The following is a 72,089-nucleotide window of genomic DNA, read 5'->3' as shown; positions in this document are numbered from 1 at the left end:
TTATACGTTCCTTTCCCATATTCTGAAAGCAGCACCAGTTACAGGAACACTTAAAATTTTGAACTTCAGACCCAGATTCATTGTTGTAAGTAGCTATAATGTTTGTTATCACCTTGTAAGCTATGTTCTTTTAGACATATGTTCAAACTGATTTTAGTCCATCAATAAACAAACTGTGTGCCTGCTCTGAAACTGGTCCTAGGAAAATGGTCACAAAGAACTCTGACAAATTATCTTTGCCCTTAAGGAAATGAGAAAGAAAATTGGCATATCTTGAGCTAATTTCACACCATTTTCTAATTTAATACTCAATATAAATTATGAAGAAACATTATTGCTTTTTTTTTTTTGAGCTGGAGTCTCGCTCTGTCGCCCAGGCTGGAGTGCAGTAGCGCGATCTCAGCTCACTGCAACTTCCGCCTCCTGGATTCAAGATTCTCCTGCCTCAGCCTCCCAAGTAGCTAGGATTACAGGCACCACCCCACCCAGCTAATTTTTTGTATTTTTAGTAGAGACAGGGTTTCACCATGTTAGCCAGGATGGTCTCGATCTCCTGACCTTGTGATCCGCCTGCCTCGGCCTCCCAAAGTGCTGGAATTACAGGCATGAGCCATTGCGCCCAGCCTATTGCATCTTTTGCAACAGATAAGGACACTGAGGAGCTAAGAGGAACATTAATCACCCAACGTGCACACTTATTAAATGCCATGGCTGGACTCTAACCCTTGTCTGCCTGACTGCAATGTTCATAACCTTCTTATTGTTCAGAGTGGTTGGGGAGATAGATAACTGAGCGAGGAAATGCTTGAAAGACAGCATGAAAGACAGAAGTATGTCCATATAAGGCATGTGTTTAGGAAGTGTAAAAATTGTCAAGGGCTATGGAATTCCAGACCTGTATCATGCTGATACAGTCTGGTTTATTCTGAAGAGAGATCTTAAAATAAGTTGTTTGGTCTACTGTCCCTTTCTGAGAACAGTGGTTCATTCTCTCTAAAATTATAATATAGGTGTTGTGCAAAAATTAAAGCCCAACAGTGTAGCTGATTGGGCTAAGGGTCAGAGAAGACCTTGTGTAGCTCTGACGTGGAGACCAAACCCCTCTGAAGGGGCCGAAGGCAAAACTCTCACAGTAGAAACGCTTCATTTTGGATGCTGGTGAGAGGAATTTAGCAGATCCTCTCTTGGGAAATAACAGTATTAAGGTTACACAGAAAGTGAGTTCGAGTCCAGGTTGGTGCCTTAATTATCTCACTCTCCCTCTCTGTGCACCCTTCCTGGCATCCCCGGGACTCGGAATAATCAGGCTTCTGTTGTTGCATACTCCCGTGCTATTTCCTTCCCCACATAGCCTTGTAGTAAACACACAGATTACTAGAGTTTTCTGTGAGTCTTTCTTTATCACCTGAAAGACCTTCCCTGACGGAACCTTAAAGACAGAGAAACAAAGAGGAGTAAAGTAGGCACCAGGATGCGGAAATGGCATGCGCCTAGGTGCATTACTTGGTCAGCAGGGCCGGCTCAGGGTTTTGCTGAGCTGAATGTACTTTTCCATCTATCCATTCATTCAACCAGTCTAAATCCAGTGTGTACACTGGGCCAGCTGTTGTGCTGAGAATATATGGATGAATACGACAGAGTCTCTTTCTGTTGGGATTTCCATTTCACAGGAAAGTCCAGTGATGATGGCTGTGCCTACTCCGGAAGGAAAGGAGGGGAGCAGGGGGACGATTGCAGCTGCTGAGGACAGAACTGTCTCCCACTTCCGCTTTCCCACATCACACTTACTAACTGCTCAGCCTTCTGCTTTTCAGTGGTGTCAGGGCAGTAAATCCCAAGTCCATAAGTAAGAAATGGTCTCAACTGATACCAGGATAAAACAGCTACCAAACCCGTAACTATCTGATCTGTGTACCTTTCTCACATCCCATCATTCACCACTTTGTTTTTGAATACTGTATGCTATAGCTACAGGAAGTCCTTTACACTGCCCTGGTCTATTTGTGCCTTTTCCATACGTTCATGCTCTTCTCATGTCATTTCTTCCATGGGACTATTTCTCTCTAAATCACTGTTTTAGTTCATTTTTACTTGACTCTCTGGAATAAACACTTAGTTCAATCATTCCTGCTTCTAAGAACCTTCTTGATACACCGAGGAAAAAACAGGTGCCTATTACAAGTGGAATTGTGTTTCCCCCAAAGAGATACTTTGAAATTCTAATGAGAACCTCAGAATGTAACCTTATTAGGAAACTGGGCAATAGCAGGTGTAATTATTTAAATGATGGTGAGGTTATACTGGAGTGGGGTGGACCCTAATCCAATATGACTGTTGTCCTTATAAGAAGCGGACTATGGGCCGGGCGCAGAGGCTCACGCCTGTAATCCCAGCACTTTGGGAGGGTGAGATGGGCAGATCACAAGGTTGGGAGTTCGAGACCAGCTTGATCAACATGGTGAAACCTCATCTCTACTAAAAATGCAAAAATTAGCGGGGCGTGGTAGCACGTGCCTGTAATTACCAGCTACTCAGGAGGCTGAGTCAGAGGTTGCAGTGAGCTGAGATGGCGCCATTGCACTTCAGTCTGAGCGACAGAGTGAGACTCCGACTTAAAAAAAAAAGGAGGCGACTATGTGAAGACAAAAACACGCACAAAGAACGCCATGTGAAGACAGAGATTTGCATCTACAGGCGTAGGAATGCCAAAGATTTCCGGCACACCATCCCAGAGATTTTCCGCACACCATCAGAATCTAGGAGAAGACAAGGGAGAATTCCCCTATAAATTTCAAGGAATGCAGCCAGCTGATACCTTGATTTCAAGCTGCTAGCCTACGATAAACACCACTCAATTTCCAGTACTTTGTTAATGGCTGTGATTGGAAACAAACACAATGCCTCCCCTCTGAGCTCTCATTGCATCTTCTTTCTAATTACCTATGTATCTGTCTCTCTTTCTCTAGACTGAGTTCCTGTAGGGGAAAGACTCTCCTTTTCTTCTACCCTGGATCATCTCTGGAGCAGTGTTTGGTATGGTGCTGAAAACCTGGTGCTGAATGAACAAATTAATAAATAACGAGGCAGAGAAGGTTGCGGAGTATGTGGAAGAACATCAGAGATCCAGTCAGATGTTTTCTTTTGTTTTTAGAAATTCCACTACCAGAATTTTTTCCTTCAATGCTTTGAAAATATCAGATTCTTCTTTAAATGCACTTCCAAAGGAAGTAGTCACACAAAAATGGGACAATTATTTGTGGGAGGAATTATTGTAGGCAAATTTGAGAGGAAAGTTGGTGGCAAAAGAAAAAGTCTGGGGTTGCCCAGACCTTTAAGAGGCAGGTCGGCTCTCCCTCAGTTAGAAGGACATGAATTTGGGGTTCAGAAAATTCCAGAAGTAAAACATCCCTCAGCTGCTCAAGGCCGTCTCTGGCTACTCCTTTCATCTTATCCTTTATGTGTGCACGTCATGAAATTGCTATGACTTTCTTGCCCCTATATCTTTTCTCTCTCTACCCAGAATTCCTATCCTCGTTTTATTGGTCTTCTGAACAACTTTTCAAAACCTCACCAAGAATCACCTCTTCAGTGATGCCTTTTCTGATTCTTATTGCAAGCCTCTTATGCCTCCACTGCACCTTGCACAGATTTCTTGATCTCTGCACATCTACACACATTTAGACCCATCGTGAGGCCCTGATCTTTCTGAAGGCGAGAATTCTGCCTTTACATGTTTCAATACCCATCTCAGCATGTGGCATATGGCAAGTGCACAATAAATGTTTGTGGAATCAAGAAATGAAGTAAACTTTGAATCTAGGGAAATTGTTTTATATCAAACTAAGACCTGGCCTTGGAAAGCCTCCATACTTTCATACTTAAGTCCTTATCCATAACCTAACTTAGTAGGTAGGCAGGCTGGAAATCTAACTGAGGAGTATGCTTCTGTAACAAAAGCTGAGTCTCAGCCAATCTCAGCAGCCATACTCCAGCCATTCACAGACAGCTGTTGAAACCAGGTTCAAGCAAGGCAAAACGCCAAGCTGTAACCAGCCTAGCTATTTCGGTACCTCACTTCCGTTTTCTGTAAATCACTTTCCTTTTTCAGTCCATAAACTCGCTCTGACCGCCAGGCATCCCTGGAGCCTCTCTGAATCTGCTGTGATTCTGGGGGCTGCCCAATTCATGAATCTTTTTTTTTTCTTGTTCCGTTAAACTCTGTTGGCCAGCACAATGCCACACACCTATAATCCCAGCATTTTGGGAGGTCAGAGGAGAAGCATTGCTTGAGCCCAGGATTTTGAGACCAGCCTGGACAAGATAGCAAGACCTTGTCTCTGAAAAAAAATTTTTTTTTAATTTAAAAAAAACTATTAAACTCTGTCAAATTTAACTTGTCTAAAATATTTTTTTTTCACAATTGAAACTTTTATGTTGTTCCAGCCATAAATAAGGAAAGGTAAAAGTTGAAGGATCGGCCTTGGAACAGTGTTCTGCAAGGGAAGCAACACTCTTTTTCACATGACACAGAAGTAAAAATAATTCAGCAACAATCATTTCAGGACAGGTTACAGTGAGTATCTGGAGGAAAGATTTCAGTGCTGGGACTGAGGGAGGGACTCACAAAGGTAGCAGAAGAGTCTCGTTCCTGAGAAAGGATTCCATGCCATTTTCTCTTCCTTGGCCTGACGATGGTGGTCAGGCCCAGCTGAGCTGACCTGCAGGAAAATGGATAGGACTTAGAAGGGCCATTTGAGTAAAACTCTCTTCTCTCATTCTGGTGTAATCTAATTCAAGGGCCCAGATTGGTTGGGGAGGACAAAACCACCCAGGCAAGAAGAGTCAAATATCCTCTGCAAATATTGGCAGTGCTCATTTACTTTTTATTGGCCCCGTACCCCAAAGGTGGGGGAAGACAATTCCATCCCAGAAAATATAATTAGTCGGCCTGCTGGTTTGGACTCTAATTTAATCTGGGCAGCTGTGCCAGGAGCTTATATTAGCATGACACTGGGAGGCGGAGAATATAATTACCAAGCAATAGAGAAGGGGAGGAGAAGTGGGATGGTGACCAGTGCGCGTCTGTGATACAGGATGGAGTCAGGCGGGGAGGGTGATGTCAATGAAGGGCGAGGATTCCTTTGGGAGTAAGGAAGGGGAAAGGGGCTTCTGGCAGTAGATGGACGGTGACTTTAATTTGGCTTTTGAGAAATTATGTGTGCAGTGTATGTGTGTGTGTGAGTGTGTGCGTGTGTGTTGGGGTGTGTGGGTGTTGGGGGAGGGGGATTTGTAGCTCCAGGCTGGTCCACTCTGCATGACAAAGGTGAGTTTGAGAATTGATGGATGGGCCTTGTGAGTTACCCTGGAGGGAATAGATGAGGGATGTTGGAGCAGGTTATGGCTGAATTTGGGACAAATATTCTTAGATACATTTTCGGTGGATCAATCTAAATGGGGGAAGCAGAATGAGGACATGAAATTTGCATATCTATTATCTCCTTTTTGTTTCAGGCAGAAGCAATGTGATTAAAAGAGTACTCCTTAGGTGATTTCATTTGTTCATACAGGAAAGCTACCAGCTACAAATTTGCTGCCAGGGTACTTACTTTCAGCTGGGTTCTAGGTTAAGCTGCTTACACTTACTGTCTTAAGTAGTTTTTGTCAAGCTCAACAAAAGTGTTAGGTGTTATAAGCCTCATGTAACAATTGAGGAAACTGAGGCTCAGAGATATTAAGTAAAATGCCCACAGTCACATAGCTAGTAAGTTTTAAAGGTATGATTCAAATCCAGGCTTGTCTGACTTGAAACATTATGCTAATAATCCACAACTCCAAATCGCTATCATCCTCTCCATTTACATATGGGGAAACTGAGGCTGAGAGCGGTAAAGTAATTTGCATTCGCTCAAAATGTGAGTTACTCTCAGAAGTTAAAATAGAATTTGGAGCTCACGCAATACTGCCTCTTTACCAGAGGACATATGGGGGAAAAGAAGAAGATATTGTTTGCCAAGGAAAGAACTGGATATACAAAAACAAATAGAAACCGGGTTTCCTCACCCTCAACCCAATGCCCTTTCTCTGGAAGTGACAAGTGTGACAACAGCTAAAGTCTCTGCTCTCTTCTTATGTACTAGATGATATACTAAGCTTTACATACTCCCTCATTTCACTTGCACATCACTTTGAGGTCGCCACCATGATTGTCTCATGTTACATGAGAAGGCGAAGGCTTCAAGGCTGTGTAACTTGCCCAAATTCAAATAGCAGGTTAATGACAGAGCAGGGAGTCAAACCCAGACAGCCCATTCTCTAGTCACTGCCTCCCTATGGAACACACGGCCCCTCCAGGCATCATCACATCCCTCCCGTTGTCAGAAAACCTTGGAACTCTTTCTTTATGACAAACCTAAGCCAGTCCCACTCAGATGTGTCTGTTATTGCAGACAGTAGGTAGGCATGTAGGGACACACTGGGGATCTTCTTCTTTACCCTCAGAGTTAACTTTCCCCGTGGCTTTTAACCTTTCCTCTCCCCTCCAAGGACTCACAAAATCATTCTTGGCCCTACCCTAACTGCCTCTTGTCTTATAAGAAAAAGCAGAGGAGAAGCCAGTTTCTCCTTTTCCTTCATACCTTGAGGTTCTGCTGCTCTTTCAGCTCTGTTTTTCCCAGGCAAATACCTCCCACTGGGGCCTTGAGAACCACTGGGAGTCAGAGGGAAGAGAAGCCAGCCTTCCTCCTCCCAAAGGAGGAAGATATGGAGGCTGTGCTCTCAGGCCTCTGGAAACCCAAGTTAGCTAGAGGAGAACCCCCCATGCCGGCCTGCAGAGTTCTGCTTGCTCAGCTGCGCAGCATCTGCCCTGCACCCAGAAGTGGGTCTTCCCTAGGGTCCCTGCCAATCTCCTGGGCTCTGGCAAGAGGAACCGGGGGCACGGATGTGTCCTGCATCCTGAAGCCTGCGGGCATCGCTGGGCAGCTCCACAGCTCACGACCAGGAAGCCATCTTGATTGTACAGATTTCCTCCTGCTGATGTCCTCCACCCCTATCGATTTCTCTCCTTATCTCTTCTCCCTCACTCCCCTAAATCCTCATGTGCCCAAAAAGGGCACATGATAAAATTACAAAGATCTCTCGACTAAAAGTCAAAAGGCTTGATTTTCCCACTAGCTGTGTGGACATTGATTTTCATCTATCAAATGAGACAAATGTCATCTGCTCTCTATTTCCCACAACTTGTCATGAGAATGTGAGGAAAATGTGTATTTAAAAAGCTGGTATGTCAGTGACAATCAATGACAGGGTTTGCTCTTAGAATTGTCATTGCAATCAATGGATTATAAAGTAGCATATATAATGCATATGGGTTTCAGAATCACAGACATCAAGCTTTAAATTGTGGCCTTTTACAGAGACTCCTGAATCTCAGTTTCTTCATCTGTATAATTAGAATGCTAGTGCCTGCCTTGAAGGGTTGTTGTGAGATTTACATGAGAGGACATACAGTGAAACAACCAAAAGAGAGATGGGTGAGTTGGAAGAGCTTAATGTATGTTTGTTTTCTCCCAGATTCGAATGTTCCCCAAATCTAATCCAGAGCTGTTAGGTCTCTGCACTTATGATTGCGCTGGTTGTGCCTTGCACAAGGGAATCTGCCCAAAGGAATAAATCCATCCAAAATGTATGATCTGAGCCTGGCTGCACTGGCCTGATGGGAGGGCATCCCCAATCTACCAAGATTCTTATGTGCTAGACTCAAGGTTAAAAGATTACCTGGAGCAGGTCAGAACTTGAGTACCAGAGTCCCAGACAAAAGGAAGGCCTAGGCCAGGCACGGTGGCTCACGCCTGTAATCCCAGCACTTTGGGAAGTCGAGGTGGACAGATCACTTGAGGTCAGGAGTTCGAGGCCAGCCTGACCAACCTGGTGAAACCCTGTCTCTACTAAAAATACAAAAATTAGCTGGGTGTAGCGGCAGGCGCCCGTAATCCCAGCTACTTGGGAGGCTGAGGCAGGAGATTTGCTTGAACCCAGAAGGCACAGGTTGCAGTGAGCTGAGATCACGCCACTGTACTCTAGCCTAAGAGACAGAGCAAGATTCCATCTCAAAAAATAAAACAAACCAAAAAAAAAAAAAAGAAAAGAAAAGGAAAGGAAGGCCTACAATGCATCGGAGTTGAAGATAGTAAAATCACACACACACACAGCTTCTAGGGTGACACTTCTAAACATGGTTCTGATTTTATCCTATCCAACTCAATGTATTTTTGATGACTCCCAACTCTTAAGAAGATAAAATACCAAAACTAGTGGGTGAGAGTTGAAAGTTTAATAAGGACTAGGATATTGACATAGTTTAAAAATATTTAAAAGTACTTTTTAATTTAAAAAGGAAAATTATAAATTTACAGTGAAAAAAAAGAATACTAACTTATATTACCAATAATAGGAAAACTGATACCACATGATTCCTGATGTGATATACTGGGGAGGCATCATCATATGTAGTAATCCTGACAAAACTGCCTAACCCAGACTGAATAACATGAACTGCAGACAAGTCAAATTGAGAGACGCTCTACAGAATAGAAGGACTATACTCTTTAAAACTATCAACATTGAGTACACCATGGACACAAAGCAGGAAGCAACAGACACCGGGGTCTACCTGAGGGTGATGAGTGGGAGGAGGGTGAGGATCAGAAAACTACCCATCAGCTACTGTGCTCATTACCTGGGTGACGAAAGAATGTGTACACCAAACCCCCCAACACCCAATTCACCCATGTAACATGTACCCCCTGAACCTAAAACAAAACTTGGGAAGGAAAAAAAGTCAACTTCCATGAAAGATAAAGAAAAGTAGAGAAAGAATTTCAGACTAAAGGAGACAAAAGAGACATGAAAACTATATGCAGTGTGTGATCCTACAAATTATTTGGAAAATAATCAAGTTTGAATAAAGTCTGTAAACTAGATGACTGTATCAATGTTAATTTTTAAAATTTTGATAATTATGCTACAGTTATGAAAATCATTGTCTTTTTTTTTTTTTTTTTTTTTTTTGAGACAGAGTCTCGCTTAGTCGCCCAGGCTGTAGTGCAATGGCGCGATCTGGGCTCACTGCAAGCTCCGCCTCCCGGGTTCACGCCATTCTCCTGCCTCAGCCTCCCGAGTAGCTGGGACTACAGGCGCCCGCCACCGCGCCCGGCTAATTTTTTGCATTTTTAGTAGAGACGGGGTTTCACCGTGTTAGCCAGGATGGTCTCGATCTCCTGACCTCGTGATCCGCCCGCCTCGGCCTCCCAAAGTGCTGGGATTACAGGTGTGAGCCACCGCGCCCGGCCGAAAATCATTGTCTTTAATTTTAAGAGGTAAAGGGGCGTAATATCTACAACTGATTCTCAAAATGTTGGGAAAAAAGACATTATAATAAAGCAAAATATTAACAATGTTAAGTCAGAGTGACAGGTGTACAGTAGTTCTCCATTTCAAAGGAAAACTGTTAAAGTTCCTAACCCAAAATACGGTATTCAAGATTTCTTAGATCTAAACTTAATTTAGGTTATCTCAGGTTCCACTCATTCTTTCTCATAACACAACTCACAGTATAGCCATGCTGAGCTACTTGATTTTTCCCAGACATACTCTATACTTTTCCATCTTGGTATTTATGCTCACTCAGATCTCTCTGCAAGGACAGACTTCTTTTTACTCCTTAACCTTTTGAAATTCTGTTCAACCCTGAACATTCTTTAATTTAAAATGAGCAATCTGGCCGGGCATGGTGGTAGCTCATACCTGTAATCCCAGCACTTTGGGAGGCTGAGGTGGGAGGATTGCTTGAGCCCAGGAGTTGGAGACCAGCCTGGGCAACTAAGATCCTGTCTCTACAAAAAATTAGCCAGGCATGGTGGTGGTGCCTAGTTCCAGCTACTTGAGAGGCTGAGGTCGGAAGATCTTTGGAGCCCGGGAGGTCGAGGCAACAGTGAGCCGTCACCATGCCACTGCACTCCAGCTTGGGCAATAGGGACACCCTGTCTCCAAAGATGAAAAATAAATCCAAAACATCAAAGGAAGAAATCTTCAATTGCTTATTCAGCTCCTAAATTCGTTCAGTCTCTTGTGATACAAATCAGACAAACAGGGCTTGCCCAGATACTCCATAACTGGGTTAATTCATCAGTCTGGATTAGACAGCCTCCTGGGCAGTGGGCTAATCTCAGATTTCCACCTATGTAACTGTGAGATTAAAGAATGGGTATAGGATGCCCCCTGGTGGTTATTAGGAGTACAGTCGGGAGCTGCATAGTAATATTCTGGTCAAGGACGGACCGTCCGGTAAGATTATAATGGAGCTGAAAAATTCCTATCACCTAGTGACGTCGTAGCAATGGTAATGTGGTAGCACAACGCATTACTCACGTTTACTCACACGTTTGTGTTGATTGCTCGTGTAAACAAATACCGCGTACCAGTCATATGAAAGTATAGCACATACAACTATGTATAACACATACTTAATAATGATAATAAACCACTGTTACTGGAGTAACAGTTTATGTATGTAGTTTGTGTATTTACTGCACTATACTTTTATGTATACTGCTCTGCTCCTATACATGTACTGAACTGCACCAAACTTTTATGTATAGTTTATGTATAATTATGTATAGTTTTTGTAGTTTATGTATTTACTGCACTATAGTTTTTATTGTTGTCTTACAGTGCACTACTTCTACTTATTTAAAAAGTGAGCTGTAAAACAGCCTCTGGCAGATCCTTCAGGACCTCTTCCAGAAGGCATCATCATCATAGGGACATGACAGCTCCATGCCCCTGAAGACCTTCCAGCGGGATAAGACGTGGAGGTGCAAGACAGCGATACTGATTATCTTGACCCTGTGTGGGCCAAAGCTAATGTGTGTATTTGTGTCTTAATTTTTTTTAAAAGTTTAAAAAGTAAAATAAAATAATTTAAACATTTAAAAAGCTTATCAAATAAGGATATAAATAAAATATTTTTGTACAGCTGTACAATGTGTGTTTTCAGCTGTTACTAACAAAAAAGTCAAAAATTTTAAATTGTATAAAATAAAAAATTTACAGTAAACTAAGATTAATTTATTAATGAAGAGAGAAAAATATTTTTAAGTAAGTTTCGTGTAGCTTAGGTGTCCAGTGTTTATAGAGTCTACAGTGATGTACAGTAATGTCCTAGGCCTTCATGGTCACCAGCACTCACTCACGGACTCACCCGGAGCGACTTCCAGTTCTACAAGCCACATTCATGGTAAGTGTCCTTTACCATTTTTTATCTTTTATACTATATTTTTACTGTACTTTTTCTACGTTAAGATGTGTTAAGATCTACAAACACTTCCCACTGTGTTCCAGTTGCCTACAGCATTCAGCACAGTAACATGCTGTCCAGATTTGCAGCCGAGGAGCAATAGGCTGTACTGTGGAGCCAAGGTGTGCAGTAGGCTGTGCCATCTAGGTTTGTGTAAGTGCACTCTGTGATGTTCGCACAAGGACGCATTTCTCAGAGGATGTCCCCGTCACTAAGCGATGCATGACTGTTTACCAGGTTGGGGGTTCATCTGTGAAGACAGAGGTTTGCAGGGTGGGAAAAGTCAGAAAGAGACACAATCTCACGTAATTCATCTGTGGATCACAATATCCACTTTTGAGATTGTTTTGAGGATTCAAGTTAAGATATATTAGTCATTTTTCACAGAGTATTCACTCATTAAATGATAGTATTATTAGAAATGTAAAACATTACAGTGGGAAGAACCTTAAAGACAATTTATTTTTACTTCCTTATTTTACATTTAAGGAATCTGCAATCAAGAAAAGAAGCAGAGTAAGGCCTAAAGGACAGGATTTTTTACTTCTCACTCCTTAACACGTAGGTCAAAAGAGACAGGTTCAATATAAGTATAGCGAAAATTACAATATGTAGCTGTGGAGCATTTCAAGTCATTGACATCTCCTTCACTCCCACTTTCTCTTGCTCCCACCTTCTAAGGGAGGCAGGGCAGGCGATGGGAGGAGGATGATTGCTGCCAGGCCAGGTGCCTGAAAAAGATGAGATGTTTCCTCTAGTGGGTGGACAAGAAAAGTTGCCTTTTGCAATTTGGGTGGGTGGTTACACTTCAGTTTCACTTTCTCTTGCATGTAAATCATTTCCCTCAGATTCTCTCTCTGCTTCTCTCTGATTCAGTCTCTCTTCTCTCTTTTCCTCCTCCACCTCTTCCTCCTACTCTTTCTCAAACCTAACAAAGAGAACTCTCCTTGGACCTGACACTCCTGCGTGCACGGACCGCACTCTGGGGTGCCACATGCACCATCCCGCCACCTGCAGATATCCCTCTGATGAGAAGGCCGCAGTTGTCCCACTTCCTCTGATTAACTGACACTACACTGAGGAAACACTTAACATCTTTCCAGAAACCTTGGTCTGCTGTTTTGCAGTTCATTGCTGGGTTCTGCCCCGCACCCTCTTCTGCTTTGACCAGCGTCCATTCTGCGCACCAGGGAGTCCAGACTCCTGTGGACGGGGAATGCAGTCTGACTTGGGTAGAGTGGCCTCAGACTTCCAGGCTCCTGCTTTGTGGAGATGAGAGATGAACCTAGGCTTAAAAAAAAAAAAAAAAATCTGCCCCTTCCTCCAATCTGTGACCTCCTGCCCCTTTCTCACAATAACTCAAGTTTTCATGTTCTACCTCTAAGTTCTAACCCCATATTCACTCACCCTACCTATTTTTCCCTTATACCAAATCTACAACAACCCCCGAATTTTACCTGCTACTTTGTCTTTTGATGCTTATCCTTTTCAAGGCTTTGGAGTGTTGGGCCTGAAGAACCCAGTTTTAAATGTTCCCCAAATCCATGAAGTCACTGACCCCTGACGCTCCCTTCATGGTTTCTCCGAGGTTGCTATAGTCTGAATGTTCATACCAGCCCCTCAAATTCTTATGTTGAAACTGTAACCCCCAAGGTGATGGTATTATGAGGTGGCATTTTTGGGAAGTGATTAGGTCAGGAGGGCAGAGCCCTCATGATCAGGATTAGTGCCTTATAAGAGAGACCCCGGAGAGCTAGCTCTCCCTTCCCATCACATGAGGACACAGTGAGAAGACAGGTGTCTATGACCTAGGAAGTAGGCGCTCACCAGATACCAAATCCGCCAGCACCTAGATTTTGGACATCACCCCAGAACTGCCAGAAATAAATTACTGTTGTTTGTAAATCACCCATTTTATGGGTTTTTCTCTGTTATAGCAGCTTGAACATACTAAAGTAATAGTTCAAACCACCTTAAATCCTCTTTCATCTAAAAATTTTGACTGCTTTTCACTCCTCCTCTTCTTTCTTTCCCCGTCAATAATTATACCATTGCTGTGAGTATTTACTTTGTACCAGGTCCCTGGTGTAGGGAGGAACCCTGCTAGAAGCCCTCTTTTCTTCTAGGTAGAGAGATCAAGTTTTAAAACTATTCCACATTTCTTGTTTGTCAAGTCCATGCGATTTTTCTTGATAGATCTCTCTCTAGCCCCAAAAGGCTCCTGCCTCCCATCCTATGAAACCCCCAGATCTCTCCTCCTCCACTGCACTTACACCCACATCCAGGCTCTGTCCTCCTCCATGGGCTTACAAAACAGAGTACTCGCCACGCAAATCACACTGAAGAACTCAATTAAGACCTGTGATTCTGAGTTAAATGGGCTTGATCAAAAGAAAGATGAAACATAGCCTCACTGAAAAGTCAATCCTGTGTTCATAGCCATCTGAATATAATCAAAGATGTTAATGTCACGATTTAATCCAGAGAAGTGGCTGTAGTGCAAGAAAACTTTTCCAAAATAATTTCCTTGGGATGTTCCAAGGAAGGAAGGGTGGGGAAGGAGAGGGGAGGGGAGGGAAAGGGAAGGGAGGGGAGGGGAAGGGAGGGGAATCCATAGGCCAATACATTTGGGAAATACAAAACCTTCCCTTCTAAGAGAGTCATAATTCATGTTAATCTATTAAAAACCTCAAGAAGTTATGCCTTAAAGCAGGGGGCCCCAGACCAGCACAGTTTGGTTGCCTGTTGGGAACCTGGCCGCACAGCAGGAAGGTGAGTGGCAGGCATGATGATCTGAAGTGGAGCAGTTTCATCGCCAAACCATCCCCCTCAGCCTGCTCCTATGGAAACATTGTCTTCCATGAAACCAGTCCCTGAGGCCAAAAAGATTGAGGACCACTGCCTTAAAGGAACATGTTTGTCTTTTGTTAACCCTGTATTTCCCCAAATTACTTGATCATACTAGAAAATAAGCCCTCTAAGGGATAATATTTGACGCTGTTTCTCCCCCTTGTATCTCTTCCTCTCCTTCTACACTCCCCTCAGCCCCTTCCCCAGATCTATCTCATTTCCAGCACTCAGAAGGTATCCAGTAAAATACATTTTGGATAGAACTGCAATCCGGATCACCGAAAGAACACCCTCTGCAGAGGCCTGAGATGGATTGCTCTTCTGTTCTCCTGGACTTTTACACAGGGAAGGTACTGCCAGACAGAAGGAAGAACTTTCTGGCATTGAGTGGAGTAATTTAGGAGAATGGTTAGACTAGAAAAGTTACAGAATCCCATTTTCTGTATCCTTAACAACCAGAACATAGAAGCAGGGAAAAGAACAAGATGACCTTGGTGGACACTTTTCTGCCTGGAGAAAGTTCAGAAAATCTGTGGTGAGTTAAACCACTGCTCTCTCCCCTACAATTCTAGCCACTCTCTCTTTCTACTTTTGAGCCTTTGGGATAGGAAGGAGACAAATTCACTCAAACTCCCACATCAGCATTTTGGAGGAACAGACTCCTGGAAAAAAAACAAAACAACCAAACCAAACCAAACAAAAACGGCATTTGCAAACCCCAGGATCTGAGAAAGAAGAAGGTTGAGAGCTGAAATGGAGGCAGATGATTTGCATCTGGGCCTGGGTAGAGGGGCCCAGCTGCTCGGCCCAGAGCAGTGGCTCTGAGCAGCAGCTTCTCTGTCTTGGTACAGCCTCTATGGACAGCTGTCTTGGCTCTGCCCCAGGTCTGGGCAACTTGCCAGCTCAGCCCTTAGTTCTGCAGCTCCAGAACTTATACCCAACTACAGCCCGTCTGTTTGATGGGCACATCAGTGTTCAGAAATTGTTCTTATTTATCAGTGTTTTCAGGTTACATGTGTGGAGGATAATGTTATTCAAAAGCAATATTTACTTGCCTTTTCCATGGAAAAGAGTATTTCAAAGTACTTTTTCTACTACCTTTATAATAATTTCTTACCAAATATCTGTCACTTAATATTTTCATTTTCCATAATAAGCTACATGTAGTTATAAAAGGGTAGAGAAAAATAGTCTGTACAGATGTTACAGACATCTAAAGCCAAGAGGATCTTAGAAAACATTTCTCTGTTTGTCAGAAGATGATACAGATATCCAGTGAAATTAAGTAACTAGTATAGTTTTAAACTCAGTTCTTTTACCCCTAGTTCAGTGTTTTTACTAAGCTCTATAAAACACAAGAGAGGGAGCCATGGAATGACAAATAGGCCCTATCATGAGGCACCAAAGTGCTGAATCACACAGGCAGTGGAGAACAAATTCATTATCTCAGTTAGCATAAGGGTTTTTATTTTTAACCAAGGGAAAAAAATGAACAAGCTCACAAAAAACCCTTCGGAAACCCTGAACTACTGCATCTAGTATAAAAAGAACAAGCCGTTTTCATGAAGCACCTGGAATATATGCTCAGAGAAGTTCATGGTGCCAAAGATATAGAGACACTTAACGTTTTCAAAGGGTGGGAAGGGCAGGTGAGAGGGGAAAAAAGAGAAAGGGGAAGGAGGGAAGGAGAGAAAGAAGGAAGGAAGGAAGGAAGGAAGGAAGGAAGGAAGGAAGGAAGGAAGGAAGGAAGGAAGGAAGGGGATGGAAAGAAGGAAGGGAAAGAAGGAAAGAAACAAAGAAAGAAAGAGAAAGAAGATAAACAGAGAAATACCCTGGGCCTCCTTCTCCTCCTAGGAATCATGTAGTCTTCATCTTCGTCTTTCAGAAGCTGCTTGTAGAAGAGAAAAATATTTCTTTCAAAAAATAAACCACAAATACTATAAACATATAAACCTACATATGTACCCACAAAAATTAAGAATAAATATAAATAAAAATCAAAAAATAAATAAATCTTTTTTATTAATAAAAAAATCTCTAGCAATTGCTTGTGAAATGGCATCTTGAATGAATGAGGTAATTTTGACAGATAGACATAGCATTTGGATAAATTGAAAATATTATATTTCGTGCAAATCAAAACCACAATGAGATACCATCTCACACTACTCAGAATGGCTATTATTAAAAAGTCAAAAAATAAAAGATGTGGGCGAGGTTGCAGGGAAAAAGGAATGTTTATACACTGTTGGTGGGAGTGTAAATTAGTTCAACCCTTGTGGAAGGCAGTGTGGCGATTCCTCAAAGACCTAAAAACAGAAATACCGTTAGACCCAGCAATCCCATTACTGAGTATATACCTGAAGGAATATAAATCATTCTGTTATAAAAATACGAGCACATGTATGTTCGCTGCAGCACTATCCACAATAGCAAAGACATGGAATCAACCTAAATGCCCATTGATGATAGACTGGATAAAGAAAATGTGGAACGTATACACCATGGAATACTACTCAGCCATAAAAAAGAACGAGATCATGTCCTTTGCAGCAGCATGGATGGAGCTGGAGACCATTAGCCTTAGAAACCTAGCACAGGAACAGAAAACCAAATACCGCATGTTCTCACCTATAAGTGGGAGCTAAATGACGAGAACACATGGACACGTAGAGGGAAACAACACACACTGGGGCCTATGGGAGGGCAGAGGGTGGAAGGAGGGAGAGGATCAAAACAAATACCTATTGGGTACTAGGCTTCATACCCAGGTGATGAAATAATCTGTACAACAAACCCCTATGACAAGAGTTCACCTATGTAACAAATCTGCACAGGTACCACTGAACTTAAAATAAAAGTCAAAAGAAAAGAAACTATTATATTTCAAGAGTCTTAAAAATAGCTGCAATTTCTTGAGCATTTGCTGTAAGGTAGGCACTGGACTAAATACTCTGTATTCCTTTATTCTTATAGCTCTACAATCACTCCTGTAAGGTTATCCCCATTTAGCAGCCAACGAACTGAGACCTAGAGATGTTAATGTATCCCAGACTACAGAGCTACTTGATGCCAGAGCCTCACTGTAAAGCCTGCTCTCCTAACCATCAAACTATCAATGTTAACAAAATGCTGACATTTGGGCCAGGACAATTATTCCTTGTGCTGAACAGTCCTATCCCTTCCAAAGCACTTATCATCACGGACCCTCAGAAGTAAATACCAGTATCAGCTTCCCATTTCTTTGAAAATTAAATCTCCCTCACATATTTCCAAACTCCCTACAGAAATGATATTCTCCATATCCCAAACATATTGAAAAACAACTGTTCAGGAAAACATTGAATTCCAGAAACTTAGGATTTAAGAGTTGTTAAGTTTCCATTAGTTGAGTTTTTACAGTTAATTTGTACAGAAAAGAATAGTAAATAAAGAGAATTAGGCATGTTGGGTTTAGTGTTTTACTTGTTGACTGTGAAGCTAATTCTCAGAAAAGCACATATTTAGCATCTACTATGTCCTAAGAAAACATGTTAGATATTTTCATGCCTATGTAAAAGGAATAGGGTGGGGGAAGGGTTGAGTAAGAAACAGAGAGAATTGTCATTTTCCTCACATTATACTTGAAGAAAATAATGTTTTGGGAACTTAATTTGCCAAGCGAGAATTTTATTTAGGATTATTTCTATCATATTATAGCTATACTATGGATACTCAGTGGAGTTGTCCTATTGATGATTGGAAATGGAATTTAGAAACATGGTAAAAAAAAAAATAGCCAAAAAATCAGAAAGAAGGTAATGAACATGTGAAAATCAGTCACAATTAACACATTAGAGGAGTGCCTTGTAGAATAAATATTGTGATATATATTCATAAATAAATGATTTAAAGAAGGAAACAGTAGAATCAGGAGAGAGAGAGAAAGAAGATACCCAAAATGCAGCAGTATCATACAGAGAGGAAAGTGTGTTCGGAGATACTGGAGAAGCAAGGAGGGATCGTCAGCAGTGCTGAATGCCCCTGGTGGGTGAGAGTGATTGAGGACTGGGAGAAACCTTTTAGAGTTCATTAAGCCTTCTCCAAACTGAAAACCAGTAAACTGAAGACATCTTCAGGGTATAACTGATTTTAAAAGTTCAGCTTTGAAAACGTGGGGGAAAGCAGTCATTTATTACAAAAACGAAAACTTTGAAGTGGTTTGAACATAAAAACAAAGTTAAGAAACTAACAGAAAAAAAAGTAAGCAGTATTCAAAAACAAGCTTCGGGGGAATTTACCAGAGTTTGAAAGTTATAAACACAGAGCGACTGGCTCGGATCCCTCTCAAGTGTGTGACAGGGCTGGAAACATCTTCTCTGAGATAAACGCCAGATCATTTATGAGAGAGAGCTTTCCCATTTTCAGACAGCTCTCCGGAGGACAGAAGGATTTGTCTGCAGCAGTGGAATTCTAGTTATATGGTAGGAAGACTCCTGCACACACCTCTTTAAATGGACTGTACCTTTGCCTTAATAGGAAAAGATCTGTTTTTCTGGAAAGACAGAGACAACTCTGGGGCAGGATGGTCTTCCTAGTTGTGAGCACCGTGTCTCCAGATGGTTTGTCCTGCCCTCAGTCCCCTGAGCCGGAGCAAAGGATGTGGCTGGGCTGGGAGGCGGGGACTGCGTCTACATGTGTGGATGTGTGTGTGTGTGGTGTGTTCTCATTTCCGCTTCCCCTTTTGAGCAGGCAACAGCAGTTGAATGAGTTCAGGGAGAAAGGCATAATCTACAACATGATACTTTCTCCCTCGCTTCACCTCTGTGCCCACACCTGTGAAGGCCTCGGCCCAACTTCGACAACTGCTTTGCCTCGAACTCAGTTTTCTACCAGCGGACAGGTAAGTACAGCCTTTATCTCAGTTTCAAGGCTGTACTGATTTAGGGTGATGCTAAGAGAAAGAAGGAAACGTGTCAGAGAAAAATCAGGCTATCAAGATCAAGACAAGGGAAAATCAGGAGAAAATCTCCCACCGCTCTTACTTCAACCTTAAAAGCATCCATCATTATGCCTAGGAGAACGATACCGGGTGCCTTTTGCTTTCGTTTGTTTGTTTTCTTTTTATTATCAGAGAGGTAATCTTTCTAGATTCTCGAAACTTGGGTCTCTTTGATGACTTAAATAACTATTTTAGGAATTTTATTACTTTTCTCACCTGCAAAGTTTCTCTCTGTGTCTTGCTGAACTCATTGTTGCTGCAATTTCCATCTGATTATAACACTGAAAAGTTCTCAAGGAAGAAGTTTCCAGGTTTCATTTCGGGCCCTACTCTAGTGTCCATAGCTCCAAGCATTGAGAGTACCTGGCTGAAATCAACTTTGCTTTCTATAGGTACGACCTCTTTCTTCAGAAGCTGTAGAAGAAACTTGTTGAGATAAACTGCAGCAAGATATATTGAGGTCAGCTATGAGGGAGGATGTACACACTTGAGTGATGCAAGGTCAAATTAACTGGGAGGCTCAAGATAGATGGAGAGCCACCGTCAGGACCAGATTTCAGGGTTCACATCTCAAAGACGGATAGATGGATGTGTTGACCTCTCGGTGACCTACATAATATTGGGGGCTTCATGATCCTCCAACACCCCTGGCCCCAGTGGTAGCAGGCAGAGCATGTTACCACCTACATGAGTTTTGGGGTAGATGGAGGAGTGGAAAGATCCTCCACCCTGGGGTTTTCCCATCCCCCTTCTGTGCCACTGAGCTCACCAGTGGGTGGAAGAGAAAGGGTGGGTCCCCAGGGCAGTGCAAGGCCAAGAGAGGAGAGTTCCACAGAATTGATTTGACAAGACTGTGAGCATTTACAGGAGATATCCAGGGAAGTACTAGTTCCTCTGTATAACACAAGTGGTCCTGAGTAGAGAGCTAAGGAGACTTTCTAGATGGTGCAGGGCAGTACCTAGGATGGGAGGTTGGAGGTAGGAACCTTCAACTTGTGTGCCCAAGTATCAGACTCAACAGTTGTTCAGCTGAGTGATTAGAGATAAAGATCTTGTATGATTCTCTTGCAGCATGAAGTGTTAGGAGGAGGAAGGGAAGTCAGATTTATTATCTGTCTCTACTTAGACTATTATCAGAAATAACAAGCTGAAGATATAGCAGGAGGGATAGAGAGCAATCTAACATATGAGTTATTCACATGCACCCCAGGGTGTTTAGAAACCATTTATAGCCATACTACCAACATGTCCTCATAACTCTTGGGTTTTTGAAAATTAAGATGGAACCCTGCGATTCAGCATTATGTAGCGAACATGAAGGTCCAACCGTCATTTTCAGTTCAATGTTTATGATTCAGCATTATGTAGTGAACATGAAGGCCCAATTGTCATTTTCAGTTCAATGTGTATGATTTGGATTCTAGTAGAGAATTAAAAGGAGGTCTCGTCTCAGCCAATACTGTGACTTACAAGGTTCCTTCTGGGCTACAGTAAGGGGAAAAGATCACACATTTATTTCCACCTGCAAACTGACAACTGTTCTCTTTTCCACCTAAGGAACAAGACCAAAGTGGATATTCCAGTACCCACAGTACTAGGTACCCTACCACACACAGGCCTGAGGCAGAGTGACCTAAACACAGATTCTAGATTAAGAAAAGAGTTCAGTCAAATAAGCAGAGGGACGAGGACAAGAAGATTGTGTGCAGATATTGAAAAGGAAAAGCAGGAAAGAAGAAAATGAGTATATGCAGGACAGAGCTTATTACCAAGGAGATAAAACTGAAGAATTAAAGATACAAATTCACAGAGCTAACTCAATGGTTGAGAAATCTGCTCATTCTTCCTACTTTCTCTTGATGAAACCATCTACAAATCAGCTCAGATAAACTGCTGTTTCTTATTCTTGATGTCTTTATTGCCCATTCAAATGAAGATATTTGATGTCTCCCTACATTGAGAATATGGGATTTTTTTCCAAATACACAACTTTAGTATTTCCTGTAGCATTATACAAGCCTTTCTTAAAATTCATATCCTGAAAGTGGAAGTAAGAAAGAAAGGGAAGGAGAGGAAAAAGGTCTTAGATGATCTTCTTTCAGTATTTATTCAGCTACACTTATATGTGGGAGAAAGAGTATGAAAAGGGAGGGAAATAGGAGTTCCACTGATAAATGGGCATTTTTTGTTTCTATTATTTACCAAATAACATCTCCCCTTTTCCCTGAGCAGACTGAACTGCTCCTTGGACAACAGAAGTCTCAGAATGTTCAAATATTCTCTGGGAAATTCTTGTTCTGATGATCTTCCAACCTGAGTGACATTAAAGAGGGTTAGGAGCTAGAAGACAGTTCTTATCTATGAAGGAATGTGTGAATTTGTTGCAGATTGGGGTATGTCAAATGGGGGACAATTCCCCTGGGTTGAGGTGGAATTTGCCCAGTTCACAAACAGAGAAATGTTAGCTGCTCTGGGATTTCCCACAGCTCTTTGCGATGGTAATGATGTATATCTTGGCTGTGGATGCAGAAGATCTTATGGGCCACATCATGGAAACCCCATTTCCTTCTTCTCTCCTCCCACACTGGTTCTCACTCTCAGTCTCAACTTACAGGCACTGCTTGGGGCATAGGCACAAAACAGACAGAAGAGAAGAGAAGTCTGTCTCATACATGTCCCCCAGAGCACTAAAGACAAACCTAGGACTGGGCCTTGGAAACCAAGTGTGGCAGGAGGAAGGCTGTACGATATAAAGGAAGAAAGCATGCATCTGGAACTCAGAACTTGTGAGTTTGGTCCCCATTTAAAACCACTAATATTCTTTGTGACTCCAGACAAGCCTGCTTCTCTGTCTCTCTTTCTCTTTCTCTCTCTCCTCTCTCTCTCTCTCTTTCTCCCTCCTCTCTCTCTTGTTTCCTCAACTACAAAATGAGTGACCAGGATTAGATAATCTCTCTGGTCCCTTGGAGAATTAGGTAAGAAAGAAAGACTTTTCATTGATTACTTTTTATCTCTGCTTACCACATATTAAAAAATCTTTTTCACCATCTTGATTTTATACTGTCAGCTGTACCCTGCTGTTCACACCTTCTTCCTTCCTTCTTTCCTTCCTTATTCCTCAAGATGTTTCAACTTTAGTGAACATCTTAGACTGAGGGCAGATTCATAATCATATCTATCAATTATTAAGCACCACCTTTATACATCAGGGACTTAATATATGTTATCTGATTACAGCTGCCAGTCACCCATCTAATTTGGCACAGTATCTATTTTGCACATGAAGAAAATTAGGTATAGGCTAGGTGCGGTGGCTCACACCTATAATTCCAGCATTTGGGGAGGCAAAGGTGGGAAGATTGCTTGAGGTCAGGTGTTCAAGACCAGCGTGGGTAACACAGCAAGACAAAAGAAAAAGAAAAAGAAACTTACGTATAGAAGGAAAGATAGTGTTACCAAGGACAAATACGCAGGAAGTAGACAGAACTATGATTCCAAATTAGGCTAACTCTGATTCCAAGGCCCAAACTCTTTCTACAGTTTTCCTTTTCTTTAATTTCTAAATAACACTCTGAACTTTAAAGTAAAAGAAGCTTTGGTTTTCCTTACTGAGCCCCTTGAAAATTTCCCCATAGTGAAGTATCTGTAAGCAGAGCTGGTATTTGTCAGGTGCAAATTGGTAGGCTAATAGTTGCTAAAATATTAAAATATGTCTATAGCAAATAATGGTAATTATCCATTTTCCCAAGCCCTCTGAGTACCTGTCACCAGCCCAGCTATCCCAGCTCTTTCCTCAAGACTCCCCAGACAGGCCCCATGTTCTGAGTGGGGCCCCACCACAGGGCTGTGACGGTATCAGCTCTCATTGCTCTGTGGTGCCCCAAACCATTATGAAATATTCTGAATGCCACAACAATCTGAAAGTAATGTGGAATTCCAGGCAGATTCTCTCCTCCCAACTGGAAGTTAGTGGGACCCTTGCCAAAAAAACCCCTCTGTAAGCCTGAGGAAGGCTAAACTGCTTCATAATCACCTCGCTGGAGTCAGAAAGGAAACTATTCTAATAACACAAACAAAGCAACACTTCCCGCACTAAGACTGTCACAGAACCAAATATAAATTACCTTGTGTTCATGCTGCCTTTTCTCTACTAGACTATAAGATGGAGAGCTTGCATAGCATGCGAAATGGAGAATTTACTAAAACTACTTCTCCTTTTTTTTAAATCCCAAATTACATTGGATGGTGACATTGGGCCATTTTCTTATTGTAATGTCAGCAGAAAAACTATATAACATGGAGTCAGACCAACTTGAGTTTCAGTCTCAGCACTACAGGGACGTGACCTTGGACAAGTAACATATCTCCATGAGTGTCAGGTAACAGTGATTAGCTCTAAAGTGGTTGTCAGGATTCAGTTAAGCAGTTTACAGGAAAGTTTTATGGATACATATACAGTCCTCTCTACATATCAGTTATTATTAGTACCTACCTTTGACTTGCCCATGTCAATATGTAGTGAATCCCAGACTGCTTCCCTTGGAAAACAGAGACTAGAAATAGGTGATATTCTTCATGTCATAATTATGACATACCTCTACAGGCTTTCTGCTGCTGCTACAGTTACTGCCTCTAATAATAATTTTTGTTGGAAGATACTCATTTCACAGCTCTTAACTCCCTAATCTTAACCAGTAGAGGATATTTCTCCTGTCTAACCTCAATCCTATCTGCTACAATTTCTGCTTTTAACTATAGCATCCTCAGAACAAGAATTCTGTCTTACTCCACTTGGCTGTAACAGGATTTCAGAACTCTTGACAGACTGTGGAGAAGGATTTATGGAATGAACCTCTAAAGAAATGTAGAAAAGAGGAAAGAACAAAAGGCTGGAAATGGTAGCAGAAGGGAGAAATAAGGTTTGGGCTGATTCAGGCAAGAAGCAATAGTACCAGTGTGGGAATTTCTTAAGTTTCGTGGGAAAATTGGAGAACAGATATCTGCAGGCTTTATATTTCTATCCTCACAGAGAAGACCAAATATGATCATATACTATAAGCCAGCATCAAGAGAGATGACAGATGAACTCCAGAAGGAAATTTTGATGAAGAAATGAATAAAAGCTTGAAAGACTGGCAAATATTTTTTTTTTAAATAGGAGAATTTGGTAGTTCAAGCTTCATAAATTAAGTCAGACTTGGGTGACCTTGTGTTATATCAGCAAAGGACTGGAAAGACTATGCTCTAAGCCTTTTTCCTCTTTACTACAAGCTGTGCAAAAATGTACATTAGGATCCAAGGCCATGAGGACAGTCAGGAGCACCTGTCCTATGATGAATACTAATTGGGGATAATTTCCCAGTGCCAGGGTGATTCTTGCTCCTCTGCAGGTACAGCACTTATGGAGTCCCTTCTCTTGCAAAGTACTGTGCTATGTTCTATGATGGGTTTAGGGGAGAAGTTACAAGTAGTGGTAAATGATGACAAGAGAGGTAGCCACTTACTGTTTTGTTGCATATGGTGCAGGCATGGATGTTAGTTGCTACAGGCAGGTCAGAGAAAGGAGATGACTTAAGTAGGCCATTAAAGGGTAGAAAGAATTTGTTTGATTAGAGAGGAAAGTGGATGAAACTATAAGCTAAAGCAAAGAAGCAGAAAAGTTCAAGCAGTGTTGACAGTCAATGAGTAGCACCTGACTGACTCCCTGTATAAGTTCCCGTATGGCCTTCATGTTCAGGCTCACCAGTTTCCTGGATCCAGTGTGAAGGCCACATGTGCAGGAGCTCCATATGTTGGTGTTAATTTGAAAGGGAATTTGGTAAATGGGAAGTAACTCCAGAGACCACTGACCCATTTCCAATTTTTTAATGGGGAAACTGTATAAATGCACTTTCTTTTATGGGTACTATTCCTATGCGTATTTCAAACTCACCTAAATAAATTAATAAACATTGGTAGTGGAAGTAAATTTACACAAACGTTGAGTCCAACCAATCCGTTTCCTGGAGGATTAAACTGAAACCTTAATAAAAAACCTAACTGATATGCCATAAGTCAATTAATTGGACAAGTCAGAAAATGTCCAAGTCTCCTGATTTCTAATCAGTTTTCTTTTCACTGCACCAAACTCCATTGTATTATCAGTGTACGTGTTTGAATGACTTATTTGGAGAAAACATCTTCATGTCTTTGTCTCTATTACAAGGGGCCCCAAGACCTACAAAGCTGCTATCTTGACATCTGTGTGCACTCGTTTTTTAATTCTCTCTAACACTCTCATGGCTGATGTGTTTGTCTGATAATCATTTGCTGCTTCCTGCAGATTTCCACAAAAAAAAAAAAAAAAAAAAAAAAAAAAAAAACACCCAGTTTCTTATCTCCCAGCAGTACAACTTCCTCCTATTACCACTAACCAGACACTACCATTTCTTTTTACCTCTTGATATTGCTGCACTTATACTAATCCTATATAACACTCCATCGACAGGTTTCTACAACTCAAGTGTTGCTGAGATTGGGAAAAAAATTATTTGTGCGATTTCCCAGTCCCCTATCATGTGTGCTAGAGTTGTGAAGATCAGCTTAGATCTACCTTGTGTCTTTTCTTCAGACTTGAGATCACTGTTACTTTTTCAAGTAGAAAAATTATTACATTCTCACCCAAATTGCCAGGAAAATGTCTGTCATTCTCAGTGAACACTTAACCTGTCTGGTCTTTTTATTGTCATACCTACAATTGCCATTTATTTGTAAGCCTTTCTTTGGAACTCTTAAGCATTAAGGATTGTTTCCATAGGCACTTTCCTTTAGGAATTAACATTAAGTAAAACTTCCGTACATAGGACATAGAGACAGGCAGTAAACAGGGACTAGTCAAGAAAATACAACTTTTGTTCTCAATTGTAGGAACTTCTAGGATAGAAACAAGTCTTAGAATAACCCTCTCTCTTCTCTCCAGCTTTCAACCCACAACATTTTTACATGCTTAGTAAGCACGTAGTTACCAGCTTATTGTTACTGTTTTGAAGTTGATCTCCCTGCATGTGTCTCTGATGACTCTGAAAGGCACTGGGCTCCTATAAGGAACGGTCACCTTCTAGACATTCACTCATTTAGACAATGGGTATTCATTAAGTTATTACAATGTGTTAGATTCTGTTTTAGGCATTAGAAACACAGTAGTAAATGACCCCAAAATTCTGTCTTCTTAGAGCTTGTATTCTAATCAGAAGAGTAAACAATAAATTGGGTAAATAAGTAAAATGTAAAGTACGTTAGTGATAATACCTAAGAAGAAAAAACTCAAGCAGAGAAAGAGCTCAGTGAAAGTGATTAAGGTAGGCTGTGGAAGCCAGGCGTGGCTCCATGGAGGAGGTTGGTTAAAAGCTGGACACTGCAGGGTGAGTGTGGCAAAGACTGAGGAAGATGAAGAGAAAGGGGGAAGAATATGAGAAAACTGAGGTTAAAAAAAGAGGTAAGTATTTTCAGGGGATGCAGAGGAAATTACCCTATATTATTGCGATATATTTTTGAAGATGTGGGAGGAATGTAAAATAGATTCACATCACAGAGGATGTTGAAAGCCCCAACCTCCATTTCAATTAGTGAGATTCTGGGATTGTGCTAGGCATTATAGGGGTTCGACTGTAAAACGGCACATCCAGAAGTTTGTAGTACCAGACGCATCAAATGTTACGGCTGTAATGTTTTCATTGACAAACTGAGACCAAATAAAGGGATGAAATTTTCCAAGGTTATCCCATTTGAAGTGGCAGAATAAAGTATGGAAGCCAGATATTCCTCTCTCCCTCCGTCCCTCCTTCTCTTCCTCCTTCTCTGCCTACCCTCTTGCCCTTCTGCCTTCCTGCCCTCCTGGCTTCCTGCCTTCCTTTTGAGTTCTACTACCAAAAATATTCTGTGAGCTGAAGATTCCCAGTGATTTAGGGGAGGTCCATTGCCTTTGGAAATTAAAAACAATAGGCAAGTTAGCCTTTGTGATTTTCTTCTCTGGGTTCTGGAACCAATCTATTAAATATTTCGGATCACAGGACTAGGTAAACAAACTGATCAAGGTTTTTTAGATTCTTGTCCTAAGGTCATTCTAGTGGCAGTTTCATCCTGTCTTTATCTCCTCCCGACAGCTCTGACCAGAGAATAGCAAGTCATCTCTGGTACTCTTCTTTGAGGCTTCTTTATGACACAAACTTAATTTAATGATTTAATTTTCTCTAAAAGGCACAGGCAGTAGACAAACAGCCAGGTACCCAGGGTTAACGAGCAAAGTCTCATAGTGCTAACTACTATCTCACTTGGAAGAAAAATATGTCTTGGACGGACCTGAAGTGAAGGAATTTAGATCAGACAACAGTAATTATGTACTATTTTTTCCTAGGTATGTTTTGTCTGTAACAAGCAGAGGCATTAAAAACAATTTTATTGCCCTAGGAATGCATTTTATGTTCAGGATGTTCTTTTCAAAAAAGCTATTTTAGTGCCTAAATCACTGGATGCCTCACTAATGGTTTTAAGTGCTGGAGGAACAGAAGTCTCTGTAAACTGGTAGTCTTCATTTTTATTTTATTTTATTTTATTTTATTTTATTTTATTCCAATAGTTAAAAGTGTAGCTCTTAAGATGAAGTTGTTTATGGCAGCTTGAGGGAATAGGGGGATAAGACCTGGAGAGTTTCAGCCCCACTCCTACTTGCTCAGTGAGGTGGGATGCAAGTATGGCCAGCGGGGGAGAGGCAGCAGAACAGAGTATGAGCCAATGAATATTACATTAGCCTCAAGCTTTTTAAAGCTCTATTTGGACAATTGAATGATTCTTCCCCTCTGTTCCTCTTTGAATGTGTATCTAGTGCCATCATTGCGTCTCTTGGAAGAATACAGGCATGTTTAGGTAATGTTACATGAAATATGAATCTATAGGATTAGTAATTGCATTGATGAGCTGAGGAATAAATTCATAGTTAGGTAGAAGCACAGGTTGACAAATTAGAAAGTGATTATCCTGAAGGTGCTGGCTGCTAATTGGTTAAGGCAGTGTCTCCTTGCTTTTAATCACAGGGTATTTTTTTCTGAGATAAGTCACATGTGGACTCCTAATATATAAAACAGGAACATGAAAAATCAAGAGAAAAACTAAACAAACAAACCTAGAATTCCTATAGTTGGAGTGACATCCTGGTTGTGGGACCTTAGAAAATCTGTTTCACCGTTGAGACCTTCAACTTTTTCATATGTCTTGATGAGGATTAAAAAATAAATGAATTTTATACATTTTAAACTTATAGATGTTTTAGTCATAATGGAAGATTCTGGTAGACAACATTCTTAAGGATTAAAGAAAAAATGTTTTCTAATACAGCATTTCGGCTACCCTGAGAAATTGAGATTCTTTAAGTCAGAAGAGTTTTCTTAATATCCATTAAATCGTGATGTCTGAAGCTTTCAAACTTACTGACTTGAAAGACTTACCCTGATATTTAGAGTTTTCAGAGCATTCCTTTTTTGCAGGAGAGACAGAAAATGAGCTAGGGATGTCCTCCCTACTCTTGAATGTGTAGAGAGACCAAGCTCCTTTGGGCAGAGACAGGAAAATTCGGGGGCAACCCTGAGCATCATGGTGGTTTCTGAGCCCAGGATGAGGGAGCATCGCTGTTTTTCAACTCTTAGGACAGCATTACTGTTACGGGAGGCTCTGAAGTCTGAGCCAGGGCCATGGAGGCCTCTGTGCTGAGCCCCACATCCTGGGAGAAACGGCGGGCCTGGCTGCGTCAGAGCCGTAACTGGCAGACCCAGGTCCTAGAAGAGGAGGCTGCCGCCGCCCTGCAGGATGTCCCAGATCCTGAGCCTTCCAGCCTGGATGATGTTTTCCAAGAAGGTAAGAGATGAACATCAGACAGATGTCTATGTTGTCTAGTGGTAAAAGGTGACAGCAGGCCCAGGTCTGCAGAGTGTGAACAGGTCCCTTGTTTAGCGAGGACCTCGTGGAGGGCTGTTTTGACTGGTTTAAATATGTTTAAGAGAAAAGCTAAAGTAATACAAAATATGAGTTATGTGAGAAAGAGACAGGCATAAGATTAGGAAAAAGGGAAAAGCACATTTTTGCATCATCCTGAGAAGCTTCTGTAAGAACCCGAGGCTGGGGGTTCTCTATGAATGCTTTGCGGTGTTTCTATTTTGTCTGTGTAACAAGACCACACACAAGCTGGATGCCTAGACTCTGGCCACAATGCTGTCACTAACAAGCTGTGTGGCCTTTGGGAAGTCCCTCACCTCTCTAAGACTTATTTGTCCAGTTGAAATAGTAGTACCTTTCCTACACTTCTCAGAGCTTCTTTGAGGTTCAAATGAGACCACAGTCATAAGAGTAAAACAAAAATTCTGATGGAAATAAATGCTTATATGGTAGGAAGCAAAAAAGCACAAAAACAAGATTGTCTTTCTTTTTCTTTTTCTTTTTAAATGAGAAGGATCCACCCTTGTGGGAAAGGAACTCTCAAAAGACAGCAGTGGGCCTGACATCTTGGGCACTTTCCAGGTTCTTGGGAGGAAGGGAGAAAAGAAGCAGAGAGAGAGAAGAAATATCCACTATTTTTATATACGGTGTATTCCTCTCATATCTTAAAGAAAAGCTTTATGTAGAAAAAAAGATTCATGACGCAGCTTATGTAAGAATAAACTTGTGGAATGGAATTAGTTGCAGGGAGGAGGTCTGATTTCGTTCAGTTCTCACAGTGATCTAGTATCTGACTTTTCTAGGGAATCCAATCAATAAAATTGAAGACTGGCTGCAGGATTGTGGGTAAGTGCTGGACAGGCAACGGGGTGATATGTGACTGATGGTTGGATTTGCTAACAGATACAACTCCTGGAAACTCAGAGACAGGAAGATGGATTTGAATTGGGCCTAAAGATTAGAAGTAAGGTTGAGGTGGTTGTTGGAGGGGTGTTGCGGGTTTAGGGTGAACCGGTAATCACAACTGTGAATCAAGTGCAACTCGGGGCTAAGACTAAATTAGGCACCAGGTCTAGGAATGGAGGTTGTGTTCGGTCTAAACCTAAGAGTGGATGGGGAATAGTTGGGGTGAGTTCCAGACCCCTACTCCCCCTGACTTCCCCTTTAGATTGGAGTCTTACATTGTGTAACAAAAGGAATTGGAAACCTGATCTTTCTTGCTGAAGAGCAATTCATCTGTGTTATTTATTTCTACTGCAGAACACAGGAGAAGTTTAGGGTTTATGACAGTGATTCAAAGCAGGGAAGAATTGGAGCAGGCACTTCAAGGCAGTGCATTATCTCTTTCCTCAGAGATACTTTAAATATGAGACCCCACAGCCCCATCAGCCTAGACCGTTCTTAGGCTCAGTATTCCCAGACACAAAAGGAAGGATTCTGTGACCTATTTAGTCTTCTGTGTAATAATGAATTCTCAGAATGGACAACTTCTGCCTGCTCCTTATTTTCCCTCCAGGAATGTCTCAAGTTTTATATAGCCTTTAATCTAAACTCATCTACTAATTGGCATAAAGAAACCCATTCTTGCTTATTTGGTAGGAAATAAATAGCACCAAATAATCCAAGGTTGTTTATTTCACCTGTGCCCAAGAAGGCAATGCCAGGAAGGATTTATTTTGTGTTTGTTTTGTTGTTTAAAAAAAAAAAACCTATTGTTCTCATTGCTCTCATCTTATTCACAATTCATTGACTTCAAAGTCAATTAGAGGACCCACAAAATACAGGAAGAAAAGAATGGTGGTAATCAGAATGGTTGCAGGTTTGGGTGAGAAGCCTAGAATGAGAACTGTCCTAGGATTTAAAATGCTTACCAGATATGTACAGGGGAAACAGTCAGCTCAGTTAATGTCTTTATCTCATTAACTACTCTTGAGTCGTCAATTCATGTCAACAATTATTAATTACGCTTTTGCTAACTGTCTGATTATCTGAATAACCTAGAGGGGTGCCAAGTAGTTTAAAATATGCTCCTTGACTTAGAACATTTTTCATCCTAACTGAAAATAATAAATTCACAGAAATACAAGATAATAAACTCTAGAACTCATCTTTCTTCACTCATGCTCTACAAAGATAAACCCTGAACCAAAATTTATGACAGAAAGGTGGTCTGGTTAGGGAAAAGTCTCCAAGATTTGAGCCTAATTCTTGTGCTACTAAGTGTTTAACCAATCATAAGCAAATAACTTAAATTCTGTTCATTATAGACACCCGAGCTGTAAAGTGGGACACTCAGAATAATACAGTCTAAGGGCTCTCTTGAGGTTTAAATGAGATAATATATGTGTATGTGTTTTGTGCTTTTAATAGTGACTGGTGAGTTTTATAAAGGAGGAGTTTATACCTACCTATCATTCCACAAAATGTCTGTCTATATCTATCCATCTATCTACATCTGTTTATTTATCAGAAAAAATATGCCTAGAAATGATACATATTAACTCTTGGATGGTGATTATCTGGAAGAAGGAAAAGAATTGACTTTAGAAGTAAAATAAGACTTTAGTTATATCTTTAGTATTTAATTTTTTATTTTATATTATATATTACTGAATATTTTATTTTTTCTGAAGCAAATATGGAAAAATGTTTACATGTGTGAAAATGGAGTGACTGGAATAAGGGTATCTGTTACATTTTCATTATGTATCTGTGTTTTGAAAAGGTTTCAAATATTTAAACTTCAAAACAGCCATAAAGAGTTAATCAACATACTTGCATTTGTCTTTGGAAGGGGAATTGTTGGAGTCAGAAAATTTTCCAATTTCCTCTGTTTTCTAATTCTGTCTAAGTATGTGATACTTCTTAATTGCATGGAAAAGCTAGAAAAATTAAAGGATGATAATGACGATGATTGATAGTGAGAGTACACTTGAATTTTGGTAATAGATAATGAAGAAGATAGAGGGAAAATGCATTCTAAATATGAGATTCTGAATTACCACAATATTCCACGCTCCAAGACCACAGAGAAAAGAGGATAAACAAGGAGCCCACATTTACTGATTATCTGTCCACTCTGTTGCCAGGTGCCCTGAGGGGCACTTTTCAAATTTTGTTCCAAGACCACATAGTTTCAATTTCTGTTTCCAAAGCCAAACATCCTCTGGTAGCAAGAGCATTTTCTTTTCTGACAAGCTCTCCAGGAGAGTACACCAACATCTCAGGCAATTTAGTGTCAATGTTTCTCAGTGCAATTGAATCTAGCGGCCGGCTATTCTGCCACCGGATCCAATCGTGCATGTCTTTGCAAACTATGCCTCTCCTTTTTTCTTTCTCCTCCTAAGCTCTCGAGATTTTCTGGGACATGACTGTGTTGCTCATGAATCACCAGAGGTGGGGTTGGGAGCCCAAAAATCATCTGTGTGGGCTTCAGCTTAAATCTCTGCAGGCAGGTAGCTATGGAAACATCTAGAAGAAGCTAAAAATAGCCATATACTTCTTCCCACAATCCAACCCCTCCTCCCTACTATTTGTTTAGGAACTGGGTATACAGGAAGAGCAATATCTTGGCTCTTTCATTTGAGACTTAAAATGATGCTAAGGAATTTTTCAGTGCAAGGGTGGGAAGAGGGGAGCAGCTATAGATCTAGTCCCTGGTCATTGATTTTATGGCCTATCCAATAACCCATGGAAGGCCTGGGACTTGAGTGATGGCCATAAAGTCTCAAATCATTGTGCTCAGTGAGAAAGCATCAATAGCTCCAGGCCCATGTCCACACTTCTGTTGAAGGTTCCACAGACTTCCCCAAGACCCATCAGGGGCTGTTCCTCATAAACAGAATAGAAATACTTGGCAGATTATAACTAAAGAAGAAAAATGTAGGATGAGCACCCAATAAAAACTTGTATCCAATGAATACAAGTGAGTTTTGCTTTGGATAAACCAGAAATTTTATCAGTGACATTTTAAATGTAAATCGTATTGAAGTTCAGCATACATATCAGTAACTTTTTTCTTTTTAATATAAATTATATTGAAGTATAATATACCTACTGAAAAATAAAGGAGTATTAAATATATAACTGAGGCCAGGCACATGGCTAATGCCTGTAACCCCAGCACTTTGGGAGTTCAAGGCAGGAGGAATGCTTGAGCCCAAGAGTTCAAGACCACTCTGGGCAATGTACCATTACTCCATCTCTACAAGAAAAAACAAAACAGTTTTTAAAAATTAGCCAGGCATGGCAGCACCTGTAGTCCTAGCTACTCAGGCGATTGAAGCAGGAGGCTTGCTTGGGCTTAGGAGTTCAAGGCTGCAGTGAGCTATTCTCACTGCACTCCAACCTGGAAGACAGAGTGAGACCCTGTCAACAAATAAATCATAGGCAAATAAATAAATACATAAATGGCCCAGTGAATTTTCACAAAGGGAATACACCCATGAAACCTAAAGCAGAGCATTGCCAGCATTCCAAGCGTCTCCTTTCCATCCCTTCCATTCACTATCCTGCCTCCAAGGGTAACAAATACCCTGACTTGTAACATCATAGATATGTTTGGGATTATTTTGAACTTTATAGAAATAGTCATACAACATGTACTGTTTTATGTGTGTTTCTTTTGCTTAGCATTATGTTTATGATGCTTATCCATGTATTCGCATGCAGTAGTAACTCGTTCTTATTATTGTGCAATATTAAGTTGTATAGTTATTATAAAATTGTTTAATTTTATAATACATCCCTAGGGATTTGGAGGCTTCTATTTCTTGGTTATCACTACTAGTATTTACTTGGGGGAGCATATACAGGCATGTCCACTGGGTACAACCTAGGAATGGAATTGTAGTCTACTTAAATTGTACCTCTAGTAATAGTAGGCCTTAGTAGTTGCACTACTGTGCAGTTACAACACAAGCATTAAATGCAGTAGTAAATTGCAATATTCTAGTACCTGACTATATTAGCTATCATGCTGTTTTTAGTAGTAATAGTAAATATTATATATAGTTACACATGTTTGTAGTATTATACCATCGCATATTTTATGTAATTATATATTAGGAAGAGAAAAATATATTTATAGTTCTAGGTGCATTATTAGAGTTACGTATTCTTAACGAGCTTGCCTATTATTTCACATTTTATAATGAACTTTTGATGTAGAACCTGCTTCTATGAAATTTCATGAGGACATATGAAAATTCAGATTTTGGTAAGCATGGTTGGCTTTTTTACTATTGAAAGGAGTTACAAGCAAAAGATATCTATATATGTAATGACTTATTTTGTAAAATTTAGGCAGAACTTGACCTACAGATATTTGGTTAGTAAGCCCATTCCTACTGTTACACACGCCATGAAGTGATACTCCAGTAGCCTGAGAGTAATCTGGATTGCTGGAGACTGATGAAGAGAAAAGCTCCTTTAGGACCAGCACCAGTGGACACTCTTCAGTTTCCCTGCTAACTCACGTTACTGACCCTTTTCCCTCCAACCTCCACTTGAGATTATATTTAAAGCACCATGAACAACTTCCATGTAAAAAGCTTTAGGAAAGCAAACTCTACAAAATTCACAACATGTCAGTGTTTGAAGTAGACTTAGATGATGATAATATCTAGGGATCCAAATTCCCTTACATGATATTCGAGAACAAAAGAGCCACAATGAGCCGGGACTAGCATCTAGATGTGCTGGTCCCATTTCAAAGCCCTGTCACAGATTACTTCACACACCTGTTTTTGACAGACAGAATTTCTTCCTTGTTTGTAAAACTGAGCTGTCTCTCACTACCATTTATGCTGATTTCTGTTTGTTCTTCTGGTGGAGATGGTAAATGTTTGATAAGACCATGTCTGAAAATTTTAAAATATCTCTAACCAGGATACGATTTCTTCTGTTTCCTGAATGACATGATATTCAGCAATAACATGGTTCAGAGAGAAGGAAGGAAATGTGGGTAGTTAAGGTGATCTAAAAGTTCTAAGAAAACCTAGAAATTTATGTTTGCCATTTGGAAATTATGGCACGCAAACCCCTGCCTCTATGAATGTAATTCTCCAGTTTTGCTTCAATATTCTTTCTTTCCTATTTTACCTAAAGATCAAAGAATCATTGCTAAGCTGACTTTTGTCTCTTAGTCCTGTGGCCAGGACAACAGAAGCACAATCTAAAACATAGTGCATTCCAGCCTCGGTTTCCCCAACTACTTCTGTGAATTTTTCAGTCAAGTAACCACTCTGTCTTTGTTTTCTCCAATATAAAAGCAAATTAAACACTACTGACTCTTATTGGAAAAGAATATGAACATGTATGAGCTTTTAAAAGCTCCTGGGAAAATGTAGTAAGTGACTTCAACCTATAAGACTGTTTTTGGTTTAGATACTCCGAAGAAGGACTTTCTGAGGAAGCAGGGCAGTTTATCTACAGTGGTGAGTACAGGTTCTGTCCTTCTGTTGTTCTTCTACCTGGAGAGTGACATACCTGTGCGTGTGTGTATGTGAGTGTTTATGTACATGTACATGTATAGGCATGCAAAAGAGTACCTGAGTGTTCTCAAACTGGCTGCAAAACACTGTTCGTGGTCACAAGGCTTCAGGAAATCCAGAAGAAAATGCTGGCTCAGAGCCCACAGGCTCACTAACAGTCATAGGCTGTCTTCTGCTAGGGGTTGCTCAGATAACAACCACTGCTGTAGGATAAGAACTTTTATAAAGTTCTTATATATTTTATAATATGTGTTTATATGGGTGTGAGTGCACACCCCCGTGTGTTTGCTGTTTGGCAGGGGATTGTGTACATAACTATGTGATATACGGGAAAGGTTATAGGTGAATGTATGTATGATTCTTTCTGAATCAAAAATGAATATGACTTCTGAGGCGGTATATGTACAATAATTTGACAAACATGTGGATATCTAGTATGATTATGTGGCTGTGCAAGTCTAGTCTAAGGGCATATGAAGATGTTCGTGTATGCAGGGGTGTGTGTGTGTGCATGCGTTATGTTCCATCCTTATTTTCTGTGACCCTCACCTGATTATTGGACAGGCTTCTGCAGCCATGGGACCAGCTTTGAAGATGACTTGACCCTGGGAGCAGAGGGTAAGTGGCACAGTTCTCTGAGGTTGGGATGAGAACGGGATATACATTGGATGAGTTTTGGATAGGATGGAAGTGCAAAACTTCAAAAAGAAACAGCCCATCCCTGGGGTCTTATCTATAGGGAAAGAGCAGTCTCATTATTATCTAACGTAAAATACAGAAGGCATCACATGCCCAGAAACACTTCCTCATCAGCCTATCATGACTCCTACTGGTTCATCATTGGAACTTTCCTTTGACCCTGGGACAATGACATATAAAATTACTACAACATTTGCTGCCCAGATATCTTTAAGACTGTTTCCTGTACAGAAACTCCAAACAAGTTTGTGCATTGGGTGTAAAATAGAGATGATACTTCAGGAGGAGAAGGGCATCAGTAAAGAATGAAAGCACAGCAACCTGCCAGTGTCTCCTGGGACCTGTAAAGACTTGTGTAGGGGGACAGGAACACTAGCCAGGAGGACCAAATGACTCTATCCTTTTTAGCACAGAGGGGCTCTTGCCTAGACATCAGTCATGGGTCAGAAGTTCAGAGGCTTAAGGCCAGTTACTCTCTGGCATATCTGTTCCTATTCCAGAACTGTGTTAGGTAATCTTGAGGCCCCAAGAAGTACAGAATTCATGGGGTCCAGCTAGTCTGTCACAGTGACAAAAGGAAACGGAGGGGACTGAGTTTTAAGTTCAGAGGGGCAACGCAGGTGATTTTCATTTTCCCTTCTAATTTGTTCTTTGCTTCTCTGTTTCTTGTCCAGCCACACTACTGGCCGCCAATGGCAAACTCTTCTCCAGGTAAGTGTTAGGTTCAACCAGGGCAAATGATGTCTCCTTTAAAAATCAGTGAATTGGGGTAGGTCAAAGAGATTAAAATAAAGACCTAAAGATTCACATTAGAAAGTGAGACTTTCCAACGAACAACAACTACATAGACTAAAAGGTACCCATCAGGGGGTGAATAAGCCCAGCAGGGATTCCTTGAAGCCAGGGTGCAAACTGGAAATAAGATTTGTATGACATCAGCTTTGATCTCTGCAGGAGTTTCCTCGAGACAGCCAGGCCTTTCCAGCTACTTGATCTTGGCTGTAGTTTGGCTTCCAGCAGCATGACTGCAGGGACCAACAAGACTAGTTCAAGGTAGGTACTAAAGTTTGGCAGGGTGGAAGGGTGGAGAAGATGAGAAGCATAGGAGAATAGAACCAAGAGCCATGGCCTCTTTTTTCTCGGATATCTTACTGGAGCTTTTATGTACTTTTACTGCATACTTGAAAAATGTGACCATATTTGTTTCAAGAATTGTGAAAGATGCAGAGGAGTCTTCTCAGAGCTGAAAACTATGTGTAAAATATAGGTGTCTCCTCCCACTGAAACTTGTACCCAGGAGGTACAGTATTGGTACCATCACAGTTCCAAGACTCAGAGTAGATGCTCAGTAAACAATGCATTGATTAATTGACTAATTTGCTGATTGAATGAAGCAATAAAATATTAATTCATTCAGACATGCAGGCCAGGCAATGACTGTATGGAATTTGAAAAAGATGAAGCAGCACTATTCACAATAGCAAAGACGTGGAACCAACCCAAATGCCCATCAGTGATAGACTGGATAAAGAAAATGTGGTACATATACACGAATACTAGGCAGCCATAAAAAGGAACACGTTCGTGTCCTTTGCAGGGACATGGATGGAGGTGGAAGCTGGTTATCCTCAGCAAACTAACACAGGAACAGAAAACCAAACACCACATGTTTTCACGTCTAAGTAGGAGCTGAATAATGAGAACACATGGACACAGGGAGGGGAACAACACACACTGGGACCTGTCAGGGGGTCGGGTGAGAAGAGGGAGATCATTAGGAAAAATAGCTAATGCATGCTGGGCTTAATACCTAGGTGATGGGTTGATAGGTGCGGCAAACCACCATGGCACACGTTTACCTATGTAACAAACCTGCACATCCTGCACATGTACCCCAGAACTTAAATAAAAATAAAAATAAAAAAAGAAAAGATGAAGCAGACAAATAGCTTGACCCCAGGAGCTGAATGATTTAATAGGGTGGGCAAAATATACACACAAATAACTCTTTAAAAAAGATGAAAAGTCTGGAAAACTAGTATGATATAATGAAATGTATTTGAAATTTGAAGTCAAAATTTGAATTTGAGACCTGGTTCTGAGACTTAAATTTTGTCACATGACCAGGTTTAGTAATTTATCCTCACTGAGCCTTAGTCCTAGTTCATACCCTAGTTCAATTTAATCAGAATGTCTGGAGATGGGATTCAAATATATGCATTTTTAAAGCCTGCAAAAGTGGCCATTACATGTAGCCATGGTTGAGAAGCACTGATCCAGTTTTATGCCCACAATTCACAGATAGGGAAACTTAGGACCATGAAGGTAAAAGCTGGCAAGCGCAAGAGTAGATCCAGGGATTCTGACTGTCCAGCTATTAGCTAAACAAGATGTTCCCTATTTGATCAAAAAGCCCAGAATACTTTCTGAAGAGAGTGATAGTGATTATTCAAAGCGTCAAATAACAATAGCTTCCCTTAGCCTCACTGTTTGAAACACAATTACTAAGCTCTAGTGTCACCCGGGTTGGTGGAACTCCGATTTAGACGTAAATCCAGGTTGATATGATACAGGGAGAGTGCATGCACGCGATTTTCTGTGACACAGGACTTCTGTACCGAAAACAGGCTAGAAAGGAGCATACCTCTCAAAATCAGGTTTTGGATGTACTTATTGATTACTTTTTGCCCTGAGGTCAGGAATAAAAATGTTGACCTTCAGGGGTTCTATGTTTCTTACACATTCATTGCTTAGGCGTCCCACACAAAAACCACTGGGGCAAGTCGGAGGGCAAATTTGGGAACTGAGCACTTAATGATTCAGCCATGAAATTTATTTGTATCTATACTGCTCTTCATTTTTCAAAATCCTTTCATATTTACTTAAATTTTTATCCATCTGCAATAAGTTGTTCAAAGTACTGTTCTAAAGTTTTATTCAGTTTTTATAACTAGGGTTGGATTGTAGTTTCCCTGTTTCAGACAGGTAATTTAGATTCAGAGAAGTGAAAGCTTCTCTCAAAGTCACAGGGAAAAGCAGAGAAATGAACAGAAAAGAATTTCAGTCTTCTGACACTTTTATTAGATATTCTGATGTTCTGAATTAACATATGTCTCAAAATTGTCCCTTATTTACCCAAACTCCCTCATTTCAGCATCTCAGAGATTCTCGACAAAGTGCAAGAAGATGCAGAAGATGTCCTCTTCAGTCTGGGCTTTTGCCAAGAGGATCACAAAGACACTTCTCGGATACCCGCCCGATTTTTCACCACCCCCTCTCAGGCCAAGGGCATTGATTTCCAGCTCTTCCTGAAGTCCCAGGTGCGGAGGATTGAAATGGAAGACCCCTGCCTCATGCTGGCCAGTGAGTATCCCTCCCAGACCCCTGCTCTATTTCCCTTACCCTTTAGATTTTCACAGCAGGACTCGGTGACTTCAAATCCTGCTTTCTCTTGGTTAGCTTTGACCCTTTGCCTATTGTGTCTATTTCCTCTTATGTCGTCTTCATTGAAGATGGAGAACTCTGTCTGATTCTTTCTCTTAAAGAAATAGCCTTCAAGAGACTTCAGGCCATTACTGCTTCCTTTAGGCCTTCTTGCCTTTTGGTGAATCGTATCAGCATGATGTCTATAAATCTTATCCCTCTTTTTTATTTCCCAGTTGGAATATCTACACGGGATGGGGTGCCAAGAAATCATGAAATTCAAGAAAAAGAACCCTGGGTGTTAGAAATCTAAAAGGGAGAAACACTAGTAGGAAAATTGGAAGCTTCTCCTTGAATTTTGAGCTTTGGGGAGCCTTCTGAAGGGAATGATTTAAGAAAATTTGCTGATGAACCCCAGACTCACCATCTTTAACTCTTTTACCCAGGCAGGTTTAAGCAGGTGCAAACACTGGCTGTCACAGCTGATGCCTTCTTCTGTCTCTACTCCTACGTATCTAAGACACCCGTCCAAAAGTTCACACCATCCCACATGTTCTGGAATTGCAACCATCCAACTGATGTGCCATCCATCAGGATTCTGTCCCGAGAGCCTGAACCCCACTCACCCAGAGACCGCCTTCGGAAAGCCATCTCCAAGATGTGTCTGTACACATGCCCCCGAGATCGGCCACCACCACCCCACAACACCCCCAGAAAGAACAGTTTGGACCAAGTTGTGTTGGAAGTGATGGACAAAGTGAAAGAAGAGAAGCAGGTCCTCCAGCAAGACTCTGATTTGGGACAATTCTCACAGGAAGATCCTGTGCCCCCTGTTGAGGGTGAAAAGCTGCCCACTTCTCCCTATCCATGTGTCCTCTGCTGCAAAGAGGAAACACAGCAAGGGATGTCCACAGTGCTAGCACCATCGCAAACTCTGGATTCGAACCCCAAGGTACCCTGTTGCACACATTCTCTGCCCATAGAAGATCCACAGTGGAGCACAGACCCAGCTCAGATAAGGAGAGAGCTGTGTAGTCTACCAGCCACCAATACAGAAACCCATCCAGCCAAGGATGAGACTTTCTGGAAAAGAAAGAGCAGAGCAAGAAAGAGCCTGTTCCAGAAGAATCTCATGGGCAGGAAGGTTAAGTCCTTGGACCTGTCCATCACCCAGCAGAAATGGAAGCAGAGTGTAGACAGACCAGAACTGCGTCGGTCTTTAAGCCAGCAGCCACAGGACACTTTTGACTTGGAGGAGGTAAGTGGGTTGGAGGTGAGGGAGAGACTGGCAGAGAAAGGCTGTAGATTCTTTCCCAGAAGATGAAGGGTTAGGACCCTTGGGGGAAAAAAAATCCAGGCTTTCTGTCCTAGCCAGATATATACTTTCTGATTTGAATTCAGGTTTAATATACAGGGAGAAAGAGAAAGAGGCCTGGTTTCCTAAGAGCAGTCAAGTTTTCAGAGCTCCTTTGGTAATACTTACCTGATCTGATTGCCATTTAATGTTCTCATTAAGTACACCTGTCATTACCATTTGCTGTGGTCCTCATAAGATTACAAATGGAGAGCAGTTTTACACAAAGCTAACCACTCTTAAATAAAATAAATTCTCCCTTACCTTGACAAATATCTAACCATAAAGACCTAGAAGTCCAGATTTCAATCTAGGATTCTCAGACTCTTAGGACTTCTGTGCTAGAACGTGACAGTGTGAGCAGAACCACTCCCCAGCTCCTGACCTGTCCCCTTCTCTTCCCATGCCCAGACCTGTCCTATACCATCAGGGACCTTGCATGCCCATGTTTGGTCACCCGAGCCTGCACATCCAAATGCCACAAGCTCCCACCTACACAAACAGCCATCAGTCATCATTCGGGCCTAGGTTGCATACAATACTGGAGAGGTCAGCCCTTGAGAGAACAGTCATCAGTCAAAACCAGCGCACATTCCTGCAACCGGCTTGGGGCCATTTGACCAGCAAACCTTGTGATTCTGGGTAACCAAAGAACGTTCTAAAACGAATAGTGCAGGACACATTGGGCACATTCTCTAAGTCCACCAACTCTTTACATTGTCTAAGTCCACCAACTCTTCTGACCCTCTAAAACTCAGAACTCCTCTTGCCTGGGTCTATGGAAGGTACTTCCATGAGGTATTGGGATCTCTTTAAAAAGCTTTTTAATCCTTGCCACAAAAGAAGCCGTGATTATTTGAAATATCATTTGCATGTATGTCACCTCTCCTTGAATGTAGAGCCACACCTCAGCTCCTGCCTTCCTCATTACTGTGTCCCTGACACCACAGAAGAGGGTGTCTCTCAAATACACTCAGCCTCCTTCCCCTACAGCTACCTGCCACCTGCACCTTTCCTTACCCCCTTTCCCCCTTGGCTCTGGCTGAGTTCTGTGGGATCTTGGTTACAGGTGCAAAGCAACAGTGAAGAGGAGGAGAGTCAGAGTCGCTGGCCCAGCAGACAGAGGCACCCGCCCCACCACCAGGCTTTTGCTGGCAAAGACTCGTGAAGTAAGTGGGCCTCTCTCAGGCAGTTCTCAAACCTGGCTGCACATTGTAATCAAATGAGGAAGGTTTTAAAAAAAAAATACCCATAATAAAGGGTCCCACATCCTGTGGTTCTGATTTAATTGGAAACCAATGACTAATTATTTTAAGCTTCCAGGTGATTCTATTATGGCTGGAAAATACTTTTCTAGATCAATGATGCTCAGGCTTTGGCAGCCACCACAATCACGTGGAGGGCTTGTTAAAATACAAATGACTGGATCCCAACTCCCAGAGTGTCTGATTGAGTTGGCCTGGATAGAACCAAAGAATTTGCATTTCTAAGAAGTTCTCAGGTGATGCTATTGCTGCTGGTCTGGTAATCACAGTCTGAGAAATGCTGTTCCTGAGACATTGTGTAGAACTTTAATATTCAAAATGTAGTCTACAGATACAAGCAGCATCAGCATCCCCTGGGATTCTGTTAGAAATGTGGACTGTCAGCCCCTACCCCAGACGTAATGAATCACAGTTTTACCAAGATCTTTAGGTTAGATAATTCATTGCATATTGAAGTTTGAAACGCATTGTAGTAGAAGTTTTGTAACAGGTGAGGACCAGCCATGGCAATCAATATCCCAACATCTGCTTTCAGCTATGTTCTAATCAGCCCACATCACTGGACTCGGCAGACTCCTCAATGTACCTCCCAGTTATGCTCATTTAGGGTCTGATCTCCTTTCTGCAACTACGGTCTGATGAGCATAGCTCTCCCTCCCCTTGTCAAAGCAGGAAATGAATTTCACACTGTTATTTATTACAGCTAAAATTTCTTTCCTCCAGATATGAGTTTTTCAGTATTAATTTTCTTTCAGAGGAATCTCTTATACCTTTAAATAGTTTGGCCAGTAATTTATTATTTAAACTAATGAAAATTAGTCTTCCTGTAGTTTTAACCACCCATCTACTACAACCACAAAGAAAATGACATAAGGGATAATGGTGTTTTCCCCAGATAGTATAAATTAAAATCTTTATTGAATTAAGTAAATAAACCTTGCTTAGAGATTCCTTTGTTTTGGATATCTGGGTACCATTTTCTGCATTTTCTAGTCCAATTGTTTTCTTGGTTAATACTCCAAAATATCAGTGGTACTTGCTCAGACACACAAATATATTTACAACTCTAACTGTTTTAATTCTAATTCTCTGTGGTTTTAGGAATCTAAAACTCTTCTTTCTCTCTTACCTACTACCAACATCTCAGGGTATATGAATCATATGTATATACTTAGTCACCCACAAAAGAGGTAAATAGCAGAAGGCATCAATATGTCATGCGCACTTCAGGAAGTTTCAGATGGTTTCAGTTGCTGGTTTGGCACGTCAGGAGTTGGAAGTGGCCACTCTGCCCAAACAATAAGTAAAAAGCTGAACAGACTGAAAAATTAGTAACCGTTCTAGACCCATCAGAGAAGTGGGTCACAGGGCAAACCACTTCCCCTCAAATTAGAGAATGGGCAAATACAAAGATTTATGACTTATCGGAGCAAAAACCTCAAAGCATAAACTCCCCCAGCAATCAGAACCAGTAGAGAACCCGGACAATAACCGAGGAATTACTGGATGCTCAGCATGGACCAGTCTGAGAAATAAAAACTCTAGGGAGACCCAGTCATTGGGAGGCCCCTTATTTCTGGGAGTCTTACTTCTAGGAGCTCAACCAGGTTCTCACAGGAAATACTGGAGAAAAATCCCCTAGTGTTTCCAACAGGGGACGGGAGAAAGGAACCATTTTGAAATGCACCAGAGCATTGTATTCCTCTTAACAAAGTCTTCCCTCGGGAGAAACTAGATACCAAAAACCTAACCGGATGAGGTTTTATCAGAGACTAACCGACCTGAAGGAAGGGAAACATGCAACTCCAGCCTACTCTAGCCAACCCGTCCCATCAAAGGGGACAGAGAGGACTGAGAAGCACAGATGAGAGTCACAATCCAGAGGCACAGGCTCACTGGAAGACTCAGACCTAACCATAAGACCATGGAACACTTCCTTTCTCCCTAAACCTTACCACCACATTACTAAAAGCCTATTTACATCAATTTCTTTTACTCAGTACATCGTGTCTAGTTATTAAAAAAAAAAAAAAAGACATAGTAAAAGGCAAAAACAGGTTGAAGAAACAGAGAAAACATTACAACCAGTCTCAGATATGACAGGGATGTTAGGATTAGCAAACTGGAAATTTAAAACAATTCAAATGATAAGGGTTCTAATGGATAAAGTAGTCTGTGTGTAAGAACAGATGAGCAGAGAGATGGAAATCCTTAGAATAAAAAATAAATGCTAGAGATAAAAAATGGTGTCACAGAAATGAAGAATGCCTTTGATGGGCTTATTGGTGGACTGGACATGGCTGAGGAAAGAATCTCTGAGCTTGAGACTATAGCTATAAAAACCACCAAAACTTAAAAGCTAAGAGAAGAAGACTGAAAAAAAATAGAAGAGAATATCCAAGAAAGGGGACAGTTACAAAAGGTGTAACATATGCATAATGGAAATTCCAGAAGGAGAAGAAAGAGAGAAAGGAATAAAAGAAATATTTGAAACAATAACAATTGAGAATTTCCCCCAAATGAATGTCAGATACCAAACCACAGATCCAGAAAGCTCAGAGAACACTGAAAAGAATAAACGCAAAAAAAAAAAAAAAAAAAAAAAAAAAAACCCAAAAATCTACACCTAAGCATGTAACTTTTAAACCACAGAAAATCAAAAATAAAGGGAAAAATCATAAAAGAAGACAGAAGGAAAAAACACCTTACCTATAAAAGAAGAAAGATAAAAATTACATGCAAATTCTTCTCAGAAAATGTGTAGTGTATACTCACTCCACAAGTAGGTTCTTGCCAAGAACTGAATATACTCTAAAATGCAGCACTTTGCTTAAGTGTCGTTTGTCCAGCAGATGTCAGGCTTGCACAAGAAAAATGCCAAGATGTTCCACAAAGCAGGCTGTGTGCAGGATTTATATGGTTATACACTTCTGGGCAATCTATGCAACGCCCAGAACACAAGTTCCTCTCACAAACCTGTCCCAACTTTGTCTAAAGGTTAGTATTTTAATATATCAGAATTGATTTGCTAGGGAGAAAGTATTGCTAGGAGTCACACATTTCCAGTACCTAACTAGATTCCATTTTCTGCCTGTGATGGGGCTTCATTACAGCATTTAAACCATTACCTGTATGTTTTAAAATGCTGTATTTTATTGATTCTAAGGCACACATTTTTCCACATTTTAACATCTCTGAAATTAGGTTGTGCCTTAAAATTCATAGTGTCAGCCAATTTAGTTGTCTTTATTTGCCTCCTTAAGTGAAAATGTAAAATAATTACGAGTCTTACAAAAGATAGTTTATCATAATCAATGAAATAGAATAAATTTATAAATTAAATACACTTTTTCTCTCAAGTAAATTAGGAAAATATTTTGTAGAATTTTTTTCTATAATTACCTAGAAAAATAAGAGACCTCTTCTTTCCTGACACAGTCTTTGGCTGAGGAAGGGGTCACAGTAGCTCCCAAATTTTTCCAATGTCCTGTGCATTTGTTTAACCATCTTTTCACAAAGCTATAACCTATTTCTCTCAATCCACTCCTCTATTACCCTTTAAGAAATCTCCAGAAGAGGGGAGAGCTATAGCAACAGCTCAGTACTGCCAATATTAAAGCCTGTGTGATAAATATGGAAGGCGGAAGTTCACTCACCACAATCAAAGTCAGAGCTAAGTGGGATATTTTTTTCAGTTCTGCTGGGAAATAGTCCCACTTCTCCCTTGTTCAGAGTCTGTAATTATTTCCTGGAGATTAATGATCTTCCATTATAATGTCGTTTCAAGTCCCAGGTATTAACTACTACTTGTTAGTAGTGGATAGGAAGTGGTAGCAGCACGCAGCCAGCCAACATGTAGCATTGTGCAGCCCGTGCATTGCCCAGAGACACCCAGCTGAGCAGGCAAATGGGAATTAGAATCCCGCCCTACTGAGCTTGCCATCCAAAAACTCTAGGGCTTTCATCTTCTAAGAGCGAGTTCCAATTTTTTCTAATTCATTCACATAAGGTGAGTGCCTTTCTGTAATTAGCACAAGGGCACTGCTGTGGTTTGAATGAATCCTGCAAAGTTGATATATTGGAACCTCAATCCCCAGTGCAGTGCTGAGAGGTCAAACCTTTGAGAGGTGATTAGGTCATGAGGGCTCTGTCCTCGTAAATGGATTAATGTCACTATTAATCCATGTGGGAGAGGATTCATTATCTCAAGTGAGCTTTTTATAAAACCAAGTTTGGCTGTGTCTTGTTTCTTGCTCTCTCGTGCTCTTCCCCCTCCATCTTCCACCATAGGGTGATGCTACAAGGAGGCCCTCACCAGATGCGGGCTTTTAACCTTGGATTTGCCAGCTTCCAGAATTGTAAGAAATAAATTTCTCTCCTTTAAAAATTGCCGTATCTGTGGTATTGTTATGGCAACATGAAATGAAGTCAAACAGGCACCTTTTCTATTGAAAGAGGACCTTGACTCCCAGCCAACAGCTTTCTTCACTTGCCACCTTCTCATTTAGTGTCTGCTTGGAAAGAGGTTTTAATCTTCCTCCAAGTTCCGAGGAAGGATGACCCACACCTTTCCTCATGATTTCCACCATGCTCAAAAATGTCAAATTCACAGCCCTTTCTATTTGTTTCCTGTGTTGACATTTAAACCACTTGACCTTTATCATGCTTATAAGAGGCAGAGCCAAGGAGAAAGTTTTTATATTTTGTTGTTCTTTTTGTTTCTTTTACCGGATCTGAGGTAGCACAGGCCAATATTTATTCTCTTTGTGAAGTGACCATATCTAGAGGTGGAAGTTCATTTTTTTGGTCAACCCTGCTGGTGGCAGCAGAAGAGACAGGAGGGACTGGGGGGAATGTTCATTCAGAGCACAAGACAAAGAAGAAAACTAGTTTGAGATACCCCCAAATGGTGGGTAACTCAAAGCACTATCTGTTTTGCGCTTGGTGGAACCTATGTAAGTTGGGTAGCTGCAGTCTTCTCTTTGATGTAAGATGGTTCTGTATGATAATATTACCAATAACAACAAATATATGTAGGTATTACTACATAGCAGACAGAATCCTTAGCACTTATGGATATTAAATCGTTTCATCCTATGATATAAGATCTTTCATTATTCTCCATTTTATAGATGATGATACTGGACACAGTTATTTTTATACCAAAATAAATTCTGAAGAGGGACTGTCAGATGTGAAGTGTAGGAAGAGATTAGACAAGGCGGAGGGACAGTGGGAGCACACCATGAAAATGTGAATATTTTTCCACCTCATTTACAATTCTTACCAACATTGTTTTGCCTCTGTTGGGAAAATATAATTAAAAACAAAATCTCCTCCCACCCCAGGAAATCACTCCACAAAGGTGCAAAAGAAAGAAAGCAGTTTTATTTTTGAATAAGCATTGAAGCAGACTATGATATGCATTACAGAACATCCACTAAACAGATTGCAAAGACAGAACGAAATCTTACCCTTGTACGTAGCCAAGCAGATACAACCCATTACATGGCTGTTGTCAAATAAACAATACTTTGTCCTCAAGTAAGAAGACTTAACAGAATCATCTGTGGCTCACAGTTCACCCTAGACTTGCCTGGTAATTGGAGTGGCCATCTGTGTCAGTCAAGTGGCTTTATGCAAAGAAAAAAATAAACTTCTCATATTTTTAAGACAGGAAGTGGTTTTGCAAGTTAAAACAAAGTGCTTAAGTTAGACGTCCACCTGCCCACGGAGACTGGAAGAGAAAGGTTCTATCTTCCTTGATAATTACATCTCAAAGGGATGGTTGTCAACCTTTGCCCATTTTTTAATTGGATGATCTATTTGTTTGTTTTGTTATTAAGTTGAAGACATTTCTTATATATTTTGGAATTATCATTTATTGAAAGAAGACATACAAGTGCCCAACAGGTATATCAAAAGATTCTCAATATCACTAATCGTCAAGAAAATGCAAATCAAAATCACAATGAAATATTACCTTAAACGTGTTAGGATGGCTATTAGTGAGAAAAAAAGATAGGTGTTGGCAAGGATGTAGAGTAACTGGAACTTCTGTACACTGTTGGTAGGAATGTAACATGGTGCAAAGGCTATGGAAAACCTTACTAAGTTTCCTACAAAAATAAAAAGTGGAACTACCATATGATGTAGCAATCCTATTTCTGGGTATTTATCCAAAAGAATTGAAATCAGGATCCTGAAGAGACATTAGCACTCCTATTTTCACTGCAGCACTATTCCCAGTGACTAAGATGTGGAAAGAAACTTAATGTCCATCAGTGGATGAATGGATAAAGAAAATGTGACATATATATACAGTGAAATATTATTCAGCCTTTAAAAGAAAGGAAGCCTTGCAATATGTGATGGCATGGATGAATCTTGTGGACATCATCTCTCTATATAAGACTTACGTAAGACAATATTTCTGAAAATGCTATACAGTATAATTACTAGAGGCTCTTTCTACCAGAAGGACTGTGTAAAGTAGTGTGGATGAAGCCGGGACCTCCTCTTCTCTGCACATCCTCAAAAACAATGCTTACATTGCTTTTGATGTGAATGTTGACACCTGAAGTTGCGTGCCTTGGCAGCGTTGGAAGTAGCCTTGGTGATCCATTTGAACTACAACTTAGAAAACGGGGATTATGCCGGGCAAATAGAAATTATCTTTCCACCTTCCACAGCCAAGGAAAGAATGAGACAGTATAGACAAAGGGAAGACTGAGGAAGAGACAAGAAGATACAGCAGTCTTCTTTTGTCTGTGGTTTTGCATTTTGTGATTTCATTTACCTGAAATCCATTTTATACTTGAATGGGCTCAGGAAAAGAAAAGGACTTAACAAGATCATGCAACTAGTTAGTATCAGAGCCAGAACTAAGGCCCAGGTCTCCTGAAATTCAAGTCAATGCCATTTTGATCACAGCATATGGCCCTGATTGAGCAGGAGTTTAGGCTGTTACTGTGGATCAGGGCAAGCCTCACTACCTGTACTTGGATCTGACCTTCATTTACTGTGTGCCTTGACCCTTTAAGCTAAGTAGCAATTTTCTCACTACCTTTGTCACCACTGAAATGTACTTGCCTTCTTGTAAACTCACCAGCAAGAGAAGCATTATACGGAATAAACAGAAATGTTCACAGGATGCTTTGAGCACATAGTTTAGTGAAAAACATGACAAGAAAATCAGCAATTATTAATACTTTTCATTAAATGCCATAAGGACCAGAAATTAACCTCTCAGAAGATGACATTACTTTTTTTAACGATGTGTGTTGGCAAAGATGTAGCAAAGGTAAGTCTGGACAGATGCGTCCAACATTGAACAGGGAGAAGGTGACTGAGGAGAGTAGAAAAAGGAAAAGCAGAATATTGATATTCTAGGCAGAGAGAAAGATAAGTTCAAAAACAGGTGAATGGAATACCACATTGTGTTCTGAAACTACACCTTATGCCTAGTGGGAGAAAGGGGATGTGCTGGAGAAAGATCAAAACTGAAAATAAGAAAGATAAATAGAAAGGAAGTTATAAAACAAAGTCTCCTGTGTTATTTTAAGTGTTTTGATTTAGTCTAAGACAGGAACCCACTGAAAAACTTACAAAGGAAGTGATGTGATTAAATTTGTCTTTTAGAAAGATGATTCTGGCAGAAGTATGGGAGATGGACTGGGTAGGAAGCCAGCGGAGTAAGGAAAATAATTTAAGAATTGACTGCAGAAACCTAAGTAGAAATGTGATGATCAGAAATAAGCTGTAGGCAGTGGGAATGGAGGGGAGGATGAGTGAGATTCTGAAATATTTAGAAGGTAAAATGTCTAAGCTAGGACCGATTAGACTTGTGTTTGGGGAGGAAAAATGGAATAAGGAACAGAAAGAAAGATAAGGCATACAGGTTTCCTCTTGGGCGATTAAATGGATGTAAATATCATTTTATTAAGAATGAAGTAAAATAGGAATAACACTTTGGAAGGCAAATATATTAAAGTATAATTTTCAAAAAGGTAAAATAATGACTCTCATGCAAATGTAGATAAACATGTTCAAAGACTTTACTGAACTCATTAATTACTAAAGGTACCAGCAATATGCTTGACCTGGTCCAAAGACTATTTGAGAAGTCAGTTTATACAGAGAGATAACTTAATAGATTGCCATATTAGATACAAAACTGGTTAATATTCAATAACAGCATAAACTTTATCTCTCGGATTACTGGTTCCACTGGATGGAAATTCTTTGCATCTCTACCCAACATAAATCTCTAAAGTAATCTCTGCCCTTGCAAAATTATAAAATAGCAGTGTAAAGAGAAAGTCAAGATTAACACTGTACTGAAAGAATATCTAGTTATCTTGTTTGACTATTTAGAAAAAGCTGATGAGTTTGTATCTGAACATGGTGAGTGTAAGGTACTTCTAAAATACTATAAAAAAGAGGCCCATGTCTTCATTGGTTTTCTGTTGCTATAATAGAACATTACAAGCTGGTTATTTTACTTTATAAAAGAAATTTATTTACTACATTTCTGGGAGCTGGGAAGTCCAAGGTTGAGGGACCACATCTGGTGAGGGCCTTCTTACTGCTTCATAACATGGCAGAGAATATCACATGGTAAAAAAGCAAGCACATGCCCTCTCAGCTCTCCCTTCCTCTTCTTATCAAGCCAACAGTCCCATCATGGGACCTCAACCTGATGAGTTTATCTAATCCTAATTGTTTCCCTAAAACCTCACCTCTTGATACTATCACGATGGCAATTAAATTCCAACATGAATTTTGGAGGGCAAACTCAAACAGCAATCCATAAGGCAGTTGGATAAAGGAATCTAGAAATTGAGGTTTTTGGAGTTCAAGGCTTACTTATAATAGGTGAAGGCGTGAGGAAAGATAGCTTACCCAAGAAAGTATGCAGAATCAGAATCTGAAGTAAAAAAGAAACTTAGAAATATTAATATTTAAGGATTTATCAAGAAACAATGTATATAAAGGAGTAATATTGATTAGAAAAAAAAAGTTGCAAATAGAAACCAAGTGATGTTTCTCTCAAGAAGGAGGGTGTAGTCTTCAGTAACATTTACCATAAAATATCCAATAGGAAGGAGAATGCAAAGATACCATTGTTATTTGTGACTAGATAACAATTACTAACCTTGATAAGAATATTTTTATTTGGGTGACAAGACTTTAAAATATTAATATGAAAAGTGAGGAAGAAATGATGAAAAGAAAGTAGGTAAATAATTTTTTTCTAGGATGGGGAAAGTTTCAGCATACAGTAAATATTTCCCTGGAAAGAAAGAATCAATAGAATGGGAAAGGCCATGGTTTAGGAGGGAAGGGATTGTATGAGTCTGTTCTCACATTGCTACAAGGACCTACCTGAGAATGGGTAATTTATAGAGAAAAGAGGTTTAATTGGCTCATGGTTCCATAGGCTGTGCAGGAAGCATGGCTGTGGAGACCTCAGGAACTTTCATTCATGGCAGAAGGGGAAGGGGAAACAAGCACATATTCACATGGTCAGCAGAAGAGAGAGAGAAGGGGGAAGTGCTCCACACTTTTAAATAACCAGCTCTCATGAGAATTCACTCACTGTCATGAGAACAGCAAGGGGGAAATCTGCTCCTATGATCCAGTCACCTCCCATGAGGTCCCACCTCCAACACTCAGGATCACAATTCAACAGGATGTTTTGGTGGGGACACAGAGCCAAACCATATCAGGGATGATGATGGTGTGAAGTCACTGAGAACTGGGATGAGATGAGATCCAAGGCACTTTTGGAGGGTGTAGCTAGCCATAAAGTAGTGTGACAGATATTTCTCTGAGATTAGAGCAAAGACAAAATGAAAAAAAAATTATATGTGTCAATACAGTTATATTGGTCATCTAGAGAGGAAGTCAAGAAAAATTCTGCCTATTTCTTTCTCTCTTTTTCCTGTAGGGTCATTACTAAAAAGTGTGAGTCAGGAAAAGAATGGTAAAAATTTGAGAATTATACTATGGGGAAAAAACAAGAGAAATAATTATTAATAGAAAATGCATTGCTAGTTGAATAGGTGAATAATGTTAGACTCATTTCAAGGTGCAGAACATGAATTGATAGTGGTTTAGTGATATTCTCCAACAGTGCTCAGCAATCTATACAAAAGAATAAAGGTATAAATATATGCTTTTATAAGTATTAAACAGTAAGAGGTAAATTCTTGCAGGAATCTCACCTCATGATGAAAAGAACAGAAACCATAAGTCACATGACTCTGCTGCTGCTGCTGCTAATGACTTTAAATATCACTTATAATACTGAGAAACATTTCCACAGCTGAGGTATGAAAATTCCTACTAACCTCAGTACCCAAAGTTGTTTCAAAAATGCATGATATGTATCCTTTTTATTCCCATTGCAGGCTTTCTCCGCCACCACAACAGCATGTGGTCTGACAGAAGTGGCTTCATAGAAGAACCTAATTCCAACCTCTTGCAGGAAACTGCACTGCCCTCAACATCCAGCCCCTACACCTTGGTCCTCCAAACCCCCAAATTCTGCAGGAGAAAGGCAGCATGGTACATGGAAAAGAAGACCAGACTGAGCGATTTGGAATCTACATCCTAATGCTGCCACAAGCTGCATGCACAGAAAAAGACCTTAGGCACATCATTTTGTTTCTCTGTACACTGGTGTATCTACTATGTATGTATTAAAATATATAATATGGACCACAGTAAACTGGACAAAGCCTTAATTTTCTCCCAAGCTTTGACATTGCCAAGGGCAGTTAGGAGACTTCAGGATCAAGTTTAGGGGACAAGTTTGTTTCTAGTACTTTCAAAGGGCCCAAGCTAAGAGAGGAAGGACATCTCACTTTCTGGCTCTAAAAGCATGCTTCATCTCACAGTAGGATTCCCTCTATACCTCTGTTCATCCCTGTGTTCCTAACTAAATTCCAGAAAATCTTCCACAACACCAGAGTCCTATCTTTCTTCTTGAGACCTCCTTTGAAGAAATCAACTTGGAGGCTCCTCCTTAAATCCAGTTTCTTTTTCTACCCAAAATTTTGCATCTTTATAGAAAAAGAGATAAGTAGGATTCAGAGTCTCTTCTCCTAGCCGTTGTGGGGGAAGAAAACACTATTTCTGCTGGCAGAAAACAATACAAATAATTTTTTTTAAATCATGGCATGTTTTTAAAGCTAATTAACAGCTGTAGTTTGCTTTGGAAGTTAAATGTTTTGTCAATAAACAGGGCTTGAGCACATGTAGTGCTCTCTTAGGCAGTATGAGGTTTCAGAGCATCTTGGACACATTTCTCCCCTGAGAAAGTGTTAGTATTAATAGGATGGGAGAAGTAAGATATATGCATTTCCAGAAGTGTATTATTTGGCTGCCTAATAAATTATGAGACAAAAAAAATGACAGGAAGAGAGGGACTTGAGGGAATTTGAGGGAAATCATAACTAAAAGTGAAAAGGAAAAAGTTACACCAGACATGATAAACAGAAGTTGATTTTGTTCTGATGCTATTGCCAGCATTAGGGGAGAAGGCACAAACTAAATCTGATACCTAGTGAGGCAGAGACAAAGGGCTAGGGTGGAAAAATTTTAAACCATCTGTGTTTACTAATTCGCCATACCAAAAGAAAAAAATGAACTTTCTCCTATTAAGATAGTTTTGCAATTTGGAAAAAGCCCCCATTCCAAGTTTCCTACCCTTCCCACCCACAGAAACCAGGAGACAGGGGCACAACCTTCCTTGATGTTTGCATTTCAAAGAGGTGGTTCTCAGGTCCTAGAGAAAGATATTCCTGAGTTGTAAAACTGGAAAGAGGCTGTGAGAAGATTTACATCTCAAGAAATAGAAAGAACTACCATAAATTTTTCTAAAGCAAATATTCTTAAGGGAGGTCAAAGGCCTGGAGTCAGGAAGAAACCTATTTGGGCAAGCTGAGGGGAAAGTTAAGGCTATCTTGGTCACGAGAGAACAGAAAGAGCTGAGAGTATTTCATTTAGAGAATGGTATAGTCCATTCTCACACTGCTATAAATAAATACCTGAGACTGGGTAATTTATACAGAAAAGAGGTTTGATTAGCTCATAGTTCTGCAGGCTATACAGGAAGCATAGCAACATCAGCTTCTGGGGAGGCCTCAGGGAGCTTTAACTCATGGAAGGCAAAGTGGGAGCAGGTATCTTACATGGTGTGAGCAGGAGGAACAGAGAAAAGGGGAGGTGCTAACACTTTCAAATGACCAGATCCTGTGAGAAGTCACTCACTATACAGTACCAAGGGGAGATGGTGCTAAACCATTAATGAAAACTCTACCCGGCAATCTAATCACCACCCACCAGGCCCCACCTCCAACAATGGGGATTACAATTTGACATGAGATTTGGGCAGGGAAGCAGATCCAAACTGTCAGGCCTCTGAGCCCAAGCTAAGCCATCATGTCCCCTGTGACCTGCACGTATATATCCAGATGGCCTGAAGCAAGTGAAGAATCACAAAAGAAGGGAAAATGGCTGGTTCCTGCCTTAACTGATGACATTACCTTGTGAAATTCCTTCCCCTGGCTCAGAAGCTCCCCCACTGAGCATCTTTTGACACCCATCCCTGCCCACCAGAGAACAACCTGCTTTGACTGTAACTTTCCACTATCTACCCAAATCCTATAAAACGGCCCCACCCCATCTCCCTTTGCTGACTCTCTTTTCGGACTCAACCCACCTGCACCTAGGTGATTAAAAAGCTTTATTGCTCACACAAAGCCTGTTTGGTGAGCTCTTCACACGGACGTGCGTGACATTTGGTGCTGTGACTCAGATCGGGGGACCTCCCTTGGAAGATCAATCCTCCGTCCTCCTGTTCTTTGTTCCATGAGAAAGATCCACCTACAACCTCTGGTCCTCAGACCAACCAGCCCAAGGAACATCTCACCAATTTTAAACCAGGTAAGCAGCCTCTTTTTACTCTCTTCTCCAACCTCTCTCACTACCCCTCAACCTCTTTCTCCTTTCAATCTTGGTGCCATCCTTCAATCTCTCCCTTCTCTTAATTTCAGTTCCTTTCCTTTTCTGGTAGAGACAGAGGAGACACATTTTGTCCATGAACCCAAAACTCCAGTGCCGGTCACGTACTTGGGAAGACAGTCTTCCTTTGGTGTTTAATAACTGTGAGGATGTCTGCTTGATTATTCACCCACATTTTAGAGGTGTCTGATCATCGTGGGGATGCCTGCCTTGATCCTTCAACCTTAGTGGCAAGCACCACTTTCCTGGGTGACAAGCACCCCCACCCCTTCTCTCTGTGTCTCTACCCTCTCTTTTCTCTGGGCTTGCCTCCTTCACTAGAGGCTGTTATGCCCAGACCGTTTGTTCCCCAAAGAAGACCACCAGAGTCCAGAGTCAAAGCCAAGCGGCAAGGATCTTTACTGCAAGTTCGAACTTGGTCCCTCCATTCCACAGCATACAAGAGGGCCTCGAACAACGCGAGTGCTTGCTTTTTATAGCCCGATGTAAACAGGATATGTAAAGTTACAGGGAACAAGGTAATTCTCTCGGTTACAGCATTACAATTGGTTATCATTCCACATTTAGCATTCCTTATCGGAGATCTCCCAGGTGATGTTTTTCTGAAGTTTGAAAGAAATATGGAGGAATGTGTTTGTGCTGGGCTCAGGAAGTTGGGAGATATATGGGGGATGTGCCTCATTCCTTTCATTCCCCCCTTCTTTTCAGGTAACTCTAGAGCCAATCTTGGGTCTTATAAGTCTGACTCTGTTTCAGCGTCTACAGGTTGGTATTGGGCTCTGAGGACCATGAGCTGAACAGTGTCAAACCTTTCTCTGACAAACTGCAAAATTCTGTTAACAACACAAGGTCCTACGGTTAGCAGAAATAGTAGACTTAGCAGGGGTCCAAGGAAGGGGGCTAACAGAGAAAACATAGAGGAATTCCACCATTGGTCTGCAGCTGAAGCAAACTGCAGTGTTTTTACTTCAGTGCTTAACTTGCGTAACTGTTGGACCCGGTCTTCTACAAGCCTTGATTCATTTATGTAGAAACAACAGTCTTCTTTTAGAAACATACATGTACCACCTTTTTCAGCAGTGAGTAGGTCTAGGGCCCTCCGGTTCTGCAAGGTTACCTGGTCTAGGGACGTGAGTTGCCGCTGAAGGGAGGCAAGGGACTCAGCTGATTCCTTCATAGCAATGGCAAATTGTTGGCACAACTTGTTGCTTGCTATGAGGGTGTGACCTAGGGCTCCCCCCACCGCCATCCCGGCCGCAATGAGGGATGCGGTGAGGGAGATTCCTTCAATGAGGGGGAGAAATATGGTTCGTGCAGGTCTCGGTCTAGGGACTGGGTGAATAGCAGTACTAGTCCAGTTACCGGTGTACCCTAGGAACTCGCCAGCAGTTAGTAGAGTCAACCGGGGAACTAATGGGACAGGAAGACACAGTAGGTTGGTAACAGAGGGACTAGATAGGTCCTTAGATAATGTCCCATTACACCAGAAGAATATGCCCAGTGGAGCCCTTAGGGTGATATTAGGGGGCACTGCAGTGATGCTGCAGAGGCTGGAATTGGTTCCTGAGAAGCAGTAGGGAAACTTCTCCTGAATGGGGTTTAGGTATAGGGGCACGTTTAGGATAGGGGCATATGAGAGGTTTCGGAGGTTGTTAGCTTGGGCAGAGGTAGAGGATCCCCATGGCAGAGGGACAGCGGTTAGCGGTGGACGCCCTAGGGTGGCACACAGAAAGCAGCCAGACAGGCTGTGAAGTCCTGTAAGGTTAGCAAGCTCTAGTCCTTCTTGTAATAATTTTAACCAGGAGAAAGGACGTAAGTCTTGTGTTAGTCTGTTTTCCTGTCATTGGATATCCCCATGGACCAGGGGCAGTATTTGCACTAGGCCTCGCCACAGATAGAGGTGACTGCTAGGCCATGTGGAGGAGGGGGAGTAGTATACAGCCCCATGTTGAGGCGTGGTCCAGCGGGAGTTCCAGGGGTCTCTAACTATCCATGTATATGAAAAGTCTCCATCCCGTCTATGATGGAAGGGCCACTTAGGATCTAACTGTTCTTCCTCTCCTCAGTAACGGGACCTATGGATGTTACAATAGTTATAAGGACAGCCGGCATTTTGGTGCCACCAATAGTGTTTACAATTGTATTCAGTCTGATCAAACTCAAAACATATTATTGGTGTCACTGGTTTGGCTATTTGAAAGTCAGTAAAATTTAGTAAGATTGGGCTACTGCACCCTGAGGAGGGGCAATCAGCACTGGCCAATAATTTCCCGGGCTTATGAGGTTGTCCAGGGTGGGTTCGGTTTTCATAAAGCCAGAATCTCCAGACAAAGGGATTAGATGCTGGTTTGGTGTTTTCCCCAGCGGCCACTAGGGCAGCTAACGTTAGGGCTAGACTACCTAACTGCATGTTTGCAGTGAGCTATGTTGCCAGCGCAGGGTGAGTTTTAAGGGGTTGTTCTTAGCTTTGTCCACAGTCCATGTGGCCGGTGCTTCAGCCGTTGCCGTGATTGGTCCCAGAAGGTCATAGGTTGGGTCCACTGTCTTGACGTGGGTGTAGTGGATCCACGACGCGATGCCTTCTACCTTTAGGGTGGTAGGTGTGGTCAGGAGTACCTGGAGTGGTCCCTTCCACCTGGGTTCTAGGGTCTCTTGTCGGTGTCGCTTAACCAGGACCCAGTCTCCTGGCTGGTATGGATGGGGTGTCGGTGGGGGACCGGTCTCATATAGTTCCTTCAGCTTGGGCCAGATTTCTTGATGAATTTTCTGCAAGGCTTGTAGGGAAAATAAGAATTCAGAGACATTTTCTGTTTCAGACTTAAGCAGATCATCTTTTAAGCTGGGAACCAGGGGTGGAGGTCTACCATACATGATTTCGTAAGGGATAAGGCCCAGTCTGTAAGGGGTATTACGGGCCCAGAACAGAGTGTAGGGGAGAAGGACCACCTAATTAGTGCCAGTCTCCATAGTCAATTTAGTTAAGGTCTCTTTTAAGGTCCGATTCATCCTTTCTACCTGTCCTGAACTCTGGGGCCTGTAAGCGCAATGTAGTTTCCAATTTGCCCCAAGGATGGAAGCCAAATCCTGACTTACCTTAGCGACGAAGGCGGGCCCATTATCTGACCTTATCTGGACGGGGAAGCCATACCTGGGAAGGATATCTTCCAGAATTGTCTTTGCTACGACCAGAGCAGTTTCTTTTTTGGTTGGGAATGCTTCAATCCACCCTGAAAAAGTATCTACAAAGACAAGTAAGTACTGATACCCGTACTTTCCTGGCTTTATTTCAGTAAAATCTACTTCCCAGTAGATACCGGGCCTGGTTCCCCTGAGTCTTGTTCCCGCTGCAGTCTGGGATTGGGGGTAGGTGTTGTTAAGCTGGCAGACTTTGCAACTTGCCACGATGCTGCTGGCCTTCTCGGCGGTATGTCTGAATTTGAGCTTAGAGCGTCTGATCAGGTCTATCATCCGCCGAGCACCCAGGTGGGTGGTTCGGTGGATGTGTTCTAATATTTGTTGTCCTAATTTTTCTGGTAGGATGGTTTGGTCATTAGTATCAGTCCACCACCCCTTCTGGATCTGTTTCAGGGGAAGTTTGTCAATCCACTGGAGATCTTGTTCTGAATAATCAGGGGAATACGGCAAGTCCCCGGGGCCCGGGTCAGGGAGCTGGAGTGCAAGGAGTCGGCTGGGAGCCTTTGCCACATTTCTTGCAGTTTGGTCTGCCAGAAAGTTGCCTTGAGCAGTTGGAGTGGTTGGTTTCTGGTGCCCTGGGCAATGCACAATAGCTAACTTTTCTGGCTTCCATAGCGCTATTAACAGGGCTAGGATCTCTTGCTTGTTTTTTTTGTTTCGTTTTGTTTTGTTTTGTTTTGTTTTTTATCTTTTTTCTTTTAGCCGTTAGTAACCCTTGCTCCTTGTAGATGGCCCCGTGTATGTGCGCCGTAGCAAAAGCATATCGGCTGCCTGTATATACTGTCAGCTTCTTCCCTGCCCCTAAGGTAAGAGCTTGGGTGAGCGCTATCAGTTCGGCCTTCTGGGCCGATGTCCCCGGGGGCAGGGGTCCCGCCCAGATTACCTCAGTCTCTGAAGTCACTGCCGCTCCAGCGTACCTCTGGCCTTGATGCATGAAGCTGCTCCCATCAGTGAACCAGACGAGGTTAGCGTCAGGGAGTGGGCGGTTCTGCAGGTACTCTCCAACTCCGTGCACCTGAGCTAGTATCTCGATGCAATCATGGAGCGGCGTGTCCAGGCCTGGGTTGGGCAGCAGCGAGGCAGGGTTTAAGGTCGTTGGGGGCAAGAAGGTTATCCTGATAGGATTTAGTAGTAGTCCTTGGTAGTGGGTGAGCCGGGCCTTACTTATCCATCAATTAGGTGGCTGTTTGAGTACACCTTCGATGGCATGTGGGGTAACGACCCGCAATTCTTGACCCATGACAAGTTTATCAGCATCTTGTACCATCAGAGCTGTGGCTGCAATCATTCGGAGACAAGGGGGCCACCTGGCAGCCACTGGGTCTAACTTCTTTGACAGGTAGGCAACTGGCCTCCGCCAGGGGCCTAAATTCTGAGTTATTACCACCTTGGCGACACCTTTACTCTCGTTCACGTATAAGTGGAAGGGCTCGGTGACATCAGGTAGTCCCAGTGCAGGCACAGAGAGTAGGGCGGTTTTGATCTGTTGGAAAGCCGACTCGGCTTCGTCTGTCCAATTAAATGGCTGCTGCCCCCGTGTTGCCTGATACAAGAGTTTAGCCAGTTCTGCGAACCTAGGTATCCATAGTCTATAAAATCCTGCCGACCCCAGGAATTCCCTCACTTGTCGGGTGGATTGTGGCCTGGGAATGTGCAGAACAGTCTGCTTCCAGGCGTCTGTTAACTAGCGCTGCCCTCTTTTTAGCAGGTACCCCAGATATATTACTTCTGGCTTACAGATTTGAGCTTTCTTTGCTGAGGCTCGGTAGCCTAGATTTCCTAGAGCTTGTAAGAGACCCTTGGTCCCTTGAATACAAGCTTCTTGGGTCTCAGCAGCAATCAGGAGGTCATCAACATTTTGTAGTAAAGTTACCTCAGGGTGTTTACGTCAGTACTCACCCAGGTCTTCATGGAGGGCCTCATTGAACAGGGTAGGAGAGTTTTTGAATCCCTGCAGCAGCCTGGTCCATGTCAGTTGGCCACTTATGCCCCTATCGGGGTCATTCCACTTGAAGGCGAAGAGCTTTTGGCTCTGAGGGGCTAAAGGCAAACTGAAGAAAGCATCTTTCAAATCTAAAACAGTGTACCATTGATGTTTAGGGTTTGGGGTACTCAGGAGGGTATACGAGTTTGGCACAGTTGGGTGTATGTCCACAATCCTCTAAGTCTTCTAATTTCTGGAGTTTCCTTTTAATGTCTGGGGCTGTCTGATTTCCGAAAGACATTACAACAGCTGCCTGACTTCCTGGAGCCTCTGGGTCTATGGGGGTGTACTGTCTAAAAGCTTCCATTAACCTTTCTAAGTAGGTAGCTGGGCTCTCTGTCTTTCCCTGCAGAACAGAGTATACTTTAGCCAAATTAGTGGGCTTGCGGGCAGCTGCCCGGAGACCCGCCATTAGAGTCTGGCGATAAAGGCGTAGCCGTCCCCTACCTTCTGCCATGTTGTAGTCCCACGCCGGCCTGGTCAGAGGAAAAGTCGTGTTTATGAGGTCGGGGTTGGCAGTCGGTTGACTGTCGTCCCCCGGGACTAGCTTTCTAGCTTCTACCTGTATTCTCTCTCGCTCCTCCGTTGTGAACAAGATTCGGAGGAGCTGCTGACAATCATCCCAAGTGGGCTGGTGGGTGAACATGACACTATCCAGTAAAGCCATTAAATCTTTGGGGTTGTCTGAAAACCAAGCACTCTGGGTCTTCCAGTTATACAGATCACTGGTAGAGAATGGCCAGTACTGGAGCCTGGGGATTCCCGTGTCATCTGGGGGTCCTATTTCCCGAAGGAGTAGAGCCACTGTGGAGTCAGGTGGCTGGCGGGGGCTAGCCCGCAAAGTGCACCCTCGCGTCCGCCCCACCGGCCCTTCAGAGATACTTTCACTCTCAGCGGGTCCATGTGTGCTGGCTGCCTCCCGTCCGCCTGCTCCCTCCCGCAGCTCAGCCCGGGGGGCTGGGGCCTGGAGCCCGGAGGGGTATGGAGGGGGTTCTGTGAACAGTGGGTCCCCGCTATCAGGTAGAACAGGATGGGGGGGGTAGTTGGTTGCTTGGATTTTAGTCGCCGAGCAACCAGTGCCTTAGAAGGTTCTGGGGCTAATTGGAAAGGGGACAGCCAAGGAGGCGGGTTCTCAACAAGGTCCTGCCATATGAGGATATATGGGATTTGATCTAAGTGGCCCGCACGCCCAGGTAGGAAAATCTTGGACTTTACCCTAGTGATGACAGCAAGTTGGAAGGTCCCTTCGGGTGGCCACCCCACATCAGGCCATTCGGAGCGACACAGAGTAATGGGCTTTCCCCTCCTGATTTCCAAACTAAGATCATGGCCCCTTGCTCTTACATCTTTGAAATTACTTGTAAGGAGAGATAGGGGAGTGCTCTGGGTATTATCCATCCTGTACTAATTTGTAGTCTCTTCCTGTAAAGGAATATGGGTTAGAATCCCTGTAAAGGAAATCTGGCTTATTAATAATATCTAGTCGCAAGTGCGCTCCGGCAGTCCGGGTCAGAGTTAGCTGCTCGGACCGCGATCACGCTCCGGCAGCACAGACCGCAAGCGCGCTCCGGCAGCACAGACCGCAAGCGGCCCCGGCAGCACAGACCGCAAGCGGCCCCGGCAGCGCAGACCGCAAGTGGCTCTGGCAGCACAGACCGCAAGCGCGCACCAGTAGCGTGGGTCAGAGTTAGCTGCTTGGACCGCGATCGTGCTCCGGCAGCACAGACCGCAAGCGGCTCCGGCAGCACAGACCGCAAGGGTGCACCAGTAGCGCGGGTCAGAGTTAGCTGCTCGGACCGCGATTGCGCTACGGCAGCCCAGACCGCAAGCGCGCACCGGTAGCCCAGGTCAGAGTTAGCTGCCTGGGTCGCGATCGCGCTCGGGCAGCCCAGATCAGAGATAGCCGCTGCCCGCCAAACCAGGGCAGTTCAGATTGCAAGCGCGCACCGGAAGCCCGGGTCAGAGTTAGCCGCTTGGACTGTGATCACGCTCCAGCAGCTCGGATCGCAAGCGCGCACCGGAAGCCCGGGTCAGAGTTAGCCGCTCGGATCGCGATCACGCTCCGGCAGCTCAGATCGCAATCTAGATCAGAGGAGAGCCAGGGGAGGTCACCCACCGGTCTCCGCTGGCCATCCTATAGCGCGTCCGCCAGGACTGCGCCAGCTCCAGTTTCAGACCTCGCGAGTCAGAGATTCAGATTCAGAACAGACACAGACAGACAAATGGAGACGAGCCAGCTCACCTATCAGTAGATCGATCTTAGTAGATCCATTGACCAGGGGTCTGGTGGGCTTGGGGAATCCTGGACAAGCCCCCAGATGTTATGCCCAGACTGTTTGTTCTCCAAAGAAGACCACCAGAGTCCAGAGTCAAAGCCAAGCGGCAAGGATCTTTACTGCAAGTTCGAACTTGGTCCCTCCATTCCACAGCATACAGGAGGGCCTCGAACAACGCGAGTGCTTGCTTTTTATAGCCCGATGTAAACAGGATATGTAAAGTTACAGGGAACAAGGTAATTCTCTCGGTTACAGCATTACAATTGGTTATCATTCTACATTTAGCATTCCTTATCGGAGATCTCCCAGGTGATGTTTTTCTGAAGTTTGAAAGAAATATGGAGAAATATGTGTTTGTGCTGGGCTCAGGAAGTTGGGAGATATATGGGGGATGTGCCTCATTCCTTTCAGAGGTAACATTCCACCCTCCATTCTTCCTTCTTCTCCCTTAGCCTGTGTTCTCAAGAATTTGAAACCTCTTCAACTCACACCAGACCTAAAACCTAAATACCTTATTTTCTTCTGCAATGCCGCTTAATCCCAATACAAACTCAACAATGGTTCCAAATAGCCAGAAAATGGCACTTTTGATTTTTCCATCCTACAAGATCTAGATAATTCTTGTCGTAAAATGGGCAAATGGTCTGAGGTGCCTGATGTCCAGGCATTCTTTTACACATCGGTCCCTCCCTAGTCTCTGTTCCCAATGCAACTCATCCTAAATCCTCCTTCTTTCCCTCTCACCTTTCCCCTCAGTCCCAACCCCAAGCATCACTGAGTCTTTTCAATCTTCCTTTTCTACAGACCCATCTGACATTTCCCCTCATCCCCAGGCTGCTCCTCCTCAGGTCACTCCCCACCAGGTTGAATCAGGCTCCAATTCTTCCTCAGGTTCTGCTCCCCCATAATCCTTCTATCACCTCCCCTCCTCACACCTGGTCCAACTTACAGTTTCATTCCATGACTAGCCCTCCCCCACCTGCCCAGCAATTTCCTCTTAAAGAGGTGGCTGGAGCTAAATGCATAGTCAAGGTTAATCTCCTTTTTCTTTATCTGACCTCCCCCAAATCAATTAGTGTTTAGGCTATTTTTCATCGAATATAAAAACCCACCCCAGTTCATGGCTCATTTGGCAGCAACCCTGAGATGCTTTACAGCCTTAGATCCTGCAAGGTCAGAAGGCTGTCTTATTCTCAATATGCATTTTATTACCCAACATTAAATAAAGCTCCAAAAATTAGATTCTGGCCCTCAAATCCCACAACAGGACTTAATTAACCTCGCCTTCAAGCTGTACAATAATACAGAAGAGTTGTAATTACTTGCCTCCACTGTGAGAGAAACCCCAGCCACATCTCCAGCACACAAAAACTTCAAAACACCTAAGTCATAGTGGTCAGGCATTCCTTCAGGACCTCCTCCCCCAGGATCTTGTTTCAAGTGCCAGAAATCTGGCCACTAGGCCAAGGAATGCCTGCAGCCCAGGATTCTTCCTAAGCCTTATCCCATCTGTGCGGGACCCCACTGGAAATCAGACTGTCCAACTCATCCAGTAGCCACTCCCAGAGCCCCTGGAACTCTGGCCCAAGGCTCTCTGACTGACTCTTTCCCAGATCTTCTTGGCTTAGTGGCTGAAGACTGACACTGCCCAATCACCTTGGAAGCCTCCTGGACCATCACAGATGCTTTCAGTAACTCTTACAGTGGAGGGTAAGTCCTTCCCTTCTTAATCAATATGGAGACTACCCACTCCACATTACCTTCTTTTCAAGGGCCTATTTCCTTTGCCTCCATAACTGTTGTGGTTATTGACAGCCAGGCTTCTAAACCTCTTAAAACTCCCCAACTCTGGTGCCAACTTGGACAATATTCTTTTATGCACTCCTTTTTAGTTATCCCCACCTGCCCTGTTCCCTTATAAGGCCGAGACATTCTAACTAGATTATCTGCTTCCTTGACTCTTCCTAGGCTACAGCCATACCTCATTGCCACCCTTTTCCCCAGTTCAAAGCCTCCTTGTCATCCTCCCCTTGTATCTCCCCACCTTAATCCACAGATATGGGACACCTCTACTCCCTCCCTGGCAATTGATCACATGCCCTTTACTATCCCATTAAAACTTAATCACCCTTACCCCACTCAATGCCAATATCCCATCCCACAGCATGCTTTAAAAGGATTAAAGCCTTTTATCCTTTTATTGTTTGCCTGTTACAGCATGGCCTTTTAAAGCCTATAAAGTCTCCTTACAATTCCCCCTTTTACCTGTCCAAAAACCGGACAAGCCTTACAGGTTAGGTCAGGATCTGTGCCTTATCAACCAAATTGTTTTGCCTATCCACACTATGGTGCCAAACCCATATACTTTCCTATCCTCAATACCTCCCTCCACAACCCATCATTCTATTCTAGGTAAACCTAGTTGACCCCATAGATCCTAAATCCTTTTCCCATTCCCCTTTCCAGTCCTTAAAAAAGAGCTCCCACATTAGCTCTACCTAACTCATCACCCCCTTTTCATTACACATGGCTGAAGTGCATCACTGTGTGGTCGGAGTTCTTACACAAGAGCCAGGACTGCGCTCTGTAGCCTTTCTGTCCAAACAACCTGACCTTACTGTTTTAGCCTAGCCCTCATGTCTGTGTGAGGTGGCTACTGCTTCTTTAATATTTTTAGAGGTTCTCAAAAATCACAAACTATGCTCAACTCACTCTCTACAGTTCTCACAACTTCCAAAATCTATCTTCTTCCTCACATCTGGCACATATACTTTCTGCCCCCCTCCACTACCTCTCAGCAAGCCAAACTCATTGCCTTAACTCGAGCCCTCACTCTTGCAAAAGGACTACATGTCAATATTTATACTGACTCTAAATATGCCTTCCATATCGTGCACCACCATGCTGTTACATGGGCAAAAAGAGGTTTCTTCACTACACAATGGTCCTTCATCATTAATGCCTCTTTAATAAATACTCTTCTCAAGGCTGCTTTACTTCCAAAGGAAGCTGGAGTCATTCACTGCAAGGACCATCAAAAGGCATCAGATCCCATTGCTCAGGGCAATGCCTCTACTGATAAGGTAGCTAAAGAAGCAGCTAGTGTTCCAATTTCTGTCCCTCACTGCCAGTTTTTCTCCTTCTCATCAGTTACTCCCACCTACTCCCCCACTGAAACTTCCACCTATCAATCTCTTCCCACACAAGGCAAATGGTTCTTAGACCAAGGAAAATATCTCCTTCCAGTCTCACAGGCCCATTCTATTCTTTCATCATTTCATAGCCTCTTCCATATAGGTTACAAGCCGCTAGCCCATCTCTTAAAACCTCTCATTTTCTTTCCATACTAGAAATCTGTCCTCAAGGAAATCACTTCTCAGTGTTCCATCTGCTAATCTACTACTACTCCTCAGGGATTGTTCAGGCCCCCTCCCTTCCCTACACATCAAGCTTGGGGATTTGCCCCTGTCCAGGACAGGCAAATTAATTTTACTCACATGCCCCAAGTCAGGAAACTAAAATACCTCTTGGTCTGGGTAGACACTTTCACTGGATGGGTAGAGGCCTTTCCCACAGGATCTGAGAAGGCCATCACAGTCATTTCTTCCCTTCTGTCAGATGTAATTCCTCAGTTTGACCTTCCCATCTCTATACAGTCCAATAATGGACAGGCCTTTACTGGTCAAACCACCCAAGCAGTTTTTCAGGCTCTTGGTATTCAGTGGAAACTTCATACCCCTTACCATTCTCAATCTTCAGGAAAAGTAAAATAGACCAATGGTCTTTTAAAGACACACCTCACCAAGCTCAGTGTCCAACTTAAAAAGGACTGGACAGTACTTTTACCACTTGCCCTTCTCAGAATTTGGGCCTGTCTTCAGAATGCTACAGGGTACAGCCCATTTGAGCTCCTGTATGGACACTCCTTTTTATTAAGCCTCAGTCTCATTCCAGACACCAGCCCAACTTGGACTGCACCCCAAAAACTTGTCATCCCTACTGTCTTCTGTCTAGTCATACTCCTATTCACTGTTCTCAACTACTCATAAATGCCCTGCTCTTGTTTACACTGCCAGTTTACACTGTTTCTCCAAGCCATCACAGCTGATATCTCCTGGTTCTATCACCAAACTGCCACTCTTAACTTCCGCTTAAAGTAAATAAATAATCTTTCCTGGCAGGGCACCTTCCAATACTTTCACCCTGATGACGTCCTAGTCTTTACTTTCATACTCACTCTTATTCTTGTTCCCATTTTTATGCCACCCTCTACCTCTCCCCAACTATCTCCACCACACTATCAATCTCACTTACTCTCTCCTAGTTGTTTCTAATCTTTCTTTAACAAATAATTGCCAGCTTTGCATTTCTCTTTCCTCCAAAATCACTGAGGCCTCGACTTACTGCTATAAAAAGGGGACTCTGTATATTTTTAAATGAAAGGTATTGTTTTTACCTAAATCAATCTGGCCTAGTATATGACAACATAAAAAAAATTCAAGGATAGAGCCTAAAAACTTGCCAACCAAGCAAGTAATTATGCTGAACCCCCTTGGGCACTCTCTAATTGGATGTCCTGGGTTCTTCCAATTCTTAGTCCTTTAATACCTGTTTTTCTCCTTCTCTTATTCAGGCCTTGTGTCTTCCGTTTAGCTTCTCAATTCATTCAAAACTATATCCAGGCCATCACCAATCATTCTATATGACAAATGCTCCTTCTAACAACCCCACAATATCACCCCTTAACACAAAATCTTCCTTCAGCTTAATTTCTCCCACTCTAGGTTCCCACACCACCCCTAATCCCGCTCAAAGCAGCCCTGAGAAACATCACCCATTATCTCTCCATACCACCTCCCCAAAATTTTTGCTGCCCCAACACTTCAACACTATTTCATGTTATGTTATTTTTCTTAATATAAGAAGATAGGAATGTCAGGCCTCTGAGCCCAAGCTAAGCCATCATGTCCCCTGTGACCTGCACGTATATATCCAGATGGCCTGAAGCAAGTGAAGAATCACAAAAGAAGGGAAAATGGCTGGTTCCTGCCTTAACTGATGACATTACCTTGTGAAATTCCTTCTCCTGGCTCAGAAGCTCCCCCACTGAGCACCTTGTGACCTCCATCCCTGCCCGCCAGAGAACAACCCCCTTTGACTGTAATTTTCCACTATCTACCCAAATCCTATAAAATGGCCCCGCCCCTATATCCCTTTGCTGACTCTCTTTTCAGACTCAGCCCACCTGCACCTAGGTGATTAAAAAGCTTTATTGCTCACACAAAGCCTGTTTGGTGGTCTCTTCACAAGGACATGCATGACGCAAACCATGTTAAGAACCTGAGACTAACAGCATCCTTGATCCCATCTCCATGAGGAAATGGGTTGGGGCTGCAGAATGAGGCAATCCCCACAATCAATTCTGCCAAACACTACTCCTCAACAACTGAAAGTGGACAACTGAAAGGCATCTAGGGAGCATGTCTATCAGAGATCTCATTTTGGAGGTAGTGGGGTATGGTCAAGATAATCTCCTCTGTTCCCTAGGGGCTTCCTAGTCTCTAGTCTCAGGCCACACAGTCCATGAGGAGTGACTGATGGATCTGCACAGGGAACACTAGGGAGGGAGAGAGAAACAATGCATGCTTCCCTGCTGCCCTACCCTCTCCACCCACCTCAAAGATTCTGAAAGAACTGAATTGGTGAGAGTGAATCTTTTGCAGCAAGTTCTATTATTAACCCTGAGAACAACGACTTCCCTTGCTCCCCTGCTGCCTTAGCTCTCTCCAGAATCTGCCTGGCTCCATCTCCTCCAATTGACTACCAGGGAGTACCAGACTCCTCGGCCAGCCTCCCCAGCCACAAACTGTCCTTAAGTGAAGGGACGATGAGGCGATGGAACGACGAAGTCTGCACTCCAAGGGAACTGGCTGATTGCTGCTGGACAACTGCTCATTGTTTCTAGCCCACTCTGCAGTTCCCTCCTCTCTTCCATGAGAGTGACAGAAGCTGCGTGGATGGCAGAGCTGCTGCATCGTTTAGGAAAAGTGGATTAGACACATGGCAATTCAGTGGCTTCTTAAGCGGAGTGCAGCGCTGCAGTCTTGATAAAGTTGTAGGCTTGTTTACAAGCTGTAAACCAAATTGTTACACTGTGAACTTAGCAAAACAGGGGCTAATATTTCCATTCCCAATGGGTAAACTGAGGCTGGAAATTACAGACTATCACAATTCAAAAGGACTAACCCAGTTGTCTCGTTGAAAAGAAACAAAAAAGGGCCAGAGAGAGCAAAGGAATGTGATCAAGATCGCAGACTGGCATCCAGGGCTAGAGCTCTGTTCCTATGGCCATGAGCAGAAGTGCTTTTTTTTTCCTATTATATGCATTCTCCATGTTGTCCAAGCCTTTCCCCCAATTCTTCACTATCCCCTTTCAGTGCTGACTTATCTCAGCCATGACTTTCTCCCACCCTCTATTTCTATCCTGCATTATCTGAAAGCCCTGTAGAAGGAAGAGAGGCCAATCTGGGAGATAGGCTGTCCTCAGGAAACAGGCCGGACCTCATAAGTGCTGCCCAAAAAAACAAAAAGTGACAAGTGTATGTATGCAAATTAGAGTTCCTAAGTGAATTATAAGGGGAGGCCAAGGAAAGCCAAGGTCATTACAGGGAGCTAATTCCAAGGAAAGTGACATTGGTGGAGAAGCATTTAGGAGATCACTTTTCTGAGTTACAGAAAGGCCTCTGAGGCTACTGGGTGGAATAGGGCAGTGGAGGCTGCTGGGATGGGAAGTGAGGGAGAGGAGGCATTCATCTGGCTTGAAGAGGATATAGACTGTTAAATTTTAAAAGTAGAAGACTATTAGCCTGAGGCTGTGACTGTAATTTGAGTTGCTTTCTAACAAACTGCAACCTAATTTAAGAGCACAGGACTACCTCATCTGAATTCTCAGATATTGCACATTCAGTTCCAGACCACTGCAATAAAGCAAATATGACAGTAAAGTGAGTCATATGAATTTTTAGTTTCCCAGTGCATATAAAAATTATGTTTACACTATATGGCCATCTATTAAGTGTGTGATAGCCTTATGTCTAAAAAAGTATACATCTTAATATTAAAATATTCTATTAATTACTAAAAGATGCCAAGGATCATCTGAACCTTCAGCAAGTCATAACCTTGTTGCTGGTAGAGTATCTTGCCTCCATGTTGATGACTGATGACTGATCAGGGTGGTGGGTGCTAATGGTTGGTGTGGCTATAGCAGTTTCTTAAAATAAAACAATAAAGTTTGTGCATTGATTGACTCTTTCATGAAAGATTTCTCTGTAGCTTTCAATGCTGTTTGATAGCATTTTACCCACAGCAGAACTTCTTTCAAAATTTGAGTTAATCCTCTCAACCCCCACTGCCACTTTATCTAAGTTTATGTAATAGTCTAAATCTTTTGTCGTCATTTCAAGAACGAATACAACGTCTTCGCCAGGAGTACATTGCATCTCAGGAAACCAATTTCTTTGCTCATCCATAAGAACTAACTCCTTTTTTTTTTTCTTTTTTTTTTCTTTTTTTTTTTGAGACGGAGTTGTGCTCTTGCTGCCCAGGTTGGAGTGCAATGGTGTGATCTGGGCTCACTGAAGCCTCCACCTCCTGGGTTCAAGTGATTCTTCTGCCTCAGCCTCCCAAGTGGCTGGGATTACAGGCACACTCCACCATGCCTGGCTAATTTTTGTATTTCTAGCAGAGACGGGATTTCACCATGTTGGTCAGGCTGGTCTCCAACTCCTGACCTCAGGTGATATACCCACCTCAGCCTCCCAAAGTGCTGGTATTATAGGCATGAGCCACCGCGCCCGGCCTCATTTGTTAGTTTTATCACAAGCAGCTATTCCATGACATCTTCAGGCTCCACTTCTAATTCTAGTTCTCTTGCAATTTCTACCACATCTGCAGTTATTTCCTCTACTGAAGTCTTGAACTCTTCAAAGTCATCCATGAGGGTTGGAATCAACACCTTCCAAATTCCTGTTAATGTTGATATTTTTACTTCACCCATGAATCACAAATGTTCTCAATGGCATCTAGAATGGTGAATTCTTTCCAGAAGGTTTTTTATTTACTTTGCTCAGATCCATCCATTTTGTAAAGCCTTACGAAATGTATTTCTTAAACAATAAAACTTAAAAGTTGAAGTTATTTCTTGATGAGCTGCAGAATAAATGTTTTGTTAGCAGACATGAAAAAAATAATCATCTTGTACATCTCTATCAGAGCTCTTGAGTGGCCAGGTACATTGTCAATGAGCAGTAATATTTTGAAAAATAATATTTTTTTTCTGAGCAGTAGATTTCAACAGAGGGCTTAACATATTCAGTAAACCATGCTATAAAAAGATGTGCTGTCATCCGTCAGGCTTTTTTCCATCTACACAGCACTAGCAGAATAGTTTTAGTATAATTCTCAAGGGCGCTAAGGTTTTTGAAATGGTCAATGAGAATTGGCTTCAACTTAAAGCCTCCAACTGCATTAGACCCTAACAAGAGTCAGGCTGTCCTTTGAAGCTTTGAAGCTGGATATTGATGTCTCCTCTCTAGTTATGAAAGTCTTAGATGGGATCTTCTTCCAATAGAAAGTTGTTTTACTTACACTGAAAATTTGATATTTAGTGTAGACACCTCCATCAATTACCCTAGCTAGATTTTCTGGATAATTTGCTGGAACGTTTACATCAGCACTTTGCTGCTTCACCTTGCACTTCTGTGTTATCAAGATAATGTATTTCCTTAAACCTCATGAACCAACCTCTACTAGTTTCAAACTTTTTTACTACAGCTTCCTCACCTCTCTCAGCCTTCATAGAACTAAGAGTTTTATGAAGTTCATAAAAGAGAGTTAGACTCTTTGTCTGGATTAGGCTTTGGCTTAAGGGAATATTGTGTCTTATGTGATCTATCCAGATCACTAAAACTTTCTTCATATCAGCAATAAAGCTGTTTCAGTTTCTTATCATTTGTGTGTTCACTAGAGTAGCAATTTTAATTTCTTTTAAGAACATTTCCTTTGCATTCACCACCTGGCTGTTTGGTGCAAGAGGCCTAGCAGTTGGACTATCCCAGCTTTTGATATGGCTTCTTCACTAAGCCTAATCATTTTTAACTTTCGAGTTAAAGTGAGAGATATGTGACTCTTCCTTTGGCTTAAACACTTAGAAGCCATT

General features: G+C 42.1%; 1 protein-coding gene across 4 annotated transcripts; it reads left to right on the top strand.

Moving 5' to 3' along the window:
• The first annotated feature begins 18,525 nt into the window (after positions 1–18,525).
• Positions 18,526–53,117, top strand: TESPA1 (thymocyte expressed, positive selection associated 1). Of its 4 annotated transcripts, XM_077952605.1 has the most exons (13): positions 18,526–18,666; positions 18,935–19,085; positions 21,799–21,970; positions 28,862–29,069; positions 29,951–29,993; positions 35,535–35,584; positions 36,206–36,259; positions 37,015–37,051; positions 37,295–37,393; positions 39,495–39,703; positions 40,210–41,021; positions 42,187–42,286; positions 52,798–53,117. In XM_077952605.1, exons 4-12 carry the CDS (start codon positions 28,907–28,909, stop codon positions 42,283–42,285), a joined length of 1,566 nt encoding a protein of 521 aa, XP_077808731.1. In that variant the 5' UTR covers positions 18,526–18,666; positions 18,935–19,085; positions 21,799–21,970; positions 28,862–28,906; the 3' UTR covers position 42,286; positions 52,798–53,117.
• Positions 53,118–72,089: the final 18,972 nt, after the last annotated feature.

The sequence above is a fragment of the Macaca mulatta genome, chromosome 11 (genome assembly GCF_049350105.2).
Source record: "Macaca mulatta isolate MMU2019108-1 chromosome 11, T2T-MMU8v2.0, whole genome shotgun sequence".
NCBI classification, from domain to species: Eukaryota; Metazoa; Chordata; class Mammalia; order Primates; family Cercopithecidae; genus Macaca; species Macaca mulatta.
The sequence above is the reverse complement of the archived record's forward strand: the minus strand, read 5'-3'. Positions and strand labels throughout refer to the sequence as shown.

Coding starts and splice junctions, on each gene's coding strand:
- TESPA1 (XM_077952605.1), top strand. CDS start 28,907: ATGGAGGCCTCTGTGCTGAGCCCCACATCCTGGGAGAAACGGCGGGCC. Junction 29,994..35,534: donor GACTGGCTGCAGGATTGTGG/GTAAGTGCTGGA, acceptor TTTTTGGTTTAG/ATACTCCGAAGAAGGACTTT. Junction 36,260..37,014: donor CTTGACCCTGGGAGCAGAGG/GTAAGTGGCACA, acceptor TTTCTTGTCCAG/CCACACTACTGGCCGCCAAT.